This window comes from Bactrocera tryoni, unplaced genomic scaffold, assembly GCF_016617805.1.
Source record: "Bactrocera tryoni isolate S06 unplaced genomic scaffold, CSIRO_BtryS06_freeze2 scaffold_7, whole genome shotgun sequence".
NCBI lineage: Eukaryota > Metazoa > Arthropoda > Insecta > Diptera > Tephritidae > Bactrocera > Bactrocera tryoni.
In genome coordinates this window covers 5,837,209-5,909,297 of record NW_024396366.1, presented here as the reverse complement: position 1 = coordinate 5,909,297, position 72,089 = coordinate 5,837,209, and the positions used below count along the sequence as shown (strand labels likewise).

The following is a 72,089-nucleotide window of genomic DNA, read 5'->3' as shown; positions in this document are numbered from 1 at the left end:
GCGAATGGGAGCAAACGGTGCTCAGAAAATTCGATGATAACAGGTTCAATCAAATGGTTAGGATCCGTTCCGAGTAGTTTTGTTATATTTTAAACTTAATAAAGCATGACGAAGTTTTTAACACAAGTTCAAGTGAAGTGCAGCTCCCAATAGAATTGCAGCTTAAAATTGTCCTTTACCGTTTAGGATCATCCGGTGAAGGACAATCTGGGCGTAAAGTAGCTTCCCTTTTTGGTGTTGGTGATGGGGGCACTATTTACAATCTAACCAGGAGGATATTTAAAGCCATTTTAAAATTGAAGTCTAAATTCCTATTTTGGCCCCATGAAAGAGAAAGGCAGAAAATTGTGTCCTCAACCAGTACAGAAATGCCAGGATGTGTTGGATATGTAGACGGTTCTGAGGTTAAACTATCTGAAGCTCCTGTTAATGAGCATACGATGTACTATTCTCGCAAACGGCAATATGCGGTCAAGTTTCAAGCTATATGTGATTATAAATTGAGAATAAGGCAGTTAATAGTAGGTTATCCGGTAGTGTACATGATGCAAAAATATTTTCGAACTGTTTACTCTTTAAACATCCGGAGCGTTTCTTGTCAATCTCGCAGTGGATAGCTGGGGGTAGTGCCTATCCACTGAAGCCCTTTTTAATTACGCCATTCAGACAAAATAGCGAGTACACAGAAGAAGAAAGGCACAGTTTCAACAAATATATTTCAAAATACCGTGTACGAGTCGAGAACTACTTTGGTCTTTTGAAAGAAAAATTCGGTAGCTTAAGGAACTTAAATTCAGAATGCATTCGAGATCAAATAAGAATCAATGCAACGACTGGATTACTGTGAGCTGCATTCTTCACAACATTCTTATTAATTTTCACATTGAAAATGAAGACGGAAATGAAGTTCCAGGTCCTCAGTTCGACTTACCATTATAATGTAACACCAGAGATTTTCTTTTAAATTTTACACAAAATGAAACAGCTTAGTTTGTATATCTAGCAAATATGTATTGTTTCAACATTCCACTTTTATATGTTTAGGCACTCGGAGCTCTTTTGTTTATGTAATAGTAGAGTACTCGACTTAGCACAGTGTGAGATTTCGACAATCTTGGTGGAAAAATTATTTCTTTAAGATTTTGGTCATTATATGGATTATTTATAAATGAAAAACATACATTTTTCTTTTAAATATACTTTAGAAGAAAAACTTATGCTTAAGGTACAACAGTTTAATTAAAAATATTCCAAGAAAATTTACTTGAACTCCAAAGGAAACATTCCAAATTATAGATAATACATATAGTATGTACATTGAACATATATATACACATAAGTATATTTCCTCAAATATATATTAGAGTAATTTTTAATAGAATCATTAAAAAAATACATACATACTGTCTCAAAACAAATAAATGATTTGCGTTTAAACATATTGCACTAACATAGCTACATTTATTCACTTTTACATTTTCAAGTATACGTGTATATTTGGCGTTTATTGTACGTACATACATACGCAGAAATGTACATATAAAATTATACCATTAACAAAAATTTAAATTAAACCATCGTATAAAACGATGTGTGAGTCCATCTCATTGAAAACAAAAGTAAAAAATAGAAAAATTGGTCTTTTCGTATACTAAATAAGTTTTAAGAATTTATTTGTACTTCAGCCTTAGCTCTTCCATGGCGATTCGCTCTTTCATCTGTAGCTCTAGTTGTTTGATGTCTTTTAGCGCTAATATTTCAATTTCTTTGAGCTCCACTTCTTTAGCTTTTAACTGCAACTCTTTTTCTTTTCGCTCGAACTCTCTTTCTCTTGCAGTCAATTCTGCCTCTAACTTTTGCTTTCGCAATGTCATTATTTCGCCATGGATTTGCATAATATCGGAAGCCGCTGTTCTGGAGTATATTCCCCTTTGCCTTGGAGTGGTAACTGTTTCATTTACAATAGGAATTTCAATTTGTACAGAACTTAATACTTCAATGGTAGTATCAGCACTTTCCATTATTTCTTCAACTACAGCACAAGCGTTTAGTCGACGAAATAGAAATAGAAATTTAGAAATAGCGAAACTTTTTGAGAAAAACGCCTGTATAAAGTTGATTCTTATGTATTAACAATGATATTCAATTGAAGACACAAACTCACTTTTTATAGTATCGCCGTCCATGCAACCAGCACCGGTATTTCCTTCCCATTCCTTCGCTTTATTATATGCAGATCGCATATTTCTTACTTTTGAGCGCGCTGATTTCCACTCGACCAGGATTTGTTTTTCATTCGCGAAGCGATTATAAAATAGCCGTGCCGATGGTTTCTGTAAATAACTAAGTAATTAATAGTTTCCATTTACCCTAAAAAATGGCATTCTCAAAATCGCGATTCTCTAGAAGGAATTCAATCAACGTTTTGTTGTAGCGCTTGCGTTTTGGTAAAAACGAAAAGAAAGTATTCACAATCGTTTAAATTAAAAAATAATTCAGCATTTTCTATTATATTTACCTCAACTTCACCGTTCGTGCTCATTTTATCCATTTACTTATTCGTTTAACGAATTTGCGGCCAATTTATTTCAACAAAATGCAAACAATAAGAAGAAGAAAGATAAACAAACACAGCTGATTCAAAGTTGCACTGAATAAACACAGTACGCAGAGTTGTATCGTCAAATTTATATTTTTGCATTTAAAACAGCAACAACGGCTCTACAACAGTTGTACAAATCTATGACTTACGACATATATGACAATATACGACACCTTGTGAACTGCCTATGTGTAAATGAAATTAAATTTAAAAAAATATTATTTTTTCAGCACATGTCAGTTTTTTACATATCGAGCTTATTTTGTAAAGCTCACTAACTTTCAAATAATTGTGTCTATAGCTGAATGTGTATTGTTTTTAATTTTTAATATGTTTGATAAATAACATGTCATTAACTTATTCCTAAACAACAAAATTTCTGTACCACAAAAAGCACCGCTACAAGTTAAAGTGTTGAGAAATATGCACAGCACTTGAAATGCGAAAATAGAAATCAAGGCAAATTTTTTTAACTAAAACTTTCTTTTTTGCAGATTAAAAAGATGAGAAGGAATATTTGAAGTAAGTTTACAAAAATGACTGGACATTGCTAGTAGTGATATCACACGATATCTGTTTAAGGTTAGTAGCACTTAGTGCATACATACATATGTACATAAAAAAGTTAGACAAAAGAAGCTTAATAAAATAATGATCTTATTTTTTTACAGTTGCAGCGGCTTGGTGGTTTTACGTTTAATCAAACCGCTGCCTTTGAAACTGCACAATGAAAGAGAAACTTTGCAATATCATCTATGACATCGAGATGGAACAGTGAGTAGCGTTGGAAACAGCTGTGCTTGTCACTAATAAATAGCTTTCAACTAATATAATATTTTTTTGTACAAGCATATCGTGAGCGTGTGGATGTTATTGAAAATGAAAAAAATGTTACAGAAAAAAAATAAAAAAAAATTCTAATATTCACAAATTTCAAATTCATCTTGAAGATTCGCTGCAAATAAAAGATTCGGTCGTTATTTTAGCTGAGATGGCAAAGGATCGCGATGGCTTTTGGATGTGTATAGGAAACAAGAAAATTAAGAAAAGTATTACCGTATCATTCATTATTCATTATTTCCATTAAATGAAAAATATTTAAAAGAAGACGGTTTTTATTACAAAATACTATATGAAAATATTTTCTTTTAATAACTATTAAGCGATGTGAATTCTTGAATGGCAAAAACAGCTGTTTTTCCATCTTTCCAACAGCATTGAGAACGGGCTGATTAGTGAAGGGCTTAAATGTAATCTAATCCCTTCTAATTTTCCCTTCTAATGGTATTAGATGCTAGCGGTACTAATCATGCACACTGGTGACTTATTTTAGACTTTTATTGAGCAAATAAATAATATTGTATTGCCTTTCTCAATAAATCGTTTACCTTGAAACACTCTCTAGAGCACGATCACTAGATTGATAAATAAACTACCCAAATTAATGGCTATATCCTTATCTATATTTCTTAATCAAATAACATAAAGCGTATAGGCCTAACTATAATGTGCATAAGCTAGCTTAAGCCAGCGTAAGCAACTGTCCGAATACACACAAATTGTATGTTGCAACTATAATGTACTTTACATCAAGTTTCGTTAAGTTTTTCCAAATGTCATTTGCTTAAGCAAAGTGCAGAAACTGATCGCACTTTCCGTACGGAATCAGCTGTTTTCGCTTTTGTCAACTGATACATCATTTTGAATTTGAAAACGAAAAGGAAGAAGAGTGTTTTGTCAACAGATAAAATCATTGTATATTTGAATATGGAGGACGACGAGTGTTTTATCCAAAATTTAATAGAGAGTGTGGAAAAATATAAATGTTTGTACGAGAAAAAAAATGCCTTTTATTTCAATCGCGTAAATAAAGACAAAGCGTGGAAAGCAATCGCAGAACTATGCGGTAAAAGTGGTATGTATTAACACTGTTATAGAAATATATATTTTGTATTAAATATTTTTTATGTTTGTTTCAATTAAAAGATCTAGAATGCAAACATAGATGGAAGCTACTCCGGGAGCGCTTCTGTAAAGAAATAAAAAGGTTAGAAGCTCCATCAGGTAGCGGAATGAGCTACTTAGAGGAATGGCGTTTTTTAAAACCCATGATGTTTCTAAAAGACTCCGTCACACCGCGTCGGTAGGTAAATTTTAATGTTTTTAAATATAACTTTTTCATTGTACAGCACTCGTGATAATGCAGAAGCAAATGCAGACTCTATCTTGGATTCATCTACGTGTGATAGTGTAAATGAAATTTCATCGCCACCTCCGAAGAAACAAAAAAGTCTCTCCCTTGAAAGTCTCTACCAGAAACTTGGCGCAACAATGGAGAACATAGAAAAGCAGATAGCGGCGCCGGCTGAAAGAAGTGAAACTGATGAGGCCTTTATGACGACGTTTTTGTGTCTGATGCAAGACCTGCCAGTGTCGGTCAAAGACAGTTTCCAAGAAAAAATGATATCAGAATTATATCGCTTACGCCGCGAAAATAGGCAAAAATGAGATTGAAAAAAATTCAACATGATTTCCTTATATTTTAAAACGCTTGGAGCACTGATTTTTTTTAGTATATTTTATATTTATAATAACAAAAATATTTATTATAAAAAGATGCATAAAATGCGTGTACCTGAACTCTTTTGAGTAATTGTTCCTGAAGTATTTTTCTTTTAATTTATAATAAAAACAATTGAATGAATTTAATTAAACTCCATTTAGTTTTATTAAAAAAAAGAAATAAACAAGTTCGAAATGATGTTAGATATGTGATTTTAGAATATGTTTTAAAAAGTGTTAAAAAACTGCATAAGTTATTTCTAATTTCCAAAGAACTTCTTCCACCGTAATGATGCAAATTGGAAGATTGCATAATCGATGGGATATTACTTTCAACTTCTCTACGCCATAAACCGTCATGAAAATCACCATTAGAGTCCTCCCAATCAGCATGGTTGCTTGCAATATACGAAGATGCATTAACGTTGTTAAACATAATAAAAAATTATGTAAGAGCAACGCACGCTAAAACAATTTTTTTCTGCATTTTCAGGAAATAAATGTAATGTTGTTAGTAAAACTCGCCAACGCGCTACTAGTATTCCAAAAAGAGTTTTCAATTGTGCGACGAGCTCTTGATAACCTTTTATTAAACACCTCTTTTTCATTTGGTAGTATTCCCCAGGATATGGTCGCATTAAATTTGTCCCTAAAGGAAAGGCAGCATCACCAACGAAGAAGTGTGGAGTTTTTAGTTGCGTATTTGGTAAGTTTTTCGCTGGAGGGATGGGGAGTTTATGATCTAATAACCTCTTTCCCAATCGACTCACTTGAAAAATACCTTTACATGTAAAGAGAAACAATAATATTAATAAAAAAAAAAAACAAATGCACAATTATAAAAGTCCTCACCACCATCACTCTGACTTCCATATGCACCAATATCTATATAGGTAAACCGATATCGGGCATCACACACTGCTAACAACACAATAGAAAAAAAATTTTTGTAGCAGAAAAATTGACTACCGCTTTTAGGTGGGCATCGAATAGCGATATGCTTCCCATCAATAGATCCAACACAGTTGGGCATATTCCACAGTTCCCAGAAGTCTTGAGAAATTTGCTTGAAATCTTCTTCATTAGGCTCAGATACATAAACAGCGCCTAACTTTGTCCAAGGACTTCAGCTGTCTCCAGAATAATGCGCCTAACCGTTTCCTTCCCCAGTTGAAATGACCATGCCAACGATTGAAACAGAAGTTCCTTGTGACAAATATCTTTAAGAAACAGAAAAAAGAATAACACATAATAAAAATATATTAAAATGAACAAACTTACTGTAATGTCAAAGCTAATCGACATTCCGGTTGCACAGGCTCCCTCAACGAATTCTTTTTTAAAAAGGGCTCAACAAGAGTAAGCAAAAGCCCATATACTTGTGGCGTCATTCGCGTGTATATAAAAAAATCAGCGTGGTCAATCCTCTTCATTTCCAGGAATCGTACAAAGAAACCATCCTTCCTCCTCTTTCTGTTTATTTCCCTCACTGAACACGACCGAACTCTTTTTTTTGTTATTTCACTAATTTCTGTCAATATGCGTATTCCGTCTAAAACAGACGTAAGGATTTTTATTGTTTTTAAATATTTTAACTTTCTGTTCATTTTTGCAAAATTCAAACGAAACAAAACAAAAACACAAATTGCTTATTGACACTTTCTTCTTATGCATGTAAGCACATTATAGTCATTCAAATGTCTACTCTGCGTTCGTTATGCATTTGACAGGCTTTTCGTTCATTTTTTGACAGTAACATACGGCAGCTTATGCACATTATAGTTAGGCCTTATTACTCGTTATTCGAGTTTACAACTTCCTGCTAATAGCTATTTACTAAGCAAAACTCTAATATATATTGTGTCTTTTACACAATCCGGCAACCCTTACATAGTGGATTGTTATTTAACCATCGCTACTCGTACGTTCTGGTAACTAAGATTTTCGATGTCTTGTTGGTTATTGCATTATATCTTCCCTGCCAACCACGGCTACCCGCTTGTGTCAAATACAGTAGAATTCATTTATAACGACGTCGCTAACAACGACTAACCGTTTTTAGCGTCGATATTATTTACTCAAGTTCGGTTTAATAGTTAGATACTGAGAAAATGTAACCGTTTAGTGCGACTCCGGTTTGAGCGACAAACCGTTTATAGCGACCATTTTTTACGACAATTCGTCCATGTAAAACGACGCGCCGTGTTTTGTTTCAATTTAGGTAACGAATGACCAATACCTCGGCCCCCTCACTTTCCCGCGCGCTTCACCGCTCAATTCTCCTTATTGGCGCGCGTAAATCACAATTAGTGTTTGTCACCTGTAATGACAAGTTCGTAAAGCGCCATAAAATGAGTTCTGTGAAGAGAAAGTGTTTCACAATTAAGAAAAGAGTGCAATATTACACAGATTAGAGGCTGGTGAATCAAACGCGACCGTCGCAAAGGAATTTTGCGTATCTCATTCTACAATATCAACAATAAAGAAGAATAAATACAAGATCGAGCCGCTATTTAATGCCAATGTTTTGAAATGCAAACGTGTAAGAACTTGGATAAGACATTGTTACAGTGGTTTAAGCTTCAGCGTGACCGGGGAATACCTCTTAATGGACCTCTGCTACAAGAGAAAGCAAATTTTTTTGCTAGACAGCTACACATGCAAAATTTCATATGTTCCATGAGTTGGATAAACCGTTTTAAAGTAAGAAAGTATGAGTCTTTGTCAGTACAACAGAGTGATGTACACGATTGGTTAGAAAAAGTTTGGATTATGAGAGCAATCGAAAAGCCTGGATGACTGGTGACATTTTTACCAAATGGGCACGCGCATGGGATCGCGAACTTACGAAAAAGAATAAGAAAACCCTGCTGTTAATTGACAACTGTCCTGCACACCCCATATTGCAGACTTGAAAAGCATAACCCTAGTATTTCTGCCTCCAAACACGACATCAGTATTGCAACTCATGGATCAAGGGATCATTCGAGCTTTGAAAACACATTTTCGTAAAAACCTTGTTTTAAAAATGATCCAGTTTCTAGATGGCGGATGCAGTAGTGTTGAGTGCCCGAAGATCACTGTTCTTGACGCTATACTAATGATTCAAGATGCCTGGACTCAACTCAAGCAAGGAACAATTTTTAACTGTTACAAACATGCTGGTTTTGTCCGAAGCAATGTAGAATGTACCATAACTTCGGATGATTTTAACGAAGAAGACGACGTACCGCTGAGCACTTGGGCGAAGGCTATTGATAAGCATCAGTTACCCATAACAAACGAGGACTTTGAACAATACGCGCGTGTCGATGATGCTGTCGCCACTTGTAAAGAGCCGTCTGATGAAAGCATTGTGGACAATATCATCGCCGACGACGCGAATAGCAAAGATAGCGACGGTGATGATGACGAACCAGAGTTTTATCCAACCTTGAGTGTATCTGAAGCTCTGAAGGCTGTGGAAACGCTTAGTGTATTTGTTCAGACTAACTTTGATGATGACCATATGAAAACAATGATGTCACGAATTCACAATGCAGTCCGAAGTTCTTACTACCGAACAAAAGTCTGTCAAAAATAATCCCAAATAACAGATTTCCTACGTTAGTGACGGTATTACAGTACATTACGTACCTATGTTTGTAATTTGGTATGTACTACTTATTTGTGTACATATAAGAATAATTAAAAAAAACATATGTAACTGATTCCTACAACATGTTTTATTTACCTAAATAGGAAAATCAAACTTTCGCAGTTATAATACATAATTACATACATATGTAAATATCCTTTTTATACGTCATCCGGTTAGTACGACATAATATCGCCAGTCCCTTGAAGGTCGTTATATCCGGATTCTACTGTATTCCAATACAACTACACATTTTTTCTCTATGCACTAGACGAGTGTTGATGAAATGGACTTTAATTTAAATGGTATGTATGTACATTTTATGCAATTTAATACTTGGTTTGCGTTTAGCTAATACCAGAGAACTTATATTTATAGAGAAGGTTCACGATGTCGAGAATTTAGGGATATTTCAATTTTGGGATATTTACTGTTTTGGATGAGTGCGTTTCACCACTTAACATCAGGGAAATTAGGAAATTTAGTTCTAGATATCTTGAAAGGCTGAGCAATCATTCCAACCCTTTAGCTATTGCGTTATTGGATGAAACAGATGAAACGTTTCGACTGAAACGATTTCATATTCTAGACCTCCCGTACAGGAAATAAATAATCATTAGCTTAAGCTAAGTATAGAATAAAATATTACTTTTGCGCCCACTGGGGTCCAACAGTATAAAGTTATGTATATTTTAGAACATTTGCTTATTGTCTTGAATACAGACAGATTGTAAATAAAGAATTTGAGAAAAAAAAAAAAAAAAAAACATCAGGGGACACGAAAATAGCAGAATTGAGCAGTTTCAGTGTTAAATAAGAAAAATTAGCTATTGCCGATGTTAAGGAATGAACGCTTACAGATTCGCATATTTACGATGCGCAAACGATTCTGCATATAATTTATATACATACGTACATATGTATATGTTCTATATGTATCTATATGTATACCTATCCGGAATATAAGGGAATCCGGATTACCAAAGACATATCAGAACTATGTATTAAGAAAAAATATTTATAAATTTCTGTTTGTTTATTATAACAAATAATACACACGTTCAAAAAAAAAAACAAAAAAACTTAAAACAATCCATTGAAAATAAACGATAAAAATTTGTATGTATTAAGCGGTGTGATATTAATTCTAAATTTAATTGAAAAAATCGGTTAATTTTGTTTGGCGAATGCTTTTTTGCTTAGCCTCCATTGCTCGTTGCCGTAGAGTTCTAAGAATACACAAACTGTCTGATTCAACGTTATTTTCCTCTGACCATTGTATACCGGTGCTGAAGCTTTTAATAGCGTCATGTTTAGCTTTTGGTTCATTGTTTTCGACTTCTTCAACGGAGGAATCGTCGTCACTATGGAGGTTTAAATGGTCGTTATCTCCAATAAGCCATTCACTAATTTCAGATTATGGCAGTTGATGATTGTTATTATCCATTTTCTACAACAAAGCTCCGATTTCTGTTAGCTCTTGTGCATCTTCACGCTGTGACGTCCATTTTTCTTTCAGAACACACAGAAAAACGCTATCATCTGGATCCTCGTCAGCATCGGAATTGTTTTCAGTATTAACTATATCGTTATTCCCTGAATAGGGAAGAATTTTTTGCCAACATTTTGCTACTGGATCAGACGACACCTTGTCCCACGAATTCGCAAGCAAAAAAACAGCATCCTTTATTGTGAGATTTTTAATGACTTTGGAAACATCATTTTCTTCCAAAGACGGGATATACACCAAGAGGCTTTTGCGGTAATACAATTTGGTTAAACGTATTGCGTTTTGGTCCATTAGTTGGATAAGAGCTGTGCAGTTAGGTGGAAGAAATATGGTTATAATTTTACCATCATCACTCGTAAGCTGCGCAACCGATGCGTGACAAGAAGTATTATCAACTAGTAAAATAGCTTTTCCATCTAAGTTGTTTTCCGCTTGAAAATCCTTTACTTGTTTGACAAACGACTAGTGTAACCATTTTATCAAAATAGTTGAAGTCATCCAGGCATTTTTTGCCGAGTAATATTCAACTAGAAGATCGCTACAGTTCTTAAAAGCTCTGGGATTTTTCGCTTTTCCAATGACCACCATTTTAAGTTTATGTGTGCCATCACCGTTTGCTTAAGCAAGAAATGTTACTCTCTCTTTAGAGGTTTTTTTCCCTGGAGCACTTCTTTCTACAGCAGACACCCATGTTTCATCAGGAAGTAATTTCCAGAATTCCGCATTATATATTTGAGGCGGCAAAATTTTCAGCTCATTAATTTTTTCAGAAAACTTCTGTAGAAAGGGTTGCACGGCAGATGAGTCATTAGACAGTTTCTCCCCGACCACTTTTAATTGACGAAGTCCACGTCTATTTTTAAACCTATAAAGCCACCCTTTGCTGGCAGAAAATGTTTTGTTTTCATAACATTGGGCGTGAATTTGAGCAGCCTTTTCTTTTAAAATATTTGTTGTGACAGTTATATGTCTTTCTCGTTGACATTGGAACCATTTATATAATTGATCCTCCATTTCTGGATAGTCTGGTTCCCGCAACACTTTCCTATTCTTTGAAACAGCGGCGCAATTTGCAAAGAAGCTAAACAAAAATCAGCGCTGTAATATAACTGGTGAGGGTATAAAAAATGAGAACTTACTTCTTTAGTTTTTCTTTATTTTTTTTTATGTCCGAAATTGTGGATGTCCGGACACCATATTTTCCAGCTAGCAGTTTTCCACTTACACCATTGCTCAGCTGCAATAAAATATGTTCTTTTTCCTCAAGAGAGTGTGACCTTTTTGATGTCATTTTGATGCAAAACTGAGCGAAAGTCTTTCTTCTGTCGCATTTCATACTTATTCGGGTATTCCCCGTTCTACAAGTATGAAACAAAGCGCACGCATAAGTGGCGAAATAAAGTGTGTGAGCGAATGTCAAACAAAGCATAAAAGCGAATGTAGTGAATAATAAACATGTGATCCGGATTAGAGAATACGGATAGAGAATGTCGGTCCGGATTACAAGGGACATAATAGAAATTTTGAATTTTTTAACCCTGTCCGGATTACAGTGGAACCCGGATTAGGCCGTGTCCGGATTAGCGGGCCTCGACTGTATTTCATGATGAATTTCTTAAATCTTTGGAACTATCTATATAATAAAATCATATTTGTATTATTACCTAATTATTTAATTAATGTAGGTTTGGTAAGATATATACATACATATTTATATACTTACATATTTCTTTGCAGGCCATTAAAAGTAAATATGTAAATATGTACATTCAATGCTTTATGCGAAATTTCCGTTGACGCGGACAACCAATGGCGAAGCTCATATTTTTTGCTTTCATGTCAAAGAGTCAATGTGAAGAAAGAATTACATAACATTGTGTTATTGGTAGAAAATCCGAGCTTCGCCCACATACCAGGGAAGATATGTATGTTTGTGTGTGAGCAAGCCGTGTAACAATATTTTTTACATATTTGACTTGTGACGCTGCTCACGCTATTTGAAACCATTGTTGTTTTTGTAGAACAATATTTGTAAGTTTTGTGGGTGACATATCTACATGTGAACGCATATAAGTATGCATGTTGTGTATGCATTATTTGTGTGGGAATGTCATACGCACATATTTACATGTGTACGCATATTTGTACGTTGGTTTGTGTATACATTATTTGTTCGGCAATGTCGTACACATATGCATATGTATGTACACTGCGCGCACACTTTTTACTGACAAATGATAATATCACAATTTGAATTTGAGTTCTACTTACATATGTATGTATGTATGTATGAAACTATGTGCTAATGTCTAGATGCATATGAAAATTTAAATGAAGAAATGTAATTTACATACATGTTATGCAATAATTCGCTTCGAACATAACGGCATTTTAACTCAACATAAGTTTGTTTGGATGCGTGCTCACAACGCATTATTGCGAACATAAGCGATCAGTTGAAAACAAGTCGTTGTGCTAATAACTTCAAAAAAATGGAAAGTGATTTATTGAATAAAAAAATAAAAAATAAGCAATGTAGATTTCGATAGTGATGATTCCATTATTGATCCAATTTTTAATATAAGTGGATGTACTGCAGCAAGTTCCAGTTCCGAAAATAATGATGTAAGTTTTATAGTGATTGCATTTATAAAGTGATTTTAATAAAAACTTAACATTAGGAAAACTCTATAAGTGTTGCAAATAAAGTGGAAACAGAAAAATATTCAAAGAAAGATGCAAAAGATTCCAGGAATAAAGGGCAAAGTTACACCTCAAGCGCTGGTAAGGTTGTTCAAGCACGTGCAGGGCGCAGGTTGGAACCGTGCAGAAAGAAATTCGCAGATAGAATCACTTTTGAAGAACAGCAATATATACACACACAGTACTGGGAACTAGGCTCATACAATTTACGCAAAGCATTTCTTGGTGGCTTAATTGAAGTTGAAGAAACAAAAACAGTAAAAAAGGCTAAACATGACTTAAAACCAAGGATAAGACCTTATACAAACAATTATTTCCTGGAAGTTGGTAGTAATAAAATCGCAGTATGCAAAAAATGCTTTACAATCACATTATCCGAAACAGAACAATCTATAAAAACGGTTGTGAGTGCAAAACTTGATGGGCGTGTAATCGGCGATGGACGTGGAAAACATAAATGCGCTAGAAAACTTTCTATCGCAAAAGAGAATGAAATTTTAGATTTTATTAAAAGCTTCCCATCGTATGAGTCGCATTATACTCGAAGGGACACATCAAAACGTTATTTGCCAAGTGATTTATCTGTGAATGAAATCCATCGTCTCTATTGTGAAAAATACGCTTATTCCGTTTCAATTTCAAAATTTTCGCAATTGTTTAGCACACTCAACTTGAAATTTAAAAAACCTAAAATTGACACTTGTCATAAGTGTGATTTGCTCTAATGCAAAATACAAGTTGCTAAGCCCGAAGAATTGGACTCTTTACAACTAGAGCAATCTAAACATGTAAATTTAGCAGAAAAAGCTTATGATGCTAAAAAAAAATGATAAGCAGAGAGCTTTAGCTGATGCTACACTTAAAGTGTTGTGTTTTGACCTACAGCAGTGTCTTCCTACACCATTATTAAGAACCTCACTTTCTTTTTACAAAAGGCCTTTGTGGACTTTTAATCTTACTATGCATGATTGTGCAAGTAATCAGGCCTCATGCTACATGTGGCATGAAGCAATAGCAAAAAGAGGGGGTAATGAAATAGCACGTTGTTTTATATAGTGATTCATGTCCAGGACAAAATAAAAATTCATTCATTGCAACTATGTTTCCAATTTTTATGCATTATAAAAATAATGTAGACATTATAGATCATAAATTATTGGTCCCTGGTCATACTCATATGGAGTGTGATAGCGACCATGCTTTGATAGAAAAAAGGAAAACACTAACTTCAAACAAAATTCACCATCCCCGTGATTGGTACCAGTTTATCAGAACAATTGGCGTAACAAAAAAATTTGTTGTTAATGAAATGGCACAGTCGAACATATATGACTTTGCACATGCATCAAAGAATTTATTTACATGGAGAAAAGTAGGCATAAGCATAAGTATTGGCACAAAAAAGAAACAAGATCTTTTATTATTTATAGATGTTACCTCTTAAGGATGCAGTGTATAAGCCATTTTATATAAACTTAGAAACAGAAGAGCGAGGACATCAACCAGCTGGGCAGCGGCACCTTCCCAATTAAGGGTCCGGACATTCCAGGTGCATGCCCTCAAATCGTAGTCCTTATTTCGTTTGCCGTGGTCGTCATCAAAAGGGGGGTCTCTCATCCGAGGCTGGTTGTTACTATTCATTGGGGGTGTTTTTTTTTTACGTGGCGGGTCCCAAACCCAGCGCACAACCCTATGTAGGGGATATTTCGCCTTCTCACTTTAGCTTTCCTTCAAACGGATGTTCTTAGACTACCCAGAGGATACTTGGTCAAAGACCGGAAGTAGTGAGCTGCTTGAGTCATATGTAAAAGAATCGTTTCTGGCCACTCCCAAGTGAATGGCGATCAGAGAACTTTCCTCACTTGCGTGAACTTCTACACATGACTCCATCCTCCATTGATATCATCGGCATCAACATCCGCGCCGTTAGTTCTGCTTTCTCCAGACTGGACAAGGAAGCAAAACAAATGGGTCTGGCAGTGAACGAGGGCAAGACGAAATATCTCCTGTCATCAAACAAACAGTCGTCGCACTCGCGACTTGTTCACTGTTGACAGTCATAACTTTGAAGTTGTATATAATTTCGTCTATCTTGGAACCAGCGTAAACACCACCAACAATGTCAGCCTAGAAATCCAACGCAGGATAACTCTTGCCAACAGGTGCTACTTCGGACTGAGTAGGCAATTGAGAAGCAAAGTCCTCTCTCGACAAACAAAAACCAAACTCTATAAGTCACTTATAATTCCCGTCCTGCTTTATGGTGCAGAGGCTTGGACGATGTCAACAACTGATGAGTCGACGTTGCGAGTTTTCGATGAGCTGTACGAGATGTACGATGACATTGACATAGTTCAGCGAATTAAAAGACAGCGGCTACGCTGGCTAGGTCATGTTGTCCGAATGGACGAAAACACTCCAGTTCTGAAAGTATTCGACGCTGTACCCACCGCGGGAAGCAGAGGAAGAGGAACACCTCCACTCCGTTGGAAGGACCAGGTGGAGAAGGACCTGGCTACGCTTGGAATATCCAATTGGCGCCACGTAGCGAAAAGGAGAAACGACTGGCGCGCTGTTGTTAACTCGGCTATAATCGCGTAAGCGGTGTCTGCGCCAATTAAGAAGAAGAGCAGTTAGATTGCCATCCAGATCTTACAGAAGCTGATGAAACTAATGAATAATTAATGCTTTAATTTGCTTTGAAACCTGATTTTTTTACTATGAGTTGAACTTATTAATATGATTTAAGAAACAATACATGAAGCTGCATATTTTTGTTATGAATAAATTTTTTGTTTTAAAAATAAACAAATACAAAAATCTTATATCTAATGAGTTATTTGTTTCAGTTTTAGCAAAAGCTCTTATGTCAACTTAAGTATTATCCAACTGAAGTATTCATTTTGACAAAATATCTTAACTTTTCGTTTTTTAAAATATCTTATATACAAAACAACGAATAAAGCATACTTCTTATTAAATTTTGTTTCAAAATCGGCATATAATGTCTTAAGAAATAGTTTTACTTTTTCCTTGATTAAAAATAACTCATTAAATTTCAACACAATAGATTTTAGAGGAAATCGCCAATATCTCAAAACTCAATTTTAAGACTTAAGATGTTATGCTAAAACGACACAGATATTATTGTAATATATTAAGTTTTTAGGATATTATGATAGTATCTCATATACATATGTATATAGCATATATACAAACATATTCACATATGAAATTACATATATGTATTATAGTATCAAACAAAAGATATATGTAAAAAATAGCTCTTTTTCGTATATTAACTACAATTATTATTTTGGAAATAGCATAATTTAATTATAATATTATCAGTTTTGCATGTATTCATAAAAATACGCAAAATGATAATCATCAATTAATTAGGGTATTCCACCAAACTCGTAAATGTAGACTTATAAGGTAAAAAATTTACGCTTTAGTTTTTTGGAACGCTCCTTTTTTTCAAGAGAAATTTCCGTATAAGTGCGTGCGTTTATTTAAAAAATAACTTAAAAAGAATTAAAATCTTACAAAATGCCACGAAAAAGTGAAAAAAGAAAACTGTGTGAAAATATTGATAACAATGCACTCAACACTTTGTCGATGTTACAAGTATTTGGATCAAGTGATGGTTTGCTTAATTACTTTCTGAGAGAATGCACGCATTTTATATTTACAGAACGAAATCAAGAAGAAGTGGAAGATGAAATCCTTGAAGAATGGGCATATTCAAAACTTACTGTCCTCAGCCTTCGCTATTCGATTCCGACCTTGAAACACTCTATGCCAAAATCCAAAAAATTCTTTTATGATATTTTGCCAAATTTAGACGAAAACCGGTTTCGACAATTTGTTAGAATGAATCGGGCAAATTTTGAAATTGTACTAAAACTGATAGAAGATGATGTTCTCTTTAACGGAGCAAGTTCCGGCAAACAATTTCCCGTTGCTATGCAACTCGCCATTGTTTTATATCGTCTCGGTTGTAATGGAGAAGGTGTATCAGTTGCAAAAATTGCTAGTTTTTTTGGGATAGGTGATGGAGGAACCATTCAAAGAGTTACTGAGCGAGTCTTTCAAGCAATATTAAAAATAAAGCAATGGTTTTTGTATTGGCCTGATGCTAAAGAGCGGCAAAGTATTGTCAGAAATACTTTTTTTGAATTGCCGCATTGTATTGGATATGTTGATGGCACAGAAATCAAACTAGCTGAAAAACCTAGCGAAGATCCCGAGTCATATTTTTCGCGAAAGCATGTATATTCTCTAAAAGTTCAAGCAGTATGTGAGTATAAGCTGAGAGTCCGTCACATGGTTCTAGGATATCCAGGTAGCGTTCACGATAGCAGAATCTATAATAACTGTGAACTGGCATTGAAACCATCGGATTATTTAAGCGGCGATGAATGGATAGCAGCCGATAGTGCGTATAAACTAACGAATACGGTTATAACCCCATTTAGAACCAATTCCAACGATTGCACTTTGCAACAAAGAAATGAGTTCAATAATACCCATTCCAAGTATCGTGTGCGCATTGAAAATTGCTTTGGAATTTTGAAGGAAAGGTTTAACTCCCTCAAAGAATTAAAAATCCACATTAAAGATGACGCAAGTGTAAGGCTTGCTTGCCGGTGGGTTCTTGTTTTTGCCATTCTACATAACATTATAATTGAGCAGGAAAATGGTGATACATTTGAAATCGAAAACTTAGAAGATAGTTTTGACAATGATGAAGTGAATGAGAACCAATTCCAACAGTTTCCAGTCTTAGAAGGAGAACACAAGAGACGAGCCATAATAAAAATTTTAAATGAAATGTCAACATTAAATAATTTGTAAATTTTTTCAGGTAATTTAGTATTCTTCTTTGTATATAATTGCGAAAAATAACCTGTATATTAATTTTAGGTCTGAAAAATCTAACAACACCCTCACATCCTGCCCTTACCCTACGATGACTTGGAAAAGCCAAACAATATGGTTGAAAGCTATTGCTGTCGGCGAAAGCCAGCAACCAAAATGCCTTAAATTAACAACTTTTAATTTGATTTCATATTTTAAAGCATTAGAAACTGTTAAAGTCTTCTTTATTTGTATATAAGTATGTAATCTTTAAAGACACAAAATATATGTGAGGATTAAAAAGTTCTTATGCTTTTTTATATTTTAACTCTAGTTCGTACATTTTGAGTTTTTCTTCTCTTTCATTTTCTAATTTCATTTTCGCCAAAGCAAGTCGTTCATCACGTTCAATTTCTAGCTTTTTCATCTCCAATTCCTGTTTTTCTTTTTCTTTCATCCAGTCAAATTTTTGCTTCTCCAAGTCCAATTTTGCTTCAAGCATTCCTTGTAATACGCCGGCAGAGCTTGCATTTGGATTTTGCTTTTTCTTTAGGCTGTGTTTCGATGTCATTCTTTTTTTTAAATTCTCAATCTCCGAGTCGCCGTTGAAGCTGCTTGCATTGTTCGATGATAATTCCAGTGATAAATGAACGTCTGGCTGTGGAGTATCGGGCGGAATAGGAGTATATATAGTATAGTGGCTGATATACGTGAACTCGAGCAACTATTTGAAATATCATAAACATTATCAAATAAAAAAACCTCCTCGTTATCTTCATAGAGGACTTCTATATTGATACTCTCAATTATAACCGTAGGGTTCACGCACTTTCTGAGCCCAAAAATCTCGTCCAGTATTTCGAAGAAGGGACAAATATTTTGAATGTAGTCTGCGAAATTTGGTTTAATTTAATTTCGTATTTAAAAGACAAAGAAAATAAAATACCCTTGACGCTTTCTTCTTCTCCATTTTCAATTAATCCAGCTCCAGTTTGACTACGCCATTTCACGGCCTCCATATATATTCCTTTTAAATAGCGCATTTTGCTTTTCATCACTTTCCAATTAATGTTTGCGAGCAAAGGGCACTTAGCAGATATTTTCGAATAAAATTTTTGTGCAATAGGCTTCTGTATAAAAAAAAATTATGCATTTATAAGCCAATGAAAAAAATAAATAAGATACAAACCTCAAATGACTCCGGGCGGTCTTTTATTTCTCCGCGCACTTCCTCTAAAAGGCTTCTATATATATATAGTTTGCTCACTGATCCAACGATGTGTTGGTGCTGCCCGGAAGCGCTTAGCTTTGACCTTTTCTTCTAATTCCTGAATATAAAATGTATTTCTGCAATTTTCATCTTCACGAGAAATTTAAGTAATACTTACTGATGCACTCATTATACAAAGGTTTCAGATTATTTCTTTAAATTAAACAAAATTTTGCAACAAGCACAAATGTTTACCGTTCTTTTTTTCTTTGCAAGTAGTGTTGCCTGCACTAAAAACTTTACTTTTTTGAAGCACTAAATGTAAATTATTTTCGTGTAATGGCAACACTAAAACAAAATATCAGTTTATGAAGCAAATACGCGTCGAATTTGCCTCATAGTTTTATACGAAACGCGTAAACTCTTTTTCATACAAATTTTGACAGCTCATTTATAAGGCACAGAATTTTACGAGTTTGAGAACTTTATGAGGCATTTATGAGTTTGATGGAATACCCTAAATATGATGGCATGTAAACGTATAGAATTATATGCAAAAGGCCAACATACATACGTCTGTAATAGCAATGTACATATATTTTTTTAAAACTCATATAAAAATGTTTGTGTTCTTTTTATTTTCAAGTTTTTAACGTATGCAACTTTTTCTACCCACATGTATCCAAGCTAATGTTTGAATATTGTATAATGGCAACCTTAAGCTATACAATGACTTTTGATCGAGTACCACATCTTTCCCCAATAATTAATACGCTTTTATTAGCTTCACTTGTAGGTATGTATGTATGTTTGTAACTTTTTAAGTGGTACTGAAACGTAGAATATTTGAGCGACACTGTAGGAAGGCGACAGTAAGTTTAAGCGGTTCACCAAAAATATGCAACATCTATATAAAACTAGTTTTGGCGACATTTGAGTAGCATATGTATATACTGAAAAATGCATACATAAGTATAACCGCGCACCAGAAGAAACAATATCAAATAATGCAAAACATGTGACTTTTAGGTAATAAAAAAATTAATACTTATAATAAAATTTTTGTAGTAAAAAAAAAATCAGATACTAGTTTTCAAAATGCCTCCGAAAAGCAACTGCAGTTGAAAACTTCTTTTTTTAACTTTGGCTGTCACGTCTATGTGAGCTTTTTAAATCTAATGGCGGAGAATACGTTTTATGTTATATTCGTTTATATTTCACAATAGTGGTAAATCTCATAGAAGAAAAAATAGATTCTTTCAATATAAAATAAGATTTCATAAAAATTTTAAATACACAAAGAAATATTCTACCCACACCCCTTATTTGAACCCCTCTACCTGAAAAAATGGAAAATGAGACAACGCACCTACCTAGCCTACCTACTTTCCGGGTCGACCACTTGAATTATAAGTGCTAGTCAAGAACAATAGAAATGGATTAACCTAAGTTTGTACCGTTACTTTTTTGGTTCCCGCGGGACATCATAAATATCATAAATATCAGGAATATATTAGGTATACAATCAAACGAAAAAAAAACAGTCGAAGTGTACGGTTGTGACAATTTAAAATTATAAGCGAAATATATTTACATAGATTTTCTAAAAGTCTGTGTGTCGTATAGTATATTTGATTAAAATCTGAATGGAAAATGGAAAGATCGTCAGAACACTTAAGCGAATTAGAGAAAATAAAGGAGAAAAGAAGGCTCTATATGAGAAGTTATAGAGCCAAGCAGTCGAAGGAAGGCAGAGAGACTCGCTTGAAGCAAGTGCGTCAGCATGCAGCAGAAAGCCGAGCCTCAGAACCAAAGGAAGTCTGAAAGGATCGTTTGCAGCAAATGCGTTAGCATGCAGCGGAAAGCCGAGCCTTTGAACCAAAGCAAGCCAGAGAGGCTCGTTTGCAGCAAATGCGTTAGCATGCAGCGGAAAGCCGAGCCTCAGAACCAAAGCAAGTCAGAAAGGATTATTTGCAGCAAAGGCGTCAGCATGCAGCGGAAAGCCGAGCTTCAGAACCAGAAAAAGCCAGAGAGGCTCGTTTGCAGCAAATGCGTCAGCATGCAGCGGAAAGCCGAACCTTAGAACCAAAGCAAGCCAGAGAGGCTCGTTTGCAGCAAATGCGTCAGCATGCAGCGGAAAGCCGAGCCTTAGAACCAAAGCAAGCTAGAGACGTTCGTTTGCAGCAAATGCGTCAGCATGCAGCGGAAAGCCGAGCTTCAGAATCAGAAAAAGCCAGAGAGGCTCTTTTGCAGCAAATGCGTCGGCCTGCAGCGGAAAGCCGAGCTTCAGAAACAGAAAAAGCCAGAGAGGCTCGTTTGCAGCAAATGTGTCAGAATGCAGCGGAAAGCCGAGCCTCAGAACCAGAGCAAGGCAGAGAGGCTCGTTTGCAGCAAATGCGTAAGCATGCAGCGGAAAGCCGAGCCTCAGAACCAGATCAAGCCAGGGAGGCTCGTTGCAGCAAATGCGTCTGCATGCAGCGGAAAGCCGAGCCTCAGAACCAAAGCAAGTCAGAAAGGATCGTTTGCAGCAAATGCGTCAGCATGCAGCGGAAAGCCGAGCCTCAGAATCAGAACAAGTCAGTGAGGCTCGTTTGCAACAAATGCGTCAGCATGCAGCGGAAAGCCGAGCCTCAGAATCAGAGAAAGCCAGAGAGGCTCGTTTGCAGCAATTGCGTTAGCATGCAGCGGAAAGCCGAGTCTCAGAATCAGAACAAGCCAGAGAGGCTCGTTTGATGCAAATGCAGAAACAAAACGAAGAGGTCCGAAGGTTACGTAAAGCCAGTATTACGAGCTTTAGGCAGGCAATTAATTCATTTTGCGATGCGATATGTGAAGTATGTACTAAACGATGCTATAATCATCAAATTTTTAAGTGGATTGTAGATGCTAGAGCAAACACATATTTGAGTAATGAATTAAAGCAAAAAAAATGTTTGCAATCGTTGCAAAACCCATTTGAGTTCAATGAAAAATATCCACCATCTAAATCTTATTGGAACAATCTGGATCCAGGCTTTATTCCAGAAAATATTAATGTAACGCGACAGTTTTCAGTATCTAGGCAAACGGTATATGATCCACTACATTGGTTGGTCGCTAACAATCCCCTTTATAAAGACGTCACTATCGATCAAAACGTCAATATGAATGAAGAGGATATTATTAGAGTAGAAAAAGCTCCACTAATGAAATCAATGATGAACTTAACAATAACACTAGTGCTTACACAAGAATATGTGATTTTTCGAGAATTGTGCGTGTTTCATGGCACCAAGGAAACGAGCTCATATTCACATCAGGATTTGCAGGTGTACAATGCTGTGCGATGGCATTGTCTAACATCCTAAGAGCCAGTATTCTTGCACCACAACAGTGGTTTACAAACACTCTCAACCTGAATATGATAACGGGTGACCAAATCTACAGCAATATAAGATTTCAAACGGAGCGAAGTTTAATGGCCTATCGTATTGAAGACGATGAATACCTACTGGTGCGAAATTTCCACGCAATAAAAGATATTTTTGTCGCATTCGGCAAACGGTTTCAGATCACTTTTGCCGATGAACCAAGCATATATGGAAGCTTGAGCGACAATAATAATGAAACAAACTTCGGACGCACCCTTCGTCAAGGGTTGGAAGATCTTTTCATGGAACATAACTCCGGCATAATAATAACAGATGGACAAGTATTCGGAGTGATGTACTATGACAACAAATATTACTTCACTAACTCACATTCTTGTGGTCAAAAGGGATCTAGAGCAAAGGATAACAATGGAAAAGCCTGCATTATCGAATGCGACAATTTAGACGAGTTTGTGAGGATTTGTAAACGTACAACAGATAGCAAAAATGTACAGTATACTCTTGATTACGTTGATGTTGTATATGAAACAGATGAGCCTGACGAAATAGAAATACAGCAGAGTATTGAGATAGTAACGGCAGCGTCTGAAATGATTACTTATCAACATGAACTACCTAATCATTTAATTCCACTGCAGACATCTTTGATGGCGCCGATTGATGTAATGCAACCCAATGTGGAAGATGAACTACAGGTTTCACGAAACCTTAACGAAATTACCCGCAAAACGAAAGACAACATCGTTAAAATCGGACATGAACTGAAAGCAGAAGAATTTGCCTGGTACTTCTTGTTTCCTTACGGAAAAAACGGGTTCAGAGAACAAAGGCCTGTAAATATTACAGCGTTAGACTACTTTCAGTTTAGAATTTTGGGAAGTGACACAAGATTTCAATGTAACGACTATCTATTTTATGCCTCATCCTTCTTTGAATATTATAGAATCAAAAGCACTATATCTGCAAGCGGCAAAAAAATTGTTAATCAAGAAGGAGCAATAAAAGATGACCATATTTATGTAAAAAATTTAAGAGGTTTGGCAGCTTATTGGAGATCAGTTCTAAATGAACAATTAGCTCAAATCAGATGTTTAGGACCTCCAACATACTTTGTAACATTTAGCTCAAATGATCTCAACTGGCTAGACCAACGAAAGGCTTTGTTAAAAGCCGATGGTAGGGCTGATGTTGATCCCAGTACTCTCGATACTTATGAGACCCAAAGACTTATCGAGAAGTATCCAGTAATTTTGAGTCGACATTTCATGTTAAGAGTAAATGCTCTAATGAAATTTATAAAAAACTAGCGGACCCGGTGCCTGCTTCGCACGGCACAACAAAATAAGGAAAGAAACACACTTGTTTTTAATAAAGTTGGTTTTGTTCCCTATTATTCAACTTTTAATTCTAGTTTCTTACAATCTTAGACTATGTATCACATAAACTATCTTAGAGCTCTTTCATAGACAACATTTTTGGTTTTGCCATGAGTTGTTGTGTAGATAAAGAAAACTGAAGGCTTGCCAACACGTGAGCACGAAACATAAAACTGGCCGTGTGAAAAGCAAGGATATTCTAAATTAATTCCACACAATTCCAACGATTGCCCTTGCGCTTTATTTATTGTCATAGCAAATGCAAGACGTATTGGAAACTGTAGTCTTTTGAACTCAAAAGGTAAATCTGATGTAATCATTGGAATTCGTGGAATCAATACATCTTCACCTTTAAACTTTCCCTTTAAAATTGTTGCTTCGATCAAATTGTTCATGACCTTTTTAACCACTAATCTTGTCCCATTGCATAATCGTGGTTGATTTATATTTCGAAGCATAATAATGGGAGCACCCACTTTCAATTGTAAACAATGAGGTGGAAATCCGGGTAAATCCAATGAATTCAAAAATTCTGTCGGATAATTAACAGCGTCGTCTTGATTCGTAACCGTGTCAACTGATTGATATGTTACAACCTCGACAGGAACATGGGTTAAAATGTCTGCATTCATTTGACCAACGTCTTTATTTTTAGCGGCCAGTATAGCTCTTTCAGCTAACCAATTATGATTGCGATAAATTTCCGCAATATTTGGAAAAACAATTGACACCAATTCTTCTTTTATCGGTGCAATATTACAAAAGTTATCTGGTAAAGTGATTAAGCCAGTTTCACGACCAACACCAAGTTGACCATTGCCTATTGCCAACAGTTGCCTTGAAAATGTGTCGGCCGATGGATCGTTTTGAATTTGTACTCGCACATTTGTAGTTAAATTCAGTATTTGTACATGTCTCCATAAATAAGATGACTTTAAACATGCTTTTAATTCATCTGCTGGTGTTGAACGGGGAATCACAGGCAATGTCTGATGAAAATCACCAGCCAACAGAATCAAAGCGCCACCAAATATCTGTTGATCATTACTACGCAAGTCTTGTATTGTGTTATTTCATCATTTCGGTTCTCTGCAACACCAAACACAGCCATGTCGCTGCCTTTATTTACCAACTTGCAGATATATTTAATCGATTTAACAGAATTGCAATATTCTACATTGATATGAGCCTTGAATGCTTTTGATAGTATTGGCGAATAGGGGACAACCCACCTATTATCAACTGTAATATCTTGATTATTGACTCGTAGATTGATTGATTTGCCATCATCATCTGTTGAGCGTCGGCGATACAATGGGTAACCATCATTTCCATTAATTGTCTCGGAAATCAAATCTCTGGGATACCGCTTCGTGCATTTCCCATCTTTCATACATGGCGAATTAATATTTAGAACACCACATGGTCCATGAATCATACGTTTTGTAACAACATCAAATAAACCTGGATCGATTTCCTCATCAGGAATTTCTGCTGAGATGATGTCATCTATTTGATCGCTTGTTATTTTGTTGACTAACCACACCAAAATATGGGCATGTGGTAATCCTCTCTTTTGCCATTCCACCGAATACATCCAACATCGAACTTCGCCGAAAACCTGATGTTTAATAATAAAGTCCATCAATGACTTCAGCTTCTGTCTAAAAACTCATGCAGTTATGTCGTGACGGTCTGTAGAAGATTGCCCTTCATATAAATATTGCTTGATTTCGTCCCATTGTGGATTACATGTAAATGTAATAAACAAATCTGGTCGACCATACAAACGAGCATAGCAAATGGCACTAGTGCGCTTTATTCAGGCTCGATCAGAACTGAACTCTAAAACATTCTTACTCTTAAGTCTAAGCCTAAGCCGTCGTCGCTGTCGTTGCTATGTTTTGTCAGATGCAGTGTCAGCGAATCCCACGATTATGCCGACTTGCGTGTAGTGTAAGTCGTCGCTTGTTTGCGCTATATTTGTGCTGCGCCAGCGGATCCCACGGCTACGGTAGCTTGTGAGTATCGTTTGTTGTTGCTTGTCGTTGGCTCATAACTCGGGCCGTTGGTCATGGACTGGGGGGATGTTCAGCATTGCCTGAAATGGATGTTAGGCAGACAATGCTGACTTGGTATTTTGGTGGTTTGCGTTTCGAGTTAACTCCTCCCTTCCTAAGTGGGAATCGTCCACGATTCTCTCGGTGACCTCTCTTACTAAGACATTCATTGCCTTTTTCGCGGTGTGTTTTTTATATTTGCTTAGAGCAAGTCGCAAGATTACTAGGATAAGGATTGATGCTATCGTTACTATAAAAAGCAATGTTATTGAGTTGAGTTGAGTTCTCCTCGAAGAGCGCCAATATGGTTGATATTTTCCGCATTCATTTCATGAAGATAATTCAAACTCAATGTCTCTATATGTCCTAAAAGATTGACTCTTTGAGCCGTTGGAGTGCCAGGAGTACGAGTAGGAGTATGATTTCGATTGTGATACTCGGTCCCATTTACCTTTACTAACTGATCGAAAGTCAAAAGGTAAGTACCGCTGACGGTTCTGCTATCTCCTTTTTCAACCTCTATCGTTGCTGTGGCATTGTTGATAATGACAATGCCGTCATCGACTTCTTTGATGCCCTTATCATGATTGGTAGTAGTTGAACAATTTGCTTACAGCACTCCAGGAATAGTTGCTGACAACAAGTAGGGGTTGTTTGCTTCTTGCAAAAGTTGCAAAAGTTGATTTTTCACATTTAACAGCATACGCTTCGTTTCCGCACTCAGCGACGGTATTAGTATCCCCAAAGTGTAGGACTCGTCCTTCGTGAGGCACGGCGAATAAACTATACTTTTTACAAACAACTTGAGGGATTGGATACTTAACTACAAAGTACAAATTATTCTTATTTTGTAAAGTCTTAATGCTAGACATTCCTATTATTTCTATTATAGTTATGTTAGTCGAGTGCTCATTGATAATATTATTGATATCACTATTATCTAATATTATTGGGTTCACTAGGCTCAACTTAGCTAGGGCTATTGAGATTGTGATTGATTGCAGTTCGAGGATTATTACCTCTATTTCTTGCAAGCATTGTTTCGTAAAAGATGACTTCCAGTGTCTATTGCTTCCTTTTTGTTGAGTTTATAATTGTGTTTATTGTTTGCGTGATTTCCAAGATTTTTTTACTGAATATGCGTATTAATTTTGTACTGTCTGTTATTAGAGTCAATGAGCATATCCTGTTTTAGTTGTAGTCTTTGGAAATCGTCAAAGTCAGGGGTGCCGGCGACGACTTTTAGTGCAGTACCTAAAAAGTTTAAGCTTCGAGCCTGTCGATGATGAATGTCAACGGTTCGAAGTAAAGTCTCGATGTATTTTATGTCTGCTTCTACTATTTTCTTCATGTGTGTCAATGGGAAAAGGTCCATAAATCCTGCCGTCTCGTCGTTCAATGTTGCATATAGTGTCAAGTTGGTAAAGTGCGTCAAATAACCGTAATGTTCCCATACTATTGTGTTTCCGTCCAAAATTGGGATGTAGTTGGAGTTGGTGTAGTCAGTTAGCTTTCGTGTTAAAGTGGTCGTCAATAGGAATGTCGATATTATCCTGTGATTTAAAATACAAGAATTAAAGTAATCAAGTGATTAATTAAGGTGGACGAAGGTTGTCTTTGTGGACCCTCCCCCCCTTTATAAGAACGGTGGTGCCTAGGTCCTGTTCGACTACTTCTTCTGTAAATAGTGTTGAGAGTTTAGTGCCTAGCCTTCGATTAACTTTCACTAGGACCTTGTCATCACATTCTGACGACCCTTATTATGGTATTCGCGATCACTGGCCTGTGCTCTTTCGATACGATTTCGAACTAGTTCCGTAATTTTAGCTGAGCTGGGATGAAGGATGTCTATTGGTTTTTCGTGGGTTATTGAATGAATTGTCTTATTATATTCTATGTTGGCAAGCAAAATCAAGTCAACAGTGTCATCGAGATTTCTTTCTAGCTTTAGACACCAGCTATCTCAGTTAAGGTACTGTGAAAACGCTCCACTTGCCCGTTTGAGGTGATATGCTGTGGAGGGGCGTTGGCGATTTTCACATTGTTGTAATTTAGCAAAGTTGATTTTATAGCATTTGAGTTAAGTGACTTTTCGTTGTCACAGTATATAGTTTTAACGTTTGGAAAATTGTTTATTAGCTGTAGTATAGGTGGTTTTACGTCTATGATGCAAATTTAGAAAACTTATCGACGCAAGTTAGAAAATATTTCTGGTCTGTGGAGAAAATATCGACGTGTAATATTTCACCAGGATTACATGGAACCGGTGTTGCCGCAATAACATGCTTCTTTGGATGTCTTATGTATTTAGACTTTGAACATATTCGGCAATTTGCTACTACTTCCTTTGCCTTTTTATTCATCTTCGGGAAAAAATAGTCAGCCAAGATCTGCTTTACATTTTCTTGCGCTTTATGAGCTCTGTTGTGTTCAGCAAATATAATTTCTTGTTGATCACTTTCGCTGAAGATGTCCGTAACCATCTTTTCGGTATGACGGAATCTTACGTTGGGGTGAAGTTCTACCAGTCGATGTTGAATTTTTGCCAACACTGGTAGGCTGCAATGTATTGCGTTAACTACGCCATCATTAATGAGAGTTTTTAGTAATGACTCTACGTCGCAAAATGAAATTACATGTCTGCTTTTTGAACCAAATATTATAAAGGTCTGGTTTGGCTGGCTTTCGCTTTCTTGAAGAATTATCTGGTTTCTATAGTAATTTACGGGCTTATCCACCGTCTCTATAGTGCAGGTCAGTGACTCCTCACTGTGCATGGTGGCGCAGTCGGAGCTTGCCTCCATTTCAATTCCTACCATATACATGTGCTGTCTGGACAACGCGTCAGCGACATGGTTTTCCTTTCCTGGTTTATAGAAAATTTTTGCGTTGAAGCTTTCTATTAGAGACTTCCATCGTTTGATTTTTGCGTTCGGGTTTTTATCAGAAACTGCAAACGTCAGAGGCTGGTGGTCAGTGTAGATATTCAACTGGTTAACACCGTACAGGTAGTACCTCAAAGTGTTAAAAGCCCATACCATCGAAAAGAGTTCTCTTTCATTTGTTGCCAAATGCTCTTCTCTATTTCTAAGTGTTCTTGAGATCATGGTAATGGGTTTTTTCTCTTGTGAACGGACGACCCCCAAACCCCTTGAGGATGCATCGGTTATTAAGTCAAATGGTTTAGTGAAGTCGGGATATGCTAACGTGACATCTTCTGAAGCCCGAATTTCTCTAAGTTTATTGAATGCATCTATACCTTCTGGTGCTAGTTGAATTTTAATTTTTTTGGACTGTGTGGCACTTAGTTTGCCATTTTCTCCCTTTAGCATATCAGTCAGAGGTTTTGCAAGGCTGGCAAAATCTTTAATGGAACATCGATAGTAGCTAGCCAATTCAAGAAAGGAACATAGTCCTGCTCATAATATTTGATTCCATTGACTTTATCGGGGCTTGTTTTCACACCTCCCCTTGAGACAACAAATCCTAGGTATTCTACCTCGGTCTTGAAGAATTTCGATTTTTCGGCGGATATTTTCATATTTGCCTCATAGAGACTCCGCAACACCCATTCGATATCTTTCAAATGGTCTTCTGCCGTTTTTGATCAACGTAAACGTGGCAGGTTTTGCCAATTTGCTCCCTGAGGACATCGTCGATTGCTCTCTGGAAGATGCTTGGGGCGTTTCTTAGCCCAAAAGGGAAACGACGGAATTCATATTTACCATTGTTAATGGAGAAAGCGGTTTTCTCCCAGTCTCTTTCTGCTAGCTCGATCTGGTGAAACCCAGATTTAAGGTCGAGGGTGGTAAAATATTGTGCACCTCTTAAATTTGACAAGATTACCATTGCGTCTGGCATAGGGTATTTATCTTCGACTGTGACCTCATTCAGTTTCCTGAAATCAATCACAAGACGTTTCTTCTTATTTCCGTTTGATCTACTCCCTTCTTATCAACGACCCAAATTGGGTTATTGTAAGGGGACCTTGAGGGTCGAATGATACCATTGACGAGAAGTTCAGCCACTTCTTTGTTCACAAAGTCGGCTACACCCATAGGCTATGGGTAAAGTCACGAGTAAACCGGTTCATCGGTTTTTGTTCTGATTGTACCAATTATATTAGTGTTGAAGGGTAGTGACTCGTTAGGATCAGCAAATGCCTTATTTCTACTTTTGATAATTTCACAAAATTGCTCACGAACTGAAGATGGAACTTCTTCACTTTTTGTGTCGATAAAGTTCACATTTTTACATTCATGGAACAAGAGCTTTTCAGTTTCAGAATCGTGCTTTATTGTACCCGTACTGAGGTCTCTTTGGGCGTTTAACTGATTGAGCAAATCGAGCCCAATTATGCCGTCGAATGTTGTTATATTTGGTAGTATAAAGAAATCTGCAGTTACGCCAAACATCTTAATTCCACACTTTTGTGTTACAGGACTATTGCCGTGCAAAGACTTTACTATATATGGTGTGGACGCTGGAATTATATTTTTTAGCTCAGGTATTGGTTTGATGTAATTTTTCGAAGCTCCTGTGTCCACTAATAATTTAATTTTTTTTCCTCGATAACCTACTCCTCGCTTAATCCACGGGAGTAGGGACTTCCCCTTAAAAAATTCAATTGCTCCTCCTCGAGATCTTCAGTTCATCTTCGGCTTCCTGATTATAAGTTGCCTCACTAATCTTTTCTTGATTTAAGGTATTAATGCGTTGCATCTTTGGTCCAGTAACCCTATCTGAATCTGCCTGTCGTTTTCCCTGCTGTTGATTTGAACTATAACCCTGTCTACTATTACTTTGATTCTGTTGCTGGTATTGGTTGGCTCTCTGTGATGGTTCCCTACGCCAATTTACATTTTGTCTTAGTCTTGAAACCGATGGGTCAACGGCCATGGGGGTCACTTGTTCTTGCTTGTTAGCCCTAGTATCGTTTGTTCTGCGCTGTTTATTTGCAAAATGCGGTTTTTTTTTGTTGCTGTTGCGTCTTTTTCTCCGAATTATTGTTTATTCCTAGTTTATATTGGTCTTCAATAGACGTTGCGAAATTTGAAGCAAATAAGTACCTTTCCCTATTTGACTCCACCTCCTGGGCTAATGCCAGAGCGCTAGGTAGGTCTTTAGGGCGAGAGGCAAATAGTATGTCACATAAAGGTCTTTTAAGGCCTGATATAAAAACTCTTAAAGCGTCCGCTCTATATTTTTCGCAAATTGATTCTGATATTTGACCCTCATCGATCATTATGGTTTTATTCGTGAGGAGAGTTAATATTTTCTCAACCTCGTCGAAATATCGAAGCACAGATAGGTTACCCTGTCGTAAGGTGGATAATTGTTGTTCGATTAAATATATCGGTCGTTTGTCTGCGTACGTAAAGTCTAGTCTCGCGATTATTGCGTCGAAATATAAAACAGTGTTGAAGGATGCTAAAATGGCATCAGCAGAAGCCTTTATTTTATTTCTAATTATACCAACTGCTTGGTAGTGTCTAGAACTTCCCTGGTAACTTTTGAAAACTTCGTAAGATGTATGGACAGCTTGTCGCCAAGACACGCCACTGATTTGCCCGTCAAATTCTGGTAATGATTTTACCAGATCAAGGGGTTCGTCACACTTTACATTCGGTAATATTCTTACCGGTTGGTATATTTTTGGCGTTTGACCAGTGGTCAATGTAGTCATTTGCTCCGTTAATCGTTGGAGCTTAACCTCGAAAGTCTGTATTTGTTGTTCAAGAGTGCTTGAGACGGCTGCTTGAACCACTGCGGTTACCTGATTTGAATCCATTTTTCTGGTCACCTGTAGTTTAATAATTCTTTCTAAGAGGTTTTCTAATTCTGAGTCACTCATAGACTTGGAAATTAAAATTGAATAGACTTATAACCGTTCCTATAGTCGAACCAATCAATCACACTGTTTTGTTGACATGGCGAGATAGTTTCAGTTATGTATTACAATTTTCTTCACAAATTCTGTTTCTAAACACAATGTTTTTGAGAAAAGACTACACTGTTTCTTTTTTAGGATGGAGTTATGTGTAGAAGTTCACGCAAGTGAGGAAAGTTCTCTGATCGCATTCACTTGGGAGTGGCCAGAAACGATTCTTTTACACATGGCTCAAGCAGCTCACTACTTCCGGTCTTTGACCAAGTATCCTCTGGGTAGCCTAAGAACATCCGTTCGAAGGCCAGCTAATGTGAGAAGGCGAAACATCCATTCATATGGTTGTGCGCTGGGTTTGGGACCCGCCACGTAAAAAAAAACCCCAATGAAAGGAAGCAACAAGCCTCGGATGAGAGACCCCCCTTTTGATGACGACCATGACAAACGAAATAAGGACTACGATTTGAGGGCATGCACCTGGAATGTCCGGACCCTTAATTGGGAAGGTGCCGCTGCCCAGCTGGTTGATGTCCTCGCGAAAATAAAGGCTGACATCACCGCCGTCCAAGAAATGCGATGGACGGGATAAGGACAGAGACGAATAGATCCTTGTGACATTTACTACAGCGGCCATATACAGGAGCGCAAGTCTGGTGTTGGATTCGTGGTGGGAGAGAGACTCCGTCGCCGAGTACTATCATTCACTCCGATGAATGAACGTCTAGCCACAATCCGCATCAAAGCGAGGTTCTTCAACATATCGCTGATTTGCGCCCACGCCCCGACGGAAGAGAAGGACGAGGTGACCAAAGATGCCTTCTATGAGCGCTTGGAGCGCGCTTATGAGAGCTGCCCCCGCCACGATATCAAAATCGTGCTTGGCAACTTTAACGCCAAGGTGGGCAAAGAAGGTATCTTTGGCACTACGGTCGGTAAATTCAGCCTCCACGACGAAACTTCCCCAAATGGGTTGAGGCTGATTGCCTTCGCCGGGGCCCGAAATATGGTTATCTGTAGTATTAGATTCCAGCATAAAAAGATTCATCAAACTACCTGGCTGTCTCCGGATCGAAAAACTACCAACCAGATCGATCATGTTGTGATAGACGGAAGACACGTCTCCAGTGTTTAAGATGTGCGTGCGCTCCGAGGTCCTAACATCGACTCGGACCACTATCTTGTTGCAGCCAAGATTCGCACCCGCCGCTGTGCAGCAAAAAACGCACGCCAAAAAACACAAGGAAGGTTCGACGTCGAGAAGCTGCAATCACAACAGACAGCCGAACGATTTTCTACTCGGCTTGCACTCCTGCTCTCTGAGAGCACTCGTCAACAACTCGGTATAAGGGAACTGTGGGACGGCATTTCAAATTCCTTACGTACAGCTGCAACCGAAGCCATTGGTTTTCGGAAAGTGCAAAAGAACAGCTGGTACGACGAGGAGAGCCGTGTCGCAGCGGAGAGAAAACAGGCAGCCTACCTCGCAACGTTATGATCGACCACAACACGTGCGGGATGGGATAGATACCGAGAGTTGAGAAGGGAAGCGAGACGCATTTGTAGACAGAAAAAGAAAGAGGCTGAAATGCGTGAGTACGAAGAGCTTGATGAGCTGGCCGACAGGGGTAATGCTCGAAAATTCTACGAAAAAATGCGGCGGCTTACAGAAGGTTTCAAGACCGGAGCATGCTCTTGTAGAACCCCCAAAGGTGATCTAGTCACTGATGCCCAAAGCATACTTAAATTATGGAGGGAACACTTCTCCAGCCTGCTGAATGGCAGTGAACGCACAACGCCAGGAGAAGGCGAACCCGATTCCCCAATCGATGACGATGGAGCAGACGTTCCATTACCCGACCATGAAGAAGTTCGAATAGCAATTGCCCGCCTGAAGAACAACAAAGCGGCAGGGCCGACGGATTGCCGGCCGAGCTATTCAAACACGGCGGCGAAGAACTGATAAGGAGCATGCATCAGCTTCTTTGTAAAATATGGTCGGACGAAAGCATGCCCAACGATTGGGATTTAAGTGTGCTATGCCCAATCCATAAAAAAGGAGACCCCACAATCTGCGCCAACTACCGTGGGATTAGCCTCCTCAACATCGCATATAACATTCTATCGAGCGTATTGTGTGAAAGATTAAAGCCCACCGTCAACAAACTGATTGGACCTTATCAGTCTGGCTTCAGACCTGGAAAATCAATAACCGACCAGATATTCATCATGCGCCAAATCTTGGAAAAGACCCGTGAAAGGAGAATCGACACACACCACCTCTTCGTCGATTTCAAAGGTGCTTTCGACAGCACGAAAAGGAGCTGCCTTTATGCCGCGATGTCTGAATTTGGTATCCTCGCAAAACTAATACGGCTGTGTAAACTGACGTTGAGTAACACCAAAAGCTCCGTCAGGATCGGGAAGGACCTCTCCGAGCCGTTCGATACCAAACGAGGTTTCAGACAAGGCGACTCCCTATCGTGCGACTTCTTCAACCTGCTTCTGGAGAAAATAGTTCGAGCTGCAGAACTAAATAGAGAAGGTACCATCTTCTATAATAATGTACAGCTGCTGGCGTATGCCGATGATATTGATATCTTCGGCCTCAACACCCGCGCCGTTAGTTCTGCTTTCTCCAGGCTGGACAAGGAAGCACAGAAAATAGGTCTGGCAGTGAACGAGGGTAAAACGAAATATCTCCTGTCATCAAACAAACAGTCGTCGCACTCGCGACTTGGCTCTCACGTCACTGTTGACAGGTACAACTTTGAAGTTGTAGATAATTTCGTCTATCTTGGAACCAGCGTAAGCACCACCAACAATGTCAGCCTAGAAATCCAACGCAGGATAACTCTTGCCAACAGGTGCTACTTCGGACTGAGTAGGCAATTGAAAAGTAAAGTCCTCTCTCGACGAACAAAAGCCAAACTCTATGAGTCGTTCATAATTCCCGTCCTGCTGTATGGTGCAGAGGCTTGCGCGATGACAACAACCGATGAGTCGACGTTACGAGTTTTCGAGAGAAAAATTCTGCGAAAGATTTATGGATATATCGCATTCGATGAAACGATGAGCTGTACGAGATATACGACGACATTGACATAGTTCAGCGAATTAAAAGACAGTGGCTACGCTGGCTAGGTCATGTTGTCCGGATGGATGAAAACCCTCCATCTCTGAAAGTATTCGACGCAGTACTCGCCGGGGGAAGCAGAGGAAGAGGAAAACCTCCACTCCGTTGTAAGGACCAAGGGGAGAAGGACCTGACTTCGCTTGGAATATCCAATTGGCGGCAGGTAGCGAAAAGAAGAAACGACTGGCGCGCTGTTGTTAACTCGGCTATAATCGCGTAAGCGGTGTCTACGCCAATTAAGAAGAAGAAGAGGTTTCTTTTTTAATAAACTCTGGAAAATTTGTTTCACAAAATTTTATGATTAGCTCCTTATAGTCTAAAATAAATTCCTTTCCGTCTATTTTGAAAACTTAGTTTTAATTCAAAAGAAATTATAATGTTTTGTATTTTAACTACTTACAATACTCGAAACATCTTTTTTATTATAAACTGCTTTCTGATGAATCCTCAGATCCTTGGAGTCCTTGAAGGATACGTTTTTAAAGATTGTAGCGATTCTCTGTGAGTCCTTGTAGGATACGTTTTTAAAGATTGTAGCGATTCTTTGTGAGTCCTGGGGTCCCTTCAAGTCATTAAAGACACTCCACCGCAAAATACCTTGGTGATTTTTACTTTCTGGAGAATCCTTCGTATCTTCTTTACCAGGTTGGGCGCCAATTATTTTTAGGCACTAGTGCGCTTTATTCAGGCTCGATCAGAACTGAACTCTAAAACATTCTTACTCTTAAGTCTAAGCCTAAGCCGTCCTCACTGCCGCTGCCGTCGTCGCTGTCGTTGCTATGTTTTGTCAGATGCAGTGTCAGCGAATCCCACGATTATGCCGACTTGCGTGTAGTGTAAGTCGTCGCTTGTTTGCGCTATATTTGTGCTGCGCCAGCGGATCCCACGGCTACGGTAGCTTGTGAGTATCGTTTGTTGTTGCTTGTCGTTGGATCATAACTCGGGCCGTTGGTCATGGACTGGGGTGGTGTTAATGTTCGGCATTGCCTGAAACGGATATTAGGCAGACAATGCTGACTTGGTATTTTGGTGGTTTGCGTTTCGAGTTAACTTATTATACTCTTCTGGTCGCAACTTCCGTTGATTGAATCGAATAAAGTTCAAACGCTCTGTTTCTATCTTTGCATACATGTCTACGACATATTGATGAAAGAGTCTCCGACATTTCAAAATATGATTTTCCTGATTTTGTCGTATCATAATCCTATGTGCATAATAGTTCATAGCGCTGACATTTTTATTGACTTCACGTTCTGAAGAGAAAAAAAAAACAAACGGAAATTTAAATCATTTCATACTAATTCTTGTTAAACAAAATTGGAAGAGTATATTAAACACAACAAACACTCACGTGGGTTTGCGGGATCTACCATTTTTAAATTAATAGAGTATCCATCTTCAACCCGACAAAACAAAATTGGGTACTGTAGGGCATCGTAAGAGCGATGTGTTTCACAAACACGTTGTAATTGATTATTTCTTCTAAGCAATACAATGTCACGTGATTGAAACTTATCGCCGACAATCACCACAGCAACTTCATTATTTATAGGTGCATTAAATCTTCGTTCGTGTTCTCCGATTGGTCTTCTATCAGCACGAATAACGATTTTATGATCATCAGACGGCATCTGATCAAGTGCTGTCCGAAAAGTATTAATCAAATCATTATGTTCATGGAGCTCTTGCTCTTCGTGGCATTTTTAGAAGAAACTAAACTAAAGATAATAAAGAACTTCAGTAATAATTTGATGAAATCCAGCAAATTCTGGACTCGAAAAGCACCAAAAAGTCACGAAAAGACACGAAAGATGTTAAAAATATGCTGAAAATGTGTCAAAACTCAATTAAAAATTGGCCAAAAAATCGAAATAATTTTGTCTTACCGTTCGGAAGCGAAAATGAAACGTTCGAGATCGTCTGCACTCGAAAAGCACCAACAAGTGACGAAAAGACACGAAAACCTGCTGAAAATGTGACAAAATTCAATTAAAAATTGGCCAAAAAATCCAAGTAATTTTTAGCTCACTAATCGTATATTAAACAAAACAAAAATTCACTCAATTTTTTAATTTTTTTCACAAAATATTAAATTTGACATTTTGTCACAAAGTCATATGATGCATTTGTAACATTCAGAACACATGTTTAGCAAAACAATCGATTTTTATCTCATTAATCATTGTTTTTTTTTTAATTTTTTTTTAACAAAATATTCAAATTAAAACGATGATTAGAACGAAAATTAATTTGTTTTTATCAAAATACTCACCAAAAAATGCGAAGAAATTAATATTTTCAAAAATCGATTATGATAAGATCAATCACCAATGACGTCCAAAGAGAAAAGAGAAATGATAACAAATTGCTATTTGCATCACTCCGTGCAATGCTCTCCAATACACAAACGACCAAAATGTATTCAATACTAATGAATGCTGTATGCGGTACAAAAAATGCCTGCAACAAAAACACACTCACTTCACATACGCACCGCACACACATGCGTTATCGGATTTCAACCAAACTTCATATAAACTATATATGGGCCACTGCTTACGTAGTGTATAAGTTTGGTTGAAGTCGCACTACGCGTTTATGATTAGTTCGGCGACGTACATATACGGACTTATTTTTATATATATAGATAATAATTATGTGTTTGGCGGAAAAGTGAAGGATCATTGGTGGCGCATTGAATTCCAGAATTAGGGCAGTCCTCACCTTCATATGGTGATTTGGATCGAAATTCATCCCGAGTTTGACTCAGAAGAAGGGAAACTTCTTCTGGATCGTAATTGTTGCTGTAGAATCCCTCCAGAAGAAGAAGACCCAGAGCTTCATGAATGTCAAATTCATCGGCATACACAAACTTGTTAAAAAAATAATACTTCTATAAGAAGCCGATTCAACTTTCCACGCCAATAATGTGTCGAGACACGAATTGTGTCACATTCTTCGGATGATTTTCTTCGTAACGGAGGTAGAATTTGTTTACTTAAGCGTCGAAAGGAAGATGCTTGGGTAAATAATTACCACCCAGAGTTGCTAAGGCAACATGGATATTCAGCCATGCGGATCAAACGAAGCGATAGCGTACTATATAGCAAAGTACCTATCGAAAGCAGAACCTGCAGGTATAGATTCTGGAATTGCGCAGGCAATACAACAGATTCAACGACAACTTTTTCTATAGCTTACTTCTTCAATATATTCCTTATCGTTTGGAAACTGAATTACTTGAAGGTTTCGATAATGCAAAAGAGGCGTTTGTACTGGAGTTGCAGCACGGTTGGTCGGAGGTTCTACACTACACAGCCTATTGAAACTACCAGTACAAAAAGATGGCGTCATCATTGACATGCCACTTCTTGCAGGAAATTATTTAAGAGGGATGCGCCAGTTATGGCAAAAAGTTGAGTTTCTGTTCATAGACGAAATTTCTATGGTGCCTTATGAAATGCTTTGCATGATCGACTCTCGTTTACGCCAACTAAAGAGACAGGACGCTTGTTTTGGAGGTATAAATGTCATACTCTTTGGTGATTTAAAGCAGTTACCACCTGTCCGAGGACATCAAATATTTCAACAGCCAGAACATATGAAACCCGCTAGACATTTGTGGCGACAATTCCGCCTGGTTGAACTCCAACAAAACATGCGTCAACAAGAAGATACGACATTTATAGATGTGCTTAATGCTTTAAGAGTTGGAAAGTTGACGTCGAAGCATCTTGAAGTTCTTCTTGAAAAAGTGTCAACAGATACCACTGAAGAATTCTCGATTGAGAAAGCTTTAAGGATTTACCCTACTAACGACCAAGTTGTTATACATAGTGAAAAAGTTCTGAAGAGCTTTCAAGATAAAGGGACTGTTATTTATACGATAAGAGCACAAGACCTACTCATTGACGCTACACGAAATTTAGGTAATAAGGACTTAAATACTGTAATACCGCATGATATCAATAAAACAGGAGGTGGAGCAAAAGTGATGTTAAGGTCGAATATTGACGTGTCAAAAGGTTTAGTGAACGGTAATATGGGGTTTGTTACAGAAATTATCTGGCCAAATTTTCACAATAATGCACGAATTTTTCCTTCATTATTATTGTTAGTTTATACAAAGAATTATTTTTCACTTTTTAGTTTGATATGCTTTAAAAGCGTGTTTTTTAGTTTTTTTTAAACTATATTTATTAATTATTTTTTTCCAGATCGAGTTTGCTCTATTTAAAAAATGTAGTTATTTGAAAAATGGCGAAAATGTACTAAAATAGAGCGAAATTCCCGGTTAGTGGATTATGTTTTGACACAATTTAGTGCTACAGATGTAACGTCTGATACACAGAAGGATATAAAGTTAAAAATTTCGAGTGTTTCGTCAAAATTTCCCAAAAAATGGACTGAAGCAAATATGATGATTGAACGTTTTTTAAACAAAAATCGCAGTTGGTTAGAAGGAACAGATTTACAATTTCACCTACAAATGTAACATATCTTGGTAACAGAAACGCGCGCCGAAATTACACTTCAAGCCATTTTGGATAAAACCGCTAAACATTTAATTGAAGCGCGAAGTGAAGTTTTCAAAGAAAATATATCTGCTAAGTCGTCATTCACACTAATCAGCAAATGGGGATGTGACGGAAGCTCGGCCATAGCGCTTATAAACAGAAATTTGAGAACTGCGATTCTACTGATGAGTATCTGTTCTTTTTTGCAACTACTTCGCTATTGTTCCATTGAGGTTGAGTGACGATGCCAGCCAAAATATTTTATGGTAAAATCCGCGGCCTTCGTCTACACTCTATTGTCGCCCAATTAAGCTTATTGTTTCAAAGGAAACAACTGATTTTACTACATCAGAAACTAACAAGGTTTTGGAAGAAGTAGCTCAACTGCTTCCAACACTTTGTGATAATCGCGGTTCTCAAATTTGGGTAAAACATAATCTTTTACTTACAATGGCAGACAGAAAAGTATGTAATGCTTTGACTGGTACACTTTCTTCACAAAAATGTTACATCTGTGTGCTACTCCCAAACTGATGAATGGCGAATTAAAAGACGTAGTGGTTGAAAAAGAGCATTACAGTTTCGGTTTGTCTACTTTGCACGCCTGGATTCGATATTAATTGCAATAAATTCGAAAATCTTTGTTCCAAAACCAGAACCCTTTATCTTAATTCATATTCGTGGTACTATATGCCAGTCACCGTGCACAAACTCCTGGTACATAGTACGGAGTTAATTAGAACTTGTACCACTTTTCTCCTTACACGTACGTATACGTGGGTTCATACATCTCTGTTGCCCTCATTCAGTAGTGTCATACAAAAAAAATATAGCTGAGCTGCTCTAATAACCCTAATCGACAGCTGATTCAGGGGTCTATTTCCTGATTCGTGATTTAAAATACTTTTACCATTTTAAGCAAATATTTTTAGTTAACTGTTTTTTACTTCCTCTTTATTAATATACAATTTCTAATGAATTAATACTAATAATAATAGTACTAATAATTATTATTAAGTGTTTATGCGACTTCATGGCATTTCACACCTTAACACAATATTCATCACACAACTTACAGCATCGCACCACGCAAAAAACACAACCATACATCATACATCTAACCAACCGCTCTACACACTATAACCGCCACCCAACCGACCAAAAAGGGTTGGTTAGATCGGTGTGGCCCCCAATTCGATTCTTACGCCCGTATACGAGACGTCTCGCCAGCTTAGCAACTGTTGATTCGCTTTTAATTGAATTTGTGGTCCAAGATTGGAAAAACCCTTTCGGTCGTGTGTGTGGTTATGCACTGGCGGCAGCAGTGAACATAAATAAAAAATTATATATTTAATAAAAATTATAACACAGTGTGCAGATATCTAAGTGTGAATCCATTGAAGTTCGCCCACAAAAAAATATAAGTTGTGAATTTTTACTTTTTACTTTCCAATTATAAATCTTTAATTTAAATCCAAACAAAAAGGGATTCATAATCAAAGGCTAAAGGTAAGTATACCCAGCGGAACTAAGTGTAGCGAACAAATGGTCCTTCGAGCTTCTTAGACAGGCACCTAAAATATTTAACAGAATCAATCAAATGGTGAAGTGAAACAAACCAAGAGAACAAAATTTTGGTTTAGAAAAAAAAGTATAACACACAAAAAAAAAAAATTACGTACATACATACATATTTAAGTGATAAAATCTACCAACTAACAAATCAAAACTCAAAACCTTCATAGGATTACATAGCAGCAAAAATTCAAGCTCTTCATTTAGAAAACGAAAGCAAAATTCTTTTACCCACTGCAGTCATCGCTATTGAACATAGGTGATAATTATTCAAATTAAGAACATTAATAGATCAAGGTTCTCTAACATCCTTTATATCATCTAAGGCTCAAAATCGGCTAAAGTCAAAAATTCAAATTTTCAAATTTCGGGAATGGGCGGAAGAATTATGCAAAATTCAAACAAAATTTGCCCAATCACCATAGTCTCCCCAAACGCAGTTATAAGAATAGACGCACAAGCCATCGTTCTACCGCAACTCACAAATTTGCTTCCATGCTGTGAAGTAAATAATAAAAAGCAATTGGAAAAATGCTCATATTTCAAATTAGCAGATCCCAACTGCCATACCCCATCACAAATCCATTTGTTATTAGGTAGTCACTTAATACCTCAAATAATTCTTGAAGGTATAGAAAAAATATCCAATAAAAATAAAACTACCATTCAAACCAACTTTTCTTGAAACCACAGCTCTAGGTCACTGTAGAATATCAGCAACCCAGCAATTTCTAAGCCTGGAAAAAAGCCTGATAAAGAAAAGTGAGCTTAAATCAGCATATGATAATGTGATGGACGAATATCTAGACCTCAATCATATAGAAGAAGCTGTACCATATGAAAAAGTATAAAAAGGTAGATATTTATCTTTTTATCTGCCGCATCACGGGGTAAACGACCTGATAAAACCACAACAAAAGTACGAGTGGTTTTCAGTGCCTCAAAGTGTACGAGCTTAGGCAAATCACTCAACGATGGACTATACACTGGCCCAACCTTACAACCTGATCTCATGCTGCTAATACTAAATTGGCGCATGTTTAAATATGTTTTCAATGGAGATGTAGAGAAAATGTACAGACAAATTCTAGTACATAAAGATGACCAAGATTTCCAGCGTACAGTCTTCCGCAAATCAAGTAATAGTCCAATCAGCGACTACAAGCTTAAAACCGTCACCTTTGGTATCAATTGAGCACCCTATTTGGCGGTCAGGACACTGCATGAAGTGGCACAAACGTGTGAAACAAATTTGCCTTTAGCAATTTCTGTATTACAAACACAAACATACGTGGATGATATTCTATCAGGTAGCCACAGTCTGTCATTATCGTGCGATTCACTATATCAAGTGATCAAAACATTAAATTCAGCGGGGTTTCCCTTAAAGAAAATTACATCAAATCATCCCGAAATAATAAAAAACGTAAAAAGAGAAGACTTATTAGATACAGATTTCCTTAAATTTGAAACGGCTAGTACAACAAAAACCCTAGGGATTCAATGGAATGCGATAACAGATCAATTCTCATATTCAATTGAGTCAATATTTTTAATGTTCGCCATAACCAAACGCCAAATTCTTTCCTCGGTGGCAAAACTTTTCGACCCGCAGGATGGCTTTCGCCAATAATGAATCAAGCAAAAATCCTTATTCAAGAATTTTTGCTAACAACTTGCAAATTTCACCCCTAACATTAACGCAGAATTACACGGTTTTTGTGATGCCTTGGAAAAGGCTTATTGCTCACAGTCTAAGTACGCACTCGGTACGATAATAAAATATCTGCACACCTCTTGGTAGCCAAAGCCAAAGTTGCACCTTTGAAGAGACTCAGTCTGCCAAACTTGAACTGAATGGTGCTCTACTATTAGCAAAATTAATTTTAATAGTTCAAACCCATCGGAAATTAACCGATCATAAAATGTATCTTTGGTCAGACTCAGAAATAGTTTTAGCATGGTTAGAAAAAACACCCTAACTGGAAGAAGTATGTATCTAACCGAATATCTCAAATTTTAGACTTAGTTGGCCCAGCAAAATAGCAACATGTTGCAAGTGCAGATAAACCAGCGGATCTTGGGACAAGAGGTTGCAAGCCACTTCACCTCACCAGCACTACATTCTGGTGGAACGGTCCCACATGGCTAACAGAATCACAAGAATTCTGGCCAAAGTCTCCCGCTCGGAATATAATACCGCCGGAAAGTCGGAAAATTGAAAATTTCCAAATCACTCCAGAAGAGGATGATAATCTCCAGCGATTTTCATCATTTCCAAGAGCACTAAGAGTAGTCGCTTACATTTACAAATTCACCCAACGACTTAAACAAAAAATGAAAGGGATACCAAAGGATCCTTGCGTACATCTAACGCATTCCGACTTGCAACATGCCAAAGTTAGTCTGATCACATACACCCAAACTCGCGATTTCAGTCGAGAGAAAACAAAGTTGCCCGAAAGACGACCACTCGAAAAGGGAAGCTTTCTTCTCGTCTTAAATCCATTCTTGGACACTAAGGCATTAGTAAGGGCAAATGGAAGATTAGCGAATTCCAGCCTCCGTTAAAACGAACGGCATCGCTTTATGCAGCAAATGGTCCGACAAGAATTTTATATACCGCGACTAAGGCCACAACTTAAAAAGACGCTTTTTATGTGTAAACAATGTTCCTTGTACAATCATAAAATTCGTATGCAGGTCATGGCCGCTTTGCCACCTGAACGCTGTAATTATGCTCTACCCTTTACTATTACTGGGGTTGATTTTGCTGGACCTTTCCAGATAAAGGCCTCGATGTTAAGATCTTCTTCATTTAGAAAAGGGTAAGTGGCTGTCTTTGTATGTTTTACTAAAAAGGCAGTATACCTCGAGCTTTGTTCAGATCTGACAACTGCGGCTTTCCTAGCAGCATTTGCACGATTTGTCATGCGACGACGAAGATGTGGACGAAATATTTGAAATTTTTTCATTGAGTTTACTTTGTTTATTAAACACTCGTAGAAGTGTTCATCTCGGTATACCAAAGTCAGCCCAATGGCGACATAATGTACTTAAGAACTTTGATGACAGCCGTTTCAACGAAATGATTCGTGTTCGCCCGGACGAATTTCGCCGCAAACTAGATTATATAAAGGACGATAGTGTATTTAACACAAATTCTAGTGGAGTACAACTTCCTTTAGATCTACAATTAAAATTAGTGCTATTTAGGTTGGGATCTTCCGGAGATGAATTATCTATAGGAAAGGTTACTTCATTGTTTGACGCGGGTGATGGGGGCACTATTCAAAATATAACTAAACGCGTATTTAAAGCAATATTGAAATTAAAAGAGAAGTTTCTGTTTTGGCCAAATGAAAATGAACGCTTGGAAATTGTTACTGCAACGCGGAAAGAGATGCCAGGTTATATAGGATATATTGATGGATCCGAATTAACGTTGGCTGAAGCGCCAGCTAAAAAACATGAACTTTTTTATTCACGAATACGCCAATATGCTATTAAATGCAAGCTGTAACTATAGGCTACGAGTAAGACAAGCCACAATAGGATACCCTGGAAGTGTTCATGACGCCAAAATCTTCTTGAATAGCCCTCTTGCAAAACATCGTCAACGATTTTTATCTAACACTCAGTGGATTGCTGGAGATAGCGCTTATCCACTCAAGCAATTTTTATTGACACCGTTCAGGCAAAATAGTACGGACTACACTACGGAAGAAAGAGAAAGTTTCAATAAGTACTTTTCAAAATATCGTGTGCGAATTGAGAACTGTTTTGGCATTTCAAAAGAAAAATTCGGTATCTTGAAGAAATTGAAGTTTAGAATGATAAATGAGCAAAATAAGTGGATCATGGCATGCTGCATTCTCCATAATATGCTAATCAATTTCCAAATTGAAAACGAAGAAAGTGTTGAAATTAACCCATCTCAATTTAGCTTACCACCAAGAAGTAACACAAGATCTATCCATCTTGACTTCATACAAAATCATAGATTAACTTAAATTCTTGTTTAAACGTATATTTAATATTCATTAGTATTAGTATTCATATATAAAAATGTGTTTTTTTTTTATTTAAAAATTAATATAAAAAGTAATTATTAAAAATAAAATTCAGGTAATTTAAAATTCTCTTGCACCACTTCTTCCAGTTCTTCCACTTATTTGTATTTGTGTTTCAATTCCTCCATTGCCAATCTTTCTTTCATTTGTATCTCCATTATTTTTAAATTTTCATTACTTTCCAATTCTTTTAGTTTCATCTCCAGTTCTTTGTGTTTCAATTCCTCCATTGCCAATCTTTCTTTCATTTGTATTTCCATTATTTTAAATTTTTCATTACTTTCCAATTCTTTTAGTTTCATCTCCAGTTCTTTGTCTTTTAGTAGTAATTTTTGCTTTTCCCTTAACTCCACTTCTTTTTCTTTAATCATCAATTCCCTTTCTCTCAATTTCAACTCTTTCTCCTTAAAACTCATTTCTTGCTCGATTTTCTGCTGCTGCAGTTCTGGAATATATTCCTTTACGAATTGTCTTATTTATGCATTCGCTTTCGCATATAGCCGCAGAAGACGCTGACTCCTTGAGCTCTACTTCCGAATAGTCTTCGTTGTTCTCCAAACTGTCGTTTATTACTGCTGACTCAACCACTCTACCGCCGAAATTGTCATCCATTTCATTAAAAAAGTACACATTTTAAGTAAAGTGGCTGAAATATAAATGTATAGTTAAGTACCTCTAGAAGAATGAATAACATTTAAATTCTCAAGTTCTGATGCGATTTACTAGTCGTTCCGCTTCATTTTATGGTTTGAACCATTTACACAAATTCGCAATTGTCCTCAATACTATTTGCTTCACTTCTATACGCACGCAGAAACAGTAAAAATTTAGTTTTATTTACAAAACAAAATCTTACCCTTTTTAGTTTCGCCTTGCATACTCCCTGCACCTGCCGAGCCTTCCCACGCTTTTGCTTTGTTATATGTTGTACGCATATAACGAACCTTCGAGCGTGTCAGCTTCCAGTCCACCGCATAGCATAGAGTGAAGTAGACGTGTTTATTTTGTGATCCTCAAATTACATAGCAAATTCAGTATTGTATTGGGAAAAGATAGTTCTTTTTTGTGTGGGACATCCAGAGAGGTTAAACCACCTAAGTGGACATCAGGCCTAAAGAAAAAGATAAGTACACTTCGATTTTTAATAATATATAATCATTTGCACTTACCTTTGGGCTTTTTTTCCGCGCCAATTTGTGAAAATAAATACAATTATTTCCCCTTACAGGAGTGTGCACTTAATTTGTATTTTTATTATTCTGCCGTTTTGTTTTCTTTGTTTTGCGATCTATCAGCTGTTCCCCTTCTCGTGTTTTCGTTTTTTCTTTTGGTTGGTGCATTGCCAACCATCCCAAACACAAGTATCAGCTGTTCCTTTTTCCTTTGGTTTTCGCATTGCCAACTATTCTAGTTTTAAATTAGACAGTAAAGTTAGGTACTGAACGTACACATCGAGGGTGTTACCAAACTATTTTTCACGCTGAGGTATGGCCTCCGAAAATAGTATTGGGCAAACACCGGATAATCCTTTCCGAAGGATTTCGAAAATATTGAGAACACCGCCTATTGGTAAAAATGAGGAACCCACCGTTGCTGGATCAAAGGAGAAATGTGATACTGCCGATCGAGTAAGCAAGGAGAATAAGCGTGAGGAATTGCAAAAGGGAGAAACGGTCAGCTTTTTTAGCAAACTGGGCAAAAAAATAAAAGAATTGGAGAGCATGATGGCCGGTCAAAGGCACATTAACCAAACCATGCGCGAACTTGTGAGCAGTATAGTGGCGTTACACGCAAAATCGGAAAAAGTAGAAAACCCACCGAGAAGAGTGATAATAGGAAAATCATCCCAAGTCACTATTGATAGAGATGATAACACCCCAAAGAGAATGCGAGAGGCATCAGGCTTTTTTCCACCCACAAAAAAGCCAAAAAACGTAGCTGAAAAGGAGCAATTGTCGTATAGTGGAGCAGTAAAAAACACCCAAAAGGATACCACGATACTCCCAAACGCAAATGAAAGATGGACAGACGTGGTTAAAAAGAGGAAACCGACAGAAAAGAAAATAAAAACAAAGCCGGATGCAATCATTATCACGAAAGAAGAAGGGCGTCGTATGCAGATATTCTGCGGAAAATAAAAAGTGACAGTGGGCTTGAGGAATTGGGTTCGAACGTAACCTATGTTCGAGAAAACACTCAAAGGAGACCTTCTTTTAGAACTAAAAATGGAGCAGACACGAAAGAAACCGAATCTTTCCAAAGCGTCTTGGAAGGAGTGGTTGGAGAAATGGCTATGATACAGCCTAAGACCCACAACGTTACCATTGTATGTAAAGACCTGGACGAAATAACAACCCCAGAAGAAATTTGCTCAGCACTGAAAAGGGAATGTGGAATCCAAAGTCTGCAGACAACGAATGTCAAAAGTCTGCGAAAAACGCGTAGCGGCACACAAATAGCACTTATATGCATGCGCGCTCAAGATGCTAAGGCCGCACTCAAATTGGGAAAAATAAAAGATTGGGTGGTCAATCTGTCGCCTTCGAGAATATTCGACTATTCCCAGGTGTTACAAGTGTTTCCATTTGGGACACATGCGGCGTAAATCGCTGCAGTTTGACAGACAGATCTTCCCTATGCACGCGCTGTGGAACTGCAGGGCACTTAACAAAGTCGTGCACAAACGTTCCGAGCTGTATGCTCTGCAAAGGGTAGCACTCTGTATTGAGCACGACTTGCCCAAAGTACCTCGAGATGATGAAGTCTCTAACACATAGAACATTGATGTCGCCATACTAAGTGAGCAATACTCCCAGCGTCCGGAAAGCACATGGATTGCAGACAAATCTGGCAAGGCAGCAGTATGGTCCTGTAAAGGGCAACCTTTTAAGACCTGCTCCAGAGAAAAACATAATTGCTTCACATGGGCGAATATTCAGGGGATTTATTTTGTAAGTTGCTACGCTCGTCCCAGCGCAGCAATCGCAAAATTCAGGATTTCCTCTTAAGGCTATCTTTAGAAACCAGAGAGGCAAAAACACCTATTATAATAGCGGGTGATTTAATGCTTGGTCAAGTGCATGGGGCAGCAGATGTACAAACCACCGCGGGCAGCTAATTCATGAATTTCTGAGTCAAACGCACTTAACAATATGTGAACACCGGAACTCGAAACGCTTACCAAAAGGCAATAAAGGATCCATAATTGACATTATGTTTGCAAACGATTCGCTGAGCAGGCACATTAAGTGGGCGGTGTCTGACATATACACAAACAGTGATCATATGGCAATTATAGCGCAAATTTCGTACTCCCGAGATCAAGAACTTTTTAGCAGAAACCCCTGCCGAAAGCGAAGCTGGAAACAACAAAATTCGACGCAGACCTGTTTGAGCTAGTCTGGAGTGCATCAAAGGCATCAGGTGACGGCGCCGCTCACCTGGTATCAGCAGTTCGAAAAGAACTGGTCGCAGCATGCGATGCAACAATGCGTAGAACGTCACATCACAACAAGCGGCGGCCTGTATATTGGTGGAACGAGGAAATTTCCACGCTGAAAGCTCTGTCACTCAGCTAGACGGCGTCTACAGCGTAACCGGGGTGAAACTAACGAAACCACTTTAGGGAAGAATTTAAAGCCACAAAAGCTCCTGAAGTCGGCAATTACCCATGGCAAAAATCATGTTTTGAGAAGCTGTGTAAGGGGAAATAGCTTGCAATGACGCCAAGTTATTCTTACAAAATATGTATGTCAAGATTTAAAAACAAGCAGCAGCAACCTAAAGATGCATCTTTTATGGGAAAGGTTGTCATCGAAACATTATTCCCGAAACACGACCGGATTTCATATGTCAAGCGACGAAACGAAGCTGCAGAGTCACCCCCGCTAGTCACGGAGAGAGACGAACTATTGGCAATAGCAAAGAAAATCAAAATGCCAGCGCCTGGGTTGGATGGCATACCAAACAGAGCTCTGAAGGAAGCCATAAGCTCAAAACCTCGAGTTTTTCAGTAAAATGTACAACGCTTGTATAAAGGAAGAGTATTCCCCGACTCTTGGAAGGTACAACGTTTGGTTCTGCTCCCAAAACCAAAGAAACCACCTGAAGAACCGTCATCATGCCTGCGACCACTGTGTATGCTCGACACAATGGGTAAAGTGTACGAAAGTATAATCTGAAACCGCTTGGAGTTAGCAATCCAAAAAGCCGGCGGACTATCAGAGAGGACAATACGGCTTTATAAAAAAGAGATCCACTATTGACGCACTACAGCAGAAGTCGTCGATACTGCGAAATGTGCGGTAAGTGGCAAAAAGGTGGAAAGGTGGCACAAAAAAGTACTGCGCGCTGATTACCCTGGATGTCAAGAATGCGTTCAACTCGGCAAAATGGGCAGATATAATAAAAGCCCTGGATGAAATACGGGCCCCTGAATACCTCATAAACATAATAATGAGCTATTTTAAAAACAGAAGGCTGATTTTTGCATACGGACGAAGGCACCAAGAGCTACTCTATCTCAGTGGAGTACCCCAAGGGTCAGTGTTAGGCCTACTATTATGGAACCTTATGTATGACGGGGTGCTAAGAGAGACAGCAACCAGAAGACGTTAAACTAGTAGCTTATGCGGATGATCTCATGGTCGTAGCAGTGGCCAAACAATTAGTCGACCTGAGAAATAAATGTAATGAGTGCATAAATGGTCTACGCCAATGGTTCTCTTTCTGTGAGTCTGAAACTGGCGGAGGAGAAAACAGAAGTTTTACTTATAAGCACTAGGAAGATAGAAGAACGAATAGAGCTCACTATAGGGGAGTGCGAGATTACCTCGCAGCCGCACCTGAAGTATCTGGGAGTAATATTGGATTCCAAATTAAAATTTAAAGAGCACCTGGAGTATTCTTCCGCGAAGGCAAACAAAATTTATAATGCCCTAACGAGAATGATGACCAATAGAGGCTGTGTGCGTTCCAGCTGGCGATTCTTAATAGCGAAAGCAATGAGTTCCGTAATTCTGTATGCGGCACCAGTATGGATACAGGCAATGGATATAAAAGCGTATGCTAAACAAATAATTGCAGAGCATAGGCTTTGTGCAATTCGAGTAATAAGTGCTTTTCCGGACTATATCAACCGACGCTGCTGAAGTATTAGCCAGCATGCCGCCTATTGACATCCAGGAGACGAACTCGAGCGTCTATATCAGCTATCAACGCCTAAAACAGTATCGGCAAGGACAGATGAGAGAAACAAGAGCACTAAAATGTGGCAGGAGCGGTGGAATTCCTCATCCAAAGGGCGATGGACTCACCGACTTATACCAGACATCCATTCATGGATAGACAGACGACATGGGGACCTAGACTTTCATCTGACCCAAATACTTAGTGGACATGGATGCTTTAGAAGCTATCTTTTCAGATTCCACAACGAGATTAGTCCGAACTGTCCGACGTGTGCAGAGTATATAGAAGACTCTGAACATGTATTATTTTATTGCCCTCGATTTTCGAATACAAGGGAAAAGCTAAAAACCGCACTCGGTGGTAGTTTTATGGTCGATAATTTAACGACACTCATGTGCCAATCGACTGATAAATGGAAAGCTGTCAGCGAAGCGTCAGCATTCATAATGAGCGAACTGAGATCCCTTCAACAGACTAGGCGTCCGTCAGTCCGCGCAATAGAGGAGACTTAAATGTCTTGTCCCTCCCACGAAGTAATACTTAACCGGTGGTTCCGTGGGAGAGTCTTGAGTTGGGAGTAGGTTAGGTTTAGCGGATTAAAGTTCCGCACTCCGGCTTTCGATGCTTCCCCCTACTATAAAAAAAAAAAAAAAAAAAAAAAAAAGTCCACCGCAATGTTGCTCTCCTTTGAAAATCGTCTATAATACATTTGAGACGTTGGCTTCTATAATTAAAATTATAATAGATTACTTCTAAGTTGTATTTTAATTAATAGATTTACCTCAAAATCCCTGTTTTATGACAAAAATTCAATCAATGCCTTTTCTTCTTCAAACATCCACTTTCTGGTTGGGTTGGAACGCACCCGCTTTGCTTTTGTCTAAAAGCGCTTTTAATTAGTTAAATTGTATTTAATATGCATTTTTATATTACCTGTATAACATGATATTGCTCCATTATTCTGAAAACCATCGACAAAAGAAAATTGAAAGAAATTTAAATTTAAACGCTGAACACATAAAGAGCGACAGACTGCAAACTACATACACACGTTCACGTTCTTATGGCAGGGATAATGGGATGCCCAACTCTCCTGTCACTGGAAATGTGAGAGCCGCTCACCTAACGAACTTTGACAGTTGACTGGATTGAGTAGGTTTTGACGTTATGCAATTGGAATGACTGGAACGGCCAGATTGAAATTATACGAAAAATATATGTGAACGGAGAAATTTGTTGCCGCCGTTCAAGATCGTTAATAAAAATTTAAAACAATGAAAATCAAAGAAAATGCGAAATTTAAACATATTTCATGAAACGTTTTGTAATTTGATGCATAATAGAAATCATTTTCTATTACAAATGATTAAAAACATTCATTAATTGACAACTAACAGGCTTAATTCACCTTATTAAGTATTGAAAGATCGAAAGTCAGTTGTTTTAATATATCATAAAATCATAAAAAAGGATTTAAGTGGTTTCGCCATATATTAAAAGTCCAATATATAATAATTTGCAATCGTAATAAACGTTGGGCGTTTTAATTTAAATGCCCAAAAATTCTTATTTTGTTCGATGTGGCCACAATGGAAAATGTTATAAAAAACGCTTATTTTGAGGCGCTCTCACACTGGAATAAGTTGGGCATCCCATTATCCCTGCTTATGGGCAGTGTTATTTTGACAGCTGCACGACTACACGACTGCAGGCCGACAGTTGTCGTTCTCGCTAACTTCAATATCCTCCTATTTTTGCCAACGACAGTAGGACGACAGTAGAGTTGACAGTAGAATGGAAGATAGAAAGAGGTAGAGTGGTGATGCCACTAATATGTAAAATGTAAAATTATTCACAGCTCGAACAAACTTGAAGTTATTTTACAAATAAAAGCATAAAAAAGCTCTATTATAGCTCTATTATATCATTTGTAATAACAATTGATAATTTAAAGCAAAAATATTTACCTGTTTACTTATTTTTTGCATAAAAAATTTCACTTTGAACAAAATATTAAAATTTCATTGAAGTGAAAGGTATTAGTATGGCCACAACGAAATTGTGTACATGCAAAATGGACAGCTGTGTTGTCTTGTGTACATGCCGGCCATTGTGTTGTTGTTGCTTCTCAAAATGTACATGTAGTAAGATGAACAACGACGTTTTCAGTTCACTGTCGTGCTGCTGCAGTCTGTCGCAGTCAGTGTGTTCACCACTTTAAACACAAATGTAACCACAACACAAAAGCAAACTTATGTTGAAACTGCAGAAATCAGCTGATCAGTTATGACGAACCGAATACATAGCGTTCAGAGTTGTATTTGCGTAAACTTATTTTAGTATGCAATCCAACAACAAATTTTTTACACTAGCATAAAAATTTATGATTTTATGATTTTACGATGCTTTAAGACACGTTGTGAGTACCCCAATTATATTTCACTGCACAGGCCGATTAAAAACATGAAGCAAACACTTATTATCTAATAATATCAAATGATAAAACTTATGTTGAAACTGCTGATATTTCCAATGCTATACTATGATTTCCAATGCTAGAAAAAAAAATTAATTAATTAATTGCAAAAAATTTTAAAAAAATATCACATAAAATTCATTCAGCTACCTTTTTTAATGAGCGCGAATGATTTGCTTTTTTAATCGTTTTTTTTATTACCCTATTTGCGATTTTCTTTTTGCCTTAATGACATTTATGTTGTTGCGAGATATCTTAATCGAAATTTTTGTTTTTAAATCTATTTCATTATGCGCTCTAAATTGTTTGTAGTAAAAAACAATAAAAAAAATATTTACGATTATACACGCTATACATAGCACCACTGTTTGAAATTCAATTGGGCACTATTAATGCAAGCAGTGATGTGTTTTGAAATTTCGAAACTTTCACTATTTGAGACTGCACGAGAATGAATAAAATTGAGAAATATGTTACGGAATAAAATTTCATTCGTTATTTGATACTCTCGATATTCGTACTTAATGGAAATGTAGAAAAAAATAACCCAGGTCGGTATGACACCCGGGTGCTCATGGCCTTTGGCATCCAACTTTTTTCTGCACTACCGGAAGAATGGAGTACCACGGCGACCTTAACTAAGATATATGTATGCTTTTATCGAGATATTCTAATTCAAAATCGAAACTTTCCAATGTTACAGGCAAATAAATGTAATCCAAAGTTTTAAGGGAAACGTAATAATGAATGATAATTTTTTTTTTATGTGTTTCTAATTTTTGTCTATTATCGTTCAGAGTCGAATATCGATAGTATCGATCATTGGAAAACGATCAGTACGCATTATTAATACCCTGCAATACGGAGGTAACAGATTGCGCAAACACATAGAAACATTTCCAGCTGTTCACCAACACTGTTATATTTTGTGCAATTTTCGAATGAATGGGAGAAAGCATAAGTAAGAAAGAGAAAACCTGTCGACTTTCTAGCTTATCGAAATATTAATAAGTTAAAAGAGAAAAGGCGGTACACAATTTTTCAAAAAGAAGTATTAATAACTAAGCTTGGAAATGCGCAATAGTTTGGTTACTTATTTCTTATTTGATCAATATTTAAATACGAATATTGCTTTTAAATATTTCTACACTCGTGGCCACGCAAAGTTTACCACTATACTGTTTTAGATTTGTAATAGGTCTTTTTGGTTCGTTCGGGATTTTCTTCAATTTTGTTTTTTGTTAAGATTTTAGTAAGCAGAAGTAAACTAAATTATATTATCTCATCATAATTATAGTTTTTAAATTGTTACTTTGTTTGTTGAGCAAAACTACAGGTTATAGTGTTGAGAAATATGCACAGCACTTGAAAATTTTGAGTGGTAAGCATTGCGTGGCCACGAATGCAAAAATAGAATTCAAGGCTAATTTTTTTAACTAAAACTTTCTTTTCTGCAGATTAACAAGAGGAGAAAGAATGTTTGAAACAACTTTATAAAAATGGCTGTACATTGCTAGTAGTGATATCACACGATATCTGTTTAATGTAAGTGGCACTTAGTGCATACATATGTACATAACAAAGTTAGACAAAGGAAGCTTAATAAAATTATGATCTTACTTTTTTACAGTTGCAGCGGCTTGGTGGTTATACGTTTAATCAAACCGCTGCCTTTGAAACTGCACAATGAAAGAGAAACTTTGCAATACGAGTATCATCTATGACATCGAGATGGAACAGTGAGTACCGTTGGAAACAACTGTGCTTGTACCAATAGCTTTCAACTAACGAATTTTACTAATACTATAATATTTTTTATTTGCTACAGTTACCCAATGGTTGTGTGATAAGGGTTTTGAGGCTGGGTCAGTGTTTAACACCATACAAATGGGCGATATCGATATCTGACCGAAATTGTATAAGCATATCGTGCGCGTGTGGATGTTACTGAAAATGAAAAAATGTTACAGAAAAAAAAAAAAAATTCTAATATTCACAAATTTCAAATTCATCTTGAAGATTCGCTACAAATAAAAGATTTGGTTGTTATTTTGGCTGAGATGGCAAAGGATCGCGGTGGTGTTTGGATATGTGTAGGAAACAAGAAAATTAAGAAAAGTATTACCGACACCTTCAAGGAGCTCACAACTTCTCTATTGGTACATAACCATTTTAACCCTGAGTACTAAAATTAACCCACATTTTATGTTTTGACAAGCAAAGGTTGTCATCATTAGTTAAATATCTGAAATATTTGATATTTGCTTTTGTTCTCAGTAGGCTTAGATGCTAACAGTACCAATCACACAAACTTTGTTTTTAGAAATTATTGTGCAAATAAATAATATTGTTTTTCTCGATAAATCGTTTACCTTGAAACCCTCTCTAGAGTACGATTAGTGGATTGATAAATAAAATAACCAAATTAATGGTTATATCCTTATCTTTATTTCTTAATCAAACAACATAAAGCGTATTACTCGTTATTCGAGTTTACAACTTCTTGCTAATAGCTTCTTACTAAACAAAACTTTAATAAGTACTGTGTCTTCTACACAATCCGGCAACCCTTACATAGTAGATTGTTATCTAACCATCGCTACTCGTACGTTCTGGTAACTACGATTTTCAATGTCTTGTTTGTTATTGCAGTATATCTTTGATTGGTTTGTGTTCTAGTATTCGTGTTCACCACAGTATTGTTCCTTCATCCAATATTTTTTTCGCTTTGTCTCGTTTAATACCAAGCCCACATAATGCTCAAAACCTATGAGTTAATACCTTATGCTGGGTGCCAGCCAAATGGTAAAACATTTTCGAGTGTTGGAAAAATGTCATTGGTGTAAACCAATTTTACATTTTTCTGTGCTAAATGGAAAATAATATTTTGACAGTTAAAGTTCAAAACATACGCGATTGCGTCCTTTGAATATTTGCCTTGTTGTTTAAGTTATTAAATACATTCGTAAAATAATTTAAATCGAAAGCAAATACTTTGCATGCTAATAACAATACTAATGAAACTCGATAAACAGCATTAATGTGAAGACAATTAATTGAGAATTTTAAGCAACATGCCTAAAGTAGTAGCCTAGCTACTACGACACTATTGCATTCGGTACACATTTTTACATATATAATTACCCTGCCAGCCAAACGTGGTGAAAAAACTAGTGAATCACTAGCTTTTCACACCTTTACAACTGGTGAACCCGCAATAGGTGATGTACACTTTTCTGCTTACTCTGAACGCTATGTTTTCCGATCTTTATAACTTATAACTTTATAAGACTATGTCAAACCCCTATATATAGTAAGTAATGTATACATACATACATACATACATACATACATACAAATTATGTATGATGCTACAACAACATTAAATATAAGAGTATTAAGAGAACTTATCGTGACAGCATAATATTTAATAATAAGAGAAATTAGAATAAGCCTTTCTCTCTGCTTGGTAAGTCAACCAACTTCCATGTTTTATTTAGCACTAAAACATCATATTCAGTTTTATCGCTGTTGATCACTCGCTCGAATATTTACTGTTTTTAGCTTCGGCAACACTTTAAGGAATTTCATTTGCCTCGTCCTATTTGCGCAGGGCACTCTTCCTGAATCGGCGATACGCATAAACTTTCTTGATAATCGCTACCGGATTCACTAAATGCTTTCGATTCTTCAAACTTGTCGTCACTGTCGTCTGCTTCATCTACCCTCAAGCCTCCAGATGTTTCTTCTTCGCTGATAGCTTTCATATTTTCAATCGTGTCGGAAAAATCTACTGCCTCATTCTTTATGCTTTCGATGTAAGCGACTTTTTTTAGTGAAATGGCCAAATGTTTCCAAAAAATTTACAACTGGTTTTCGACCGGACCATGCCTCGTAAGGCGTCACATCATTTAATGCTACATTTCAACGATTGTACGATTTGCTCTTTCGGCAAATCCATTTTGCTGTGGAGTGTATTGCACCGTCAACTGCCGTTTTATACCCCACTCACTCAAAAAATTATCAAAGTCTTTGTTTACAAATTCACGTCCGTTGTCACTACGAATCATTTTAATCCGTTTTTCAGTTTGCCTTTCTACTAAGTTTTTAAACATTTTAAATTTATCCAACACTTCTTCTTTAAATTTTAAAAAATACACAAACATTCTCCTTGTTTTATCGTCTATAAAATTTAAGAAATAACGAGCGCCTCCCAGATATTTTGTTCGAAAAGGACCACACACCTCTGTATGCACTAGCCCAAAAGTGTCTTTTGCAACATTTTCTGTATTCTTCGGAAATGAGTTTTCTTTTATTTTGCATCTCGCACACACAATGTCTTTGCCAAATGTCATTTTTTACATACCTCGAACCATGTCTTTATTCACTAATTCCTGCAGTCTACCATAATTTAAATGTCCATATCGTTCATGCCATGATACCACCTTATCATTCGAATAATAAAAACACTTTTTATTTTCGCATTGAAATACGAAAAGTTTGTTTACTTTCTTTGCTTTTAATATTATTTCGTTGTCATTCATTACCTTTGCACAGTTTTTATCAAACATTACTTTTAGTCCATTTTCTACGGCTCTCGCGACTGACATGAAATTACTGCACATTTTTGGCACAAATAGAACATTCCGGAGAATAATGTCACTCTTTTGTGAACTTATTCGCACATTTCCTACACCTTCAGCTGTAATGTATGTATTTATTTACAACCAAAGAGATTTTCTCTTTATGCTGTTCTAATGAAATGAACAAATTTCGATTACTAGACACATGCGATGTTGCTCCGCTGTCAAGAAGCCTGGTTGTGTTGTCGAACGCCTCGCGTCCGCTGCTGCTAACAACGTAAACGAATGTTCGTTTCTCTTTGGTGACCTATGATCGAAATTGTTTCTCTTTACATTACAGTACGCGGCGATCGATATGACCGCGCTGGCCGCACTTAAAAACCTGATGTTTTGCATCTTTTTGTTTCGGTTATTCGAAGATTTTTCCCCCTTTTTCAGCGTTTTTCGACCACACTGCAAACGCTTGTGATTCAACTGTACCGCTTTCTAAGCTTTCTATAGCAACAACAAAATGTTCGTATTGCTTCGTCTTGAAAGAAGAATAATAGTTATTAACTCGTCTTTAATTCCAATTCCGACTTCTGATAATTTTTCAACAATAGATGTAAAATCATTTAAATATTTCGGCATACTTTCATTGTCACTTAACTTCATATTCAGCAGTTTCTTGTATAATGAGACTTAGGCACAGGCCCACTTGGCTGATGCAATTTTTCTAGCACTTTTCATGACTTGCATTGCTTGATATGGCTGAGCTGCGACGCTTTCACGCTTGGAGTTATTGTAGCCAATGCTTTTTCGTCGAGTGCTTCCCACTCGCCCGTAATTTCACTTTCCACGAATCAAAATTTGTTTCGTCCAATTTTTCGATTTGGTACAAGGAATTTATTTTTAATTTTTTAACGCGACACACGCATTTGCACACAAACCACCTGGGCTCATAACCTATGTATGGAAGTCACGTTTTAACTTATGGGCTTTTATTCAACGACTAACTTTTATTTATACATAATACAGAATGGAAGGAAAAACTTATACAGAGTTGTATTTTTTTATAGTACGATCTATTCGAGTTGTAATATATAGTAACCGAATACTTTTTCATCAAATTGTAATAGTACTAATAATTATTATTAAGAAATCTATAGTTTTACCTACATATTTACTCACAACGTGTCAGAAAGCATCGCAAAATCATAAAATTATAAATTTTTATACTAGTTTAAAAAATTTGTTGTTGGTTTCCATACTAAAATAAGTTTAAGCAAATACAATTCTGAACGCTATGTTTTCGGATCGTTATAACTTATAACTTTATGAGACTATGTGAAACCCATATATATATATATACAAATACATTTAATATAAAATATTATTAATATCTGAAAACTAAGATTAATTAAATAAAACTGATAATAATATCTAAAAGAAAAAATTAATATAATCGGAAAAAGAGATTCACTTAATAAAAATAATAATATTTTCGGAAAGAGAACATTAATTACTGAATCAAAAAATGTCACCCTAGTCCTTTATCGATTATTATCTAAACAACAAAGAGAAATCAATATAATTAAAAAGTAGATTTTGGTTTGTTGTATTTAATATGAAAATAAAACAAACATTTGTATTCGCATAAATTTTCCACTGCACAGGCCACTTTAAACACATAAAACACACATTTGTTTTCACATATTATATTTCACTGCATAGGCCGATTAAAAACATGAAGCAAACACTTAATATCTAATAATATCGTATGATAAAACTTATCCAACAATTTATATTCCCTTTTCGGGATTTTCTTTTTGCCTTAATGGCAATTATGATTTCTTATTCGCACTCATTCTATAAGATCAAGAAATGGGATAACTTTCATGGCATCTAGGTTAAAAAAATAGCCCGAACAAGTGCGCTGGTGTCAGTGCATACAGAAAAAATACGTACTGTGTTGAAATGTCTGAGGGCAAATGTTCAGCAGAGCGGCTTTTCTGAAAGCATGGTCCAAATTTGTTGCGAAATATCTGGAAATTTTTGTTTTTAAATCTACTTCAACATGCGCATTATTTTTATATTGTTTGAAATAAAAAACAATAAAAAATATTACGATTATGCACGATAAGCACACTATACATAGCACCATTGTTTGAAATTCATTTTGGCTCTATTGATGCAAGCAGCGATGGATTTCGAAATATCGGGACATTCAATATCCGAGACTAAACAAGAATTGATATAATTGAGAAATATGTTACAGAATAAAATTTCATTCGTTACTTGATACTCTCGATATTCGTACTTAATGGAAATGTTGAAAAAATAGCCCAAGTCGGTATGACACCGGAGTGCTCATAATAATTCAAAATCGAAACTTTCCAATGTTACAGGCAAATAAATGTAATCCAAAGTTTTAAGGGAAACGTAATAATGAATGATATTTTTTTCTTTTATGTATTTCTGATTTTTGTATATTATCGTTCAGATTCAAATATCGAGAGTATCGATAATTCGAAAACGATCAGTACACATTATCAATACCCTGCATGACGGAGGTAACAGATTGCACAAACACATAGAAATATTTCCAGCTGTTCACCAACACTGTTACATTTTGTGCAATTTCCGATGGAATGGGAGAAAGCATAAGTAAGAAAGAGAAAAACTATCGACTTTTTAGCCTATCGAAATATTAATATGTTAAAAGAGAAAAGGCGATACACAATTTTTCAAAAAGAACTAATAACTAAGCTTGGAAATGCTTAATAGTTTGGTTACTTATAATATATATATTTGATAAATATTTTAAATACTAATAATGGTATTAAATGTCTGTACACTCGTGGCCACGCAAAGCTTACCACTATACTTTTTTAGATTTGTAATAGGTCTTTTCGGTTCGTTCGGGATTTTCTTCAATTTTGTTTTTTGTTAAGTTTTTAGTAAGCAGAAGTAAACTAAATTTTATTATCTCATCATAAATATAGTGTTTAATTTGTTACGTTTAATGAGGAAAACACAAACTAGCTATTCTGTTCTTATACAAATGCGGCCGATTTTATTGTTTTTAAAGTAATGCCTTGACAAAACTTTGTTTTAAACAAAAAATTAAATAAGACATTATTTTCAATTATAGTGTAAATGAAATTGAATTAAAACAAAAATTATTTTTTATCGCATGTCAGTTTTTTACATTTCGAGCTTATTTTGTAAAGCTCACTAACTTTCAAATGATGTAGTCTATAGCTGAATATGTTTTGTTTTTAATTTTTAATATTTTTGATAAATAACATGTCATTAACTTATTTCGAAATAACAAAATTTCTGTACCACAAAAAGTACCGCTACAAGTTAAAGTGTTGAGAAATATGCACAGCACCTGAAAATTTTGAGTGGTAAGCTTTGCGTGGCTACGAATGCAAAAATAGAAATCAAGGCAAATTCTTTTCTGCAGACTAACAAGCAATCACAACCTCAAGAAGAGAGCAAACGAGAGAGCACTTCTCAGAAGAGAAATCGCTCCATCACAGAGGTACCCGGAACTCAGCCCAAAAAACCGAGGCGGAGTGAAGGTGAACACAGCAGCACAACAACGGCAAGGCATTTCTGCGATGTAGCCAGGGATAGCCTGCAGGTGGCCATCATAGATGGAAATTCCTCCTCTCCGAGCACAATACAGGAGAGATGGGTGGAGATCGACGTCAGATTGTCGAGTAGGGTGCTAAGCTATGTACTCGACAATCCTGCGGGTCCTCACCCGGACTCCTCTGAGACCCTCAAGGGCTACAGGGTTATCAAGTGCGCGGACCAGGCCTCGCTAGATTTCCTGACGGGTAGTGTTGCTAAAATTAGCAACGCCTTCGTAGGCCTCCATTTGAGGCTTATACCCGCCAGGGATATTCCAAAGAGACCTCTTGCTCGCATTTGGTTACCCCCTCTAGAGGAGCCAGGCGAAAAACTCCTGAGGTGCATTAAGCTGCAGAACAAATCTGTACCAGGTATAGATGAGTAGCAGCTAATCAAGGAGGAAAAACCGAATAAAGCAAGCAAGCCAAAACTAGTGGCCATTTGTGATGAGTCGATTGAGGCTCTTAAGAAGACTGACTACAAAATCAGCTTCGAAATCCCAAGGCCAGACTAAAAATCTTCCAAGACCAATATGCCAATAGCATAAGATGCGTACAGATAAACCTGCAACACTCGAAGAGTGCTACAGCGAATTTGACAACCTTCGTGAACGAGAGGGGCATGGTGATACCATTAAAGGGCTAAACAGCAGCAACTATAACCTGTTTTACACACGGAACAGAGGTAAACCTAGGGCATGCATTCTTATCAATAAAAGTATAAATGCATTTCTTTGTACTAATTACAGCACAGCAAATATCAAAGTGGTAAAGGTGGAACAGAAGGAAAAGCCCTTCTTCTTGATCTCGGCCTACTTGGCCCATGACGAAGACTTACCACCGGCCCCGCTCGCCAGACTAGTAGAGGAGAACAGGAAAGATGATGTCCTAATAGGGTGTGGCGATAAGCCAACATTTATTTTCCCAAGCTCGGATAGGTTCCCGGGGTGGGAGGAAGTGCTTGACCTCACGCTATCAACAGACTCAGACTGTCTCGTTGTGGATAACTGGAGGGTATCCGATGAGCCTTCCATGTCGGATCACTCCTGGATACTCTTCAGCATCCGCGAGAAGTACAGTGCGCCTCTCACATACCGGAACCCTAGAAGAACGGCATGGGGAAAATTTACCAGTATAGCAACAAAATGCCTTGAAAAGGGAAGCAGTAAGAGTATCAGAAATCCTGAGGAATTAGATTCAGAAGTAGAGAAGTTGGAAAAAATCTTAACCACAACTTTCAATAAATCTACTCCGCTAACAATTTTGAAAAAGAGAAAGTCTCTTCCTTGGTGGAACAGTGAACTCAAGAGTTTGAGAACACAACTAAGGAAAGTTTTCAATGAGAGTTTTAGAACCAAAATCTGGCAGCCATATAAAGACATTATGAAAGAATAAAAAAAAGTAGTCAGGAAAGCTAAAAAGGACTCATGGCAATCTTTCTGAACATCGATAGAAGTTGCAGAGAAGCCGCTAGGCTGAGTAAAATGCTTTCCAAAGATCATATTAATACTGCCTACATTAGGGCTGAGGGAAGCGATTGGACCTCCTCGGCAAAAAAGTCTCTGGTGGTACTAATCACAACGCACTTCCCCGGGAGTCAGCAAACACCTTCAACGAGGGTTCAACCAGAACCACCGCTGAACGCAGCTGACTATCGAAGCCAAATAGTAGACAAAAGAAAAATCAAATATGCCATAAATAGTTTTGCACTATTTAAAGCGGCAGGTCCTGACGGGATTATGCCCATAATGCTGCAAAAACTGGTAGAACCAATGGTTCTAAGGCTTGAAAATATATACAAGGCTAGCATTCAACTATCTTACATCCCAAGAAGTTGGAAAAGGAGTAAAGTTGTGTTCCTTCCAAAACCAGGCAGAAGAACACACGAGAATGCCAAGGATTTTAGACCTATAAGCCTTACCTCCTTTATGCTGAAGGTACTAGAAAGGCTAATAGATCTACACGTAAGAACAATAATGGCGGAGAAGTTATCGAAGTCTCAACATGCGTACATGAAGGGCCGATCAACCGAAACCGCCCTTCACGAGGTGATAAGTGTAATCGAAAAATCACTACACCACAAACAATACACCATGGCTGCATTTCTAGACATAGAGGGCGCATTGAACAACATAGAAGTAAAGGCGATAATTAATTCTCTGGCACATGGCACATGGTGGCATAGATAACACTGTGTGCAGATGGATACTATCGATGCTTAAGAATAGGAAGATTATAGCTTCAAACGGCGCTGCAACACAAACAAGTTATTAGAGTAGAGGGATGTCTCAAGGAGGGGTCCTCTCTCCGCTTCTATGGGTTGCAGCGCTGAACCAAATACTACTCCAACTAAACGGTAAAGGAGTGAAAGCAGTAGCGTATGCAGACGATATAGTGTTGTTGGTTTCAGGTATGTTTCCTTCAACAGTCAGCGAGATTATGGAAAGAGCACTTCGAGGGTTAAACTTATGGGCTAAGAACAATGGTCTAGGAGTTAACCCGAACAAAACGGAACTGATGCTATTCACAAGCAGAACCAAAATTCCTTAGTTCCAGCTTCCGGTACTAAACGGTACAACACTTACTCTATCCCCCACAGCTAAATACTTGGGGGTGGATATTGACACCAAACTGTCCTGGAAAATTAATATAGAAAAAAGAATAAACAAAGCATACATGGCCTACTATACATACTTTTAAGAAAATCGACAACAGGAATTGGGGCCTTAAACAAAGTATAATCATGTGGATGTATACGGCTGTCATAAGACCTATACTTACATATGGAGCTCTGGTATGATGGCCAGCGCTAAACAAACAATACAACATTAGAAAATTAAATGAAATACAAAGAGCAGCATGTGCGGGTGTTACTGGTGCAAAACAGCAGCTATTGCGGCGATAAGAATAAAAGAATTGGGAGGTTGGAATCAGCAGAACTACGGACATAGTGTAATTTTAAACAAGCTCACCATTAACAAATCATACTACATTCTCGCAAAGCTGGATTTCAATAGACACTTCCAGGTGAGGATGCCATCTAGACGAGAATGGAGAAGAGGTTCAATAGTAGAGGAAGATACTATCTCAGTCTATACCGACGGGTCCAAAATGGACTGCGGAGTAGGCACGGGGTTATTCTCCGCTGATCTAGGCATATCTCTCTCTATACGTCTACCGAACTCGGCCAGCATCTTCCAAGCAGAAGAACTCTTCTTCTTAATTGATGTAGACACCGCTTACGCGATTATAGCCGAGTTAACAACAGCGCGCCAGTCGTTTCTTCTTTTCGCTACGTGGCGCAAATTGAGTATTCCAAGCGAAGCCAGGTCCTTTTCCACTTGGTCCTTCCAAAGGAGTGGAGGTCTTCCTCTTCCTCTGCTTCCCCCGCCGAGTACTGCGTCGAATACTTTCAGAGCTGGAGTGTTTTCGTCCATCCGGACAATATATCTCGTACAGCTCATCGTTCCATCGAATGCGATATTCGCCGTGGCTAACGCGCAAAGGACCATAAATCTTTCGCAGAACTTTTCTTTCGAAAACTCGCAACGTCGACTCATCCGTTGTTGACATCGTCCACGACTCTGCACCATATAGCAGGACGAGAATTATGAGTGACTTATAGAGTTTGGTTTTTGTTTGTCGAGAGAGGACTTTGCTTCTCAATTGCCTACTCAGTCCGAAGTAGCACCTGTTGGCAAGAGTTATCCTGCGTTGGATTTCTAGGCTGACATTGTTGGTGGTGTTAATGCTGGTTCCAAGATAGACGAAATTATCTACAACTTCAAAGTTATGACTGTCAACAGTGACGTGAGTGCCAAGTCGCGAGTGCGACGACTGTTTGTTTGATGACAGGAGATATTTCGTTTTGCCCTCGTTCACTGCCAGACCCATTTGTTTTGCTTCCTTGTCCAGTCTGGAGAAAGCAGAACTAACGGCGCGGGTGTTAAGACCGATGATATAAATATCATCGGCATACACCAGCAGCTGTACACTCTTATAGAAGAAGGTACCTTCTCTATTTAGTTCTGCGGCTCGAACTATTTTCTCCAGAAGCAGGTTGAAAAAGTCGCACGATAGGGAGTCGCCTTGTCTGAAACCTTGTTTGGTATCGAACGGCTCGGAGAGGTCCTTCCCGATGCTAACGGAGCTGTTGGTGTTGCTCAACGTCAGCTTATACAGCCGTATTAGTTTTGCAGGGATACCAAATTCAGACATCGCGGCATAAAGGCAGCACCTTTTCGTGCTTTCGAAAGCAGCTTTGAAATCGACGAAGAGGTGGTGTGTGTCGATTCTCCTTTCACGGGTCTTTTCCAAGATTTGGCGCATGGTGAATATCTGGTCGGTTATTGATTTTCCAGGTCTGAAGCCACACTGATAAGGTCCAATCAGTTTGTTGACGGTGGGCTTTAATCTTTCACACAATACGCTCGATAGAACCTTATATGCGATGTTGAGGAGGCTTATCCCACGGAAGTTAGCGCAGATTTTGGGGTCTCCTTTTTGATGGATTGGGCATAGCACACTTAAATTCCAATCGTTGGGCATGCTTTCGTCCGACCATATTTTACAAAGAAGCTGATGCATGCTCCTTATCAGTTCTTCGCCGCCGTGTTTGAATAGCTCGGCCGGCAATCCGTCGGCCCCTGCCGCTTTGTTGTTCTTCAGGCGGGCAATTGCTATTCGAACTTTTTCATGGTCGGGTAATGGAACGTCTGCTCCATCGTCATCGATTGGGGAATCGGGTTCTCCTTCTCCTGGTGTTGTGCGTTTACTTCCATTCAGCAGGCTGGAGAAGTGTTCCCTCCATAATTTAACTATGCTCTGGGCATCAGTGACTAGATCACCTTTGGGGGTTCTACAAGAGTATGCTCCGGTCTTGAAACCTTCTGTAAGCCGCCGCATTTTTTCGTAGAATTTTTGAGCATCACCCCTGTCGGCCAGCTTATCAAGCTCTTCGTACTCACGCATTTCGGCCTCTTTCTTCTTCTGTCTGCAAATGCGTCTCGCTTCCCTTTTCAACTCTCGGTATCTATCCTATCCCGCACGTGTAGTGGTCGATCGTAACGTTGCGAGGTAGGCAGCCGGTTTTCTCTCCGCTGCGACACGGCACTCCTCGTCGTACAAGCTGTTCTTTTGCACTTTCCGAAAACCAATGGTTTCGGTTGCAGCTGTACGTAAGGAGTTCAAAATGCCGTCCCACAGTTCCCTTATACCAAGTTGTTGACGAGTGCTCTCAGAGAGCAGGAGTGCAAGCCGAGTAGAAAATCGTTCGGCTGTCTGTTGTGATTGCAGCTTCTCGACGTCGAAACTTCCTTTTGTTTGGTGGCGTGCGTTTTTTGCTGCACAGAGGCTGGTGCGAATCTTAGCTGCAACAAGATAGTGGTCCGAGTCGATGTTAGGACCTGGAGCGCACGCACATCTAAAACACTGAAAACGTGTCTTCCGCCTATCACAACATGATCGATCTGGTTGGTAGTTTTTCGATCCGGAGACAGCCAGGTAGTTTGATGAATCTTCTTATGCTGGAATCTAGTACTACAGATAACCATATTTCGGGCCCCGGCGAATTCGATCAGCCTCAACCCATTTGGGGATGTTTCCTCGTGGAGGCTGAATTTACCGACCGTAGTGCCAAATATACCTTCTTTGCCCACCCTGGCGTTAAAGTCGCCAAGCACGATTTTGACATCGTGGCGGGGGCATCCCTCATAAGTGCGCTCCACGCACCCATAAAAGGCAACTTCTCTTCCCTCGGGGCGTGGGCGCAAATCAGCGATATGTTGAAGAACCTCGCTTTGATGCGGATTGTGGCTAGACGTTCATTCACCGGAGTGAATGATAGTACTCGGCGACAGAGTCTCTCTCCCACCACGAATCCTACACCAAACTTGCGCTCCTTTATATGGCCACTGTAGTAAATGTCACAAGGACCTACTCGTCTCTGTCCTTGTCCCGTCCATCGCATTTCTTGGACGGCGGTGATGTCAGCCTTTATTTTCACGAGAACATCACCCAGCGGGACCGGACATTCCAGGTGCATGCCCTCAAATCGTAGTCCTTATTTCGTTTGTCATGGTCGTCATCAAAAGGGGGGTCTCTCATCCGAGGCTTGTTTCTTCTATTCATTGCGGGTTTTTTTTACGTGGCGGGTCCCAAACCCAGCGCACAACCATATGTAAGGGATGTTTCGCCTTCTCACATTAGCTCGCCTTCGAACGGATGTTCTTAGGCTACCCAGAGGATACTTGGTCAAAGACCGGAAGCAGCTCAGCTTGAGTCATATGTAAAAGAATCGTTTCTGGCCACTCCCAAGTGAGTGGCTATCAGAGAACTTTCTTCACATGCGTGAACTTCTGCACATGACTCCATCCTCCAAGCAGAATTACTAGTCATAGAAAAGGCCTGCGAAGTTTTATTAGAAAACCACGGGAATATACATAAAGCAACTATATTTACGGATAGCCAGGCGGCCCTCCTGGCATTGTCTTCACCCATTAAAAATTCCAGTATAGTTCACAACTGCAAGAGAGCACTAAGCTCAATAAAAGACAAGCTCCAACTAAACTTGATCTGGGTTCCCGGCCACAGGAACATTTTCTGAGGCGGAGCTAATACCAAGCCCGCTAGGATCGATAAAAGGAGAGATCAACAGACAATTCCAACAAATTGCAAACAAAAGGTGGAAAAACAGTAAAAAATGCGTCATAACTAAACAATTATGGCCAACATATGACAATAAAAGAACCAATGACTTATTAAATAGGTCAAGAAAAAGTATTTACAAAATGGGTATGCCCTACAACGACAGCTGCCGCAGCTGCGGAGTAGCAGGGAACAAGGAAACAATCTTCCACTTTCACTTTCTATACGCATATTGTAAATATGTATGATGATTTTTGAGACTATTGTTGTTTTTCCAGAAGAATGTTTGTATTTTTTGATTAACATGCGTACGCATATATTATTCGTGTGAGAATGTCATACGCACATACATACATATGTGTGTACGTAAATATAGAGAAGCGCGAGCTTTTTATATTACTGATAAATGATTATATCTTGATTTGAAATTGATTTGTACTTGCATACATATGTATCTGCAGGAGAGATGCGTATGAAAGTTTTAAATGATAAGAGGTGTGATTTACATATATTATTATTGTAATATATTATGCTTTTAGGATATTACGATAATATTTCATATATGTACATATATGCTCAGAAATATACATTGCTATTACAGACGCATGTTGGCCTTTTGCTTATATTTTTATACGTTTACATGCTATCATATCAATTGACATTACATAAATATAACTTTGCGAATTTTTGTGAATTCATGCAAAATTGATATCATTATTATTAAATTATGCAATTTTCATGGTAATATTTGTAGTTAATTGATATGATTATTATTTTGCGTATTTTTATGAATACATGCAAAACTAAAACTTATGCTATTTCCAAAGCAATAATTGTAGGTAATGTGCGAAAAAGAGCTATTTTTTTATATATTTCTTATGTTTGATACTATAATATAATTTCATATATGAATATGTTTGTATATATTACTATGTTCGGACCGTCAACGAAAACATGTTTTCGTGGAAAAAACTGGTTTTCGCACGAAAACTTGTGTTTTCGTCCATATAAAATCTGTCAAACGAAAACACAGTTTTCGCCGAAAACTACTGGAAAACTACATTCCACTCATTATAATCGGTGCCTGCTCTAGTTTAATCGATGTTTTTGGAAGACATATTTTGCAGGCCCAAAATTGTCACTTTACATTCCATATACAAAAACATCTGTCGCTTGATATTCTCATATTAGGGGGATTCTCTTGCTCTTGCAAAACCTTGCACGGTGCAGAAATTGCAGAATTTTCCTATTGGTGCAACGGCACAACAACAAACACACGCAGAAAATTATTTGCAATGACTATAAATTTGTCAGACCAAACCCCACGTTTATTTTCGTGCCGTCATATATCACTATATTCTTCAATGGGTGCTCTCTTGGCCTTGCATATTTCGGTATAGGCTTTTTGCATTTTGTGTCATCGCGCAATATTGCAAGAGCAATATAATGCCGCTATTGATAGTTATCAGTGAAAACTCAACGAAAGCACACATTGTCGGTCCGAACTTAGATTCCACAACATACAAATATGTTTTCAAAATGTTTTCAATGTCTGTCCGAACATATGTAGTATATGCTATATATATATATGCATTAAATAAATATTATCATAATACCCTAAAAACTGGATTATAGTATTCACAGTTTTTGGGAAATTTCATAGGTGCCAACTTTGCCTGATATTTGACATTTAAACTGTGAGCGCACAAAGTTAGTTTTATAGCAAATTAATGTTTAATTATTGAATAAAAATGTCTCATTTAAATAGAAAGCAAAATTTATTGAACGCACTCAGCTACAAATGTATACAGGACATAACCGCTAATGATTCTAGTATGTATGTATATATACTTATTACATAAAATCACCTACCGAAGATATTTTTTACAATTTTGTTAAAGACAGTGACGAAGAGGATGGCGATATCCTAATAAATTTTGCCATTGATGCAGCGCTTATTTTAGCTAATCGGAGAAGTACCCATTGGGGGATACCAAAATCTTGGCAATGGGTCAATAATGTTCTTCCCAGATTTGATAGTGGCAGCATGCGACAAATGTTGCGCATAGAAATCTTTGAGTACAACTATATATTATCCTTAATCAAGCAGGACCCTGTTTTCCAAAACAAAAATTGTGTTCCACATTTACCAATCGATCTTCAACTAAAGATAACACTTTTTCGTCTGGGATCAAGTGGAGAGAGTGCCTCTATTAGAAAGATTGCAACATTGTTCGGAATAGGCGTTGGCGGAACAGTTACCAAAGTGACAGAGCGGGTTATCACCGCATTGATTAATTTAAAATCTACATTTTTATGTTGGCCATCAAGAGAAGAAAAGCGAAAGATTGTCACAAAAACAATGGAAGAGCTTCCAGTATGTATTGGCTATGTTGACGGTACTGAAATCAGATTAGCAGAGTCTCCTTCAAAAGATCACAAACTATACTTCTCTCGCAAAAAAACGGTATGCCATAAAAATGCAAGTAGTATGTGACTATTCACAAAGAATTAGACAAGCGACAATAGGAAGCGTGCATGGTGCTAAAATTTTTGCCGAATTTGCAATAGGTAAAAACCCACAAAATTATTTTTGTCATCGGGAATTGATTGCTAGCGATTCGGCATATCCGCTAAGCCAACATCTTATTACACCTTTTCGACAAAACAGTACTGAGCAGTCAAAAGAAATCACACATACATTCAATCAATATTTCTCTAAATATAGAGTACGTATAGAAAATTGTTTTGGGAAATTAAAAGAAAAATTTTGCACTTTAAAAGAACTACGGTTCCGATTAACGAACGAAACTAATTATAAAAATTGTTGTATATGGATTTTGGCATGTTGTATCCTTCACAGCATATTGCTATAATTTAACTTAAACGAAAATTCTAGTTTAGAAAGTCAAGAAGAAACAGACTTCCCACAAGAAATTTATGAACACGACGACCTAAGAAAAGCTCTATCACATTTTGTAAACAATAAAGATATAATTATTTACTTTTATGTAGTATATATGTATAGTTTTATTTTTTAATTTTTAATTCCTCCATTGCTATTCGTTCCTTCATTTCAAGCTCTCTTAAAGCCAGTTTTTCTTTCATTTCAATTTCTAGTATTCTTATTCTCTCTTCCGAATTGCATTTTTTTTTTCAAACAAAAATTTTTCATGTTTCAAATCGAATTCTTTTTCTTTTAAAGATAGCTCTCTATCTTTCATTTTGGTTTCTATATCTAACTTTTGTTGCTTCACCTTAATTAAACGTGTGTGCATAGAAAGCACATCGGCAAGACCTGTCCGCAAATAAATACCCTTCCGATTTATTGTGTTGCATGTAGATTCTGTACCGACTTCTTTAAAAATATCTTCAGGTGTGGTAGCTACATTTGCACTGCTTCCAGCGTCGAAATCGTCTGTGGTTATAATTATAATTTTATACCTGGTTAAATTGGATGCCCAATTAGATAGATAAAGTACTTACACTCAGATTAAGTACCATTTATAAGTAAAAATGCGAATTATTTCGGATAGTTTAAAGTTTAATTTGCTTTTATACAAAGCTATTAAGGTTACAATTGAAATTACGTTTAAAAATATGCAGGTTTGAGGGTAACGAAACGATTTGCCGATTCTCCTTCGGTTCTTCAAATTATTGCAGCGTGCGGGATCGGTATCGAAGAAAGTATAATTAGCGTAGAGTCCTAACGCGGCGCAGTGCACAAGCGAATGTCTTGTAGACGAATTGCTATATAGAAGTGTGTGTCGAATTGCTTGGTACCAATCCTTTTTTTCCCATCCTTTTTGTTGAGTGGGTTGATTGATGTAGAAGTGTGGTGAGTTGTGTTGAGTGGTATTGTATTATTAGTGTGGTGGCCGCCTGCTGGGTGATGTTCACAATTGTGGTGTGATATAGAGTCATCAGCTGTGGTGAATTAAGCTGTCTTATTAGTGTGCGCCAGTTTTTTCGGGTTAAGTGGGTGGATGCTTAACTCATTTAAACATCCTGGGCCCCCTAGGCGAATATTTTGCCTAGTTTTATATATATAATCTGAGACATGTAATTCGGCTTACTGTTGGTGAAGTAGCCGAGTCCGCAGAATATTAGCTGTAAGAACCGATTTTGGTTTTAATAGAAAATTGTATTTTATGTAAGTTGAGATAGTAATTTTTTTTTTTGCATGTTTTGACGACTTATTATTATAGTAAGTTTGTAAAATTGTTTGATTTTATTTATTTTACTAGCGGTTACTGACAATTTATTATTTTATCGTTTTTGTATACCGGTTGCTTAGTATTTGCCTTTTCTGTATTATCGGCAATTGTTTGCATTTAATTTATTATTGGCTTATGAAGGCTAGTAACTCCACGCCTGGCTCAGATATGGCCAGAATGGGTACTCCATAGCCCTGGAGTTAGGGCTGTGCCAATAGAGGGACCTTGCGAGAGAGTGGCCGGTAATTGCGAACGGCTTCACTAGAATTATAATTT

The 72,089-nt window shown here is 37.5% G+C and overlaps 2 protein-coding genes and 5 long non-coding RNA genes across 11 annotated transcripts in view; 4 read left to right on the top strand and 3 right to left on the bottom strand.

Annotated features, from left to right (window-relative positions):
• LOC120781674 overlaps positions 1-3,727 on the top strand; it is a 3,989-nt gene extending 262 nt beyond the window's left edge. Inside the window, exons 1-3 of the long non-coding RNA XR_005706125.1 lie at positions 1-56; positions 3,097-3,184; positions 3,274-3,727. The exon at positions 1-56 is cut by the window's left edge and continues 262 nt beyond it. This is a non-coding gene — a long non-coding RNA (uncharacterized LOC120781674). The remainder of the gene's footprint in view (positions 57-3,096; positions 3,185-3,273) is intronic.
• Positions 1,426-2,783, bottom strand: LOC120781672. 4 transcript variants are annotated; one of them, XR_005706124.1, is made up of 3 exons: positions 2,519-2,783; positions 2,165-2,436; positions 1,426-2,105 (listed from the first exon to the last, which is right to left on the bottom strand). XR_005706124.1 is itself a non-coding variant. In XM_040113897.1 (3 exons), the coding sequence occupies exons 1-3, from the start codon at positions 2,549-2,551 to the stop codon at positions 2,074-2,076; spliced, it is 234 nt and encodes a 77-aa protein (XP_039969831.1). In that variant the 5' UTR covers positions 2,552-2,783; the 3' UTR covers positions 1,426-2,073. The 4 variants fall into 4 exon arrangements, 3 of the variants coding, with proteins under 3 accessions (XP_039969831.1, XP_039969830.1, XP_039969829.1); XM_040113897.1 differs by having other exon boundaries at positions 2,165-2,333; XM_040113896.1 differs by having other exon boundaries at positions 1,426-2,088; positions 2,165-2,333.
• Positions 3,728-4,310: 583 nt separating the features above from the next.
• Positions 4,311-5,110, top strand: LOC120781532 (transcription factor Adf-1-like). The gene is made up of 3 exons (XM_040113753.1): positions 4,311-4,517; positions 4,589-4,745; positions 4,792-5,110. Exons 1-3 carry the CDS (start codon positions 4,370-4,372, stop codon positions 5,108-5,110), a joined length of 624 nt encoding a protein of 207 aa, XP_039969687.1. The 5' UTR covers positions 4,311-4,369.
• A 13,062-nt stretch (positions 5,111-18,172) lies between these two features.
• LOC120781671 lies at positions 18,173-19,303 on the bottom strand. Its single transcript, XR_005706123.1, has 4 exons — positions 19,266-19,303; positions 19,067-19,205; positions 18,824-19,007; positions 18,173-18,767 (listed from the first exon to the last, which is right to left on the bottom strand). It is a non-coding gene; the product is annotated as an uncharacterized LOC120781671 (long non-coding RNA).
• A 26,289-nt stretch (positions 19,304-45,592) lies between these two features.
• Positions 45,593-46,440, bottom strand: LOC120781493. The gene is made up of 3 exons (XR_005706087.1): positions 46,249-46,440; positions 45,936-46,190; positions 45,593-45,725 (listed from the first exon to the last, which is right to left on the bottom strand). It is a non-coding gene; the product is annotated as an uncharacterized LOC120781493 (long non-coding RNA).
• Positions 46,441-54,060: 7,620 nt separating this feature from the next.
• Positions 54,061-55,071, top strand: LOC120781725. Its single transcript, XR_005706145.1, has 4 exons — positions 54,061-54,126; positions 54,203-54,290; positions 54,376-54,484; positions 54,574-55,071. It is a non-coding gene; the product is annotated as an uncharacterized LOC120781725 (long non-coding RNA).
• A 14,081-nt stretch (positions 55,072-69,152) lies between these two features.
• On the top strand, positions 69,153-70,615 carry LOC120781411. 2 transcript variants are annotated; one of them, XR_005706058.1, is made up of 3 exons: positions 69,153-69,306; positions 69,365-69,433; positions 69,502-70,615. It is a non-coding gene; the product is annotated as an uncharacterized LOC120781411 (long non-coding RNA). The 2 variants fall into 2 exon arrangements; XR_005706057.1 differs by having other exon boundaries at positions 69,498-70,615.
• Positions 70,616-72,089: the final 1,474 nt, after the last annotated feature.

Bases quoted from the DNA above. Each gene is read 5' to 3' on its own strand.
- LOC120781532 (XM_040113753.1), top strand. From the start codon at position 4,370: ATGGAGGACGACGAGTGTTTTATCCAAAATTTAATAGAGAGTGTGGAA. The intron at 4,518-4,588 runs GTATGTATTAAC...TTCAATTAAAAG, and splicing joins AGAACTATGCGGTAAAAGTG to ATCTAGAATGCAAACATAGA. The intron at 4,746-4,791 runs GTAGGTAAATTT...TTCATTGTACAG, and splicing joins GACTCCGTCACACCGCGTCG to CACTCGTGATAATGCAGAAG.
- LOC120781672 (XM_040113895.1), bottom strand. From the start codon at position 2,214: ATGGGAAGGAAATACCGGTGCTGGTTGCATGGACGGCGATACTATAAA. The intron at 2,089-2,164 runs GTGAGTTTGTGT...TTTCTCAAAAAG, and splicing joins GGACGGCGATACTATAAAAA to TTTCGCTATTTCTAAATTTC.